This window comes from Anguilla rostrata, chromosome 8 (assembly GCF_018555375.3).
Source record: "Anguilla rostrata isolate EN2019 chromosome 8, ASM1855537v3, whole genome shotgun sequence".
Classification (NCBI taxonomy): Eukaryota; Metazoa; Chordata; class Actinopteri; order Anguilliformes; family Anguillidae; genus Anguilla; species Anguilla rostrata.
This window is the reverse complement of record NC_057940.1, coordinates 24,330,212-24,401,674: the sequence shown is the minus strand read 5'-3', so window position 1 is coordinate 24,401,674 and position 71,463 is coordinate 24,330,212. Positions and strand designations below refer to the sequence as shown.

The following is a 71,463-nucleotide window of genomic DNA, read 5'->3' as shown; positions in this document are numbered from 1 at the left end:
GCCCTGAGCAATGAGAGACAGAAAGAGAAAGAGCGAAAATGACTTCCTGTTGTGGCAGCCTGTGAATGAGTACTCATGTTCCGCCCTCCCACCGTGCAGCGCTGGGTGTCATTGTTGATAAAAGAGAGGGAGTGCGGCAATTTCATTTTAGTTACAGACAGACAGGAGCGCTCACAACAGAGACACAGAGCACCGAGACTCACTGAACCGCACGGGAGAGCACAGCACACACACACACACACACACACACACACACACACAGCACAGCACAGCGAGGACCACAGTGTCTCACGGGACTGCGCAGGTGTGTGGACGGGAACGTGGCGGAACGCACTACGACCCTAAGGGACCCCGGAGAGGAGCGCACGTACATGGCAGAGGTGAAGGCTCATTTCTGTCCTCGCCGCTGCGGCCGCTCGGGACCCCGCGGCCACCTGCTCGCCGGGGGGGCCGGGGGGAGACCCGTCACACCGGGGCGGCCGGACGCTGACGCCGTAACCGCTCTTCTGTCCGTGCCCCGCCGGCGGCCCCAGCCACCCTCCGCCCCGCCGGGACCCGACAGGGCCGGGGGCTGCTCTGCTCGGCACGGCGGCTGCCCTGCAGCTGCTCTCTGCGCCGCCGGCTGACTCACGCTGCTCTCTCTCTCCAGATCTACTGCGGAGGAGAGCTGCACCACTTCGTCGACTGCTATGACGCGCACCGCAGCAACTGGATGCGCTACGTCAGCCCGGCCCGGTCCCCGGCGGACCAGAACCTGGTGGCGTGCCAGAACGGCAACGACGTCTTCTTCTACACGCTGCGGCCCGTGGAGCCGCAGCAGGAGCTGCTGGTGTGGTACAGCGAGGAATACTGTGAGAGGATGCACAGGTCTCCCGGCAACGGCCCACAGCAGCAGCACGTGCCCAGTGAGTCCTCAGCTCCCTCTCTTTCCCACACTCTCTTCACCTGTCCCCCCTCCTGGGCTCTCTCCTCCCATTTTACCTCCTCCCCGTCGCCTTCTTTTACACGTCCTCTCCTCTCAGCTCATCACCCTTATTGCTTCTTCACGATCTCATTTGTCCGGAGTCTAAAAACATCTCCACATGCTTTTGTTCCCGCTATTTCCGCTATTACTCTTTTTCCTCCTCTGTTTCCCTCTCTTCTCTCGGGTCTGGTGACAGTGTAACCTACGATGGATAGACAGCTGCTCTCCTGTGTTGCATTATCTGGTTGTGCCAAGTCTACCAAGCATAGAATACCAAAGCTAAACAATACCAGGGATGCTTCATTTATGAAGAAAGAGAGAAGGGGGAGAAAAGTGATTGATAGTCCAGCCACATCTGCCGAGATTTTGAGGTTGAAGTACTGAAAGTCGGGTGAAACCTGGTTGCCATGGTGAGGACAGTGTGGGGACCTCAGAAGTTGGGGGGAGGGGGGGGGTGCATGTTAGGGAACAGAATTGTATTAGAAAATGATACACAAATCATATTTGTTGATACTTAACCTCTTTCTTTCTCTCTCCACTCTCGTTCTCTCTGTTTCTCTCTGTCCTGTACTTTCTTTCACGACTTGCACTTAGTTTCCTGTATGTGTCATTTAGAAATTCACAAAAAAAACCAAACTCATTCTGCTTTGTCACCAAATTCAACAGAGAAAAATATGTTGGTCTATTCTGAGGTCAATGGAAGAGGTGTTCAGAGCTTGTTTTCTCTTTCATTTTAACTGTTCTTGTTTTTTTGTGTATTTAAAATGTAAATCATTATAAAATATATATTAATTGTAACATTTATTCAGACAGTTTTAGGATAGAACTATAGTGATCATAAAAGCCTTCATTAGATTATTATAGATTAAATATTTGTGTTTCTCTGGTCCACTGATTATGCATAAACATATAGGCAACGTCATCTATTGGATTCATTGCTGAATGTTACTGTAGATTTGGAATAACTCATTAGTTATTACAGTGACCAATTCAAGAAGCAGGAAGGATTCTGATAAAGCAAAATAACGATGAAGTCTGAGTCAGTAAACATTCACTTTTTCGAATGATAATGAATAAATGTGATTCCTTTTGAAATCTTGAGACCGCTACATTTTCCCCATATACATGATCACATATAAGCCTTTCTGTGAAATTTGAGTTCCTTATTTTATGCAAACAACAGTCATATTTCTAAAAATAATATACATTAGAAGTCTTTCCGTTGTCGTGATATCTTTAATTTATCCGAACAGTTTTTTATATGCTGACATGACTTGAGCTTGTGATGTTTGGGGGATCTGTTCCACTGAACCTGCTCGAGCCGCAGCTGTGGTTAGCTTGCCGCTTTCCCCTTGTAAGCGCCTGCCATGTGAATCAGCGCGGTGCTGTGGTAATTAGCACGCGCTAATGCGCAGGCTTGGGCTATAACCCCGAGAGAAGAATTCGGGAAGATGAAAAACACCCTATCATTTCAGTGTGACAGGGTGTGAGTGTGTCAGACAAAGCTCATGCTCGACAGAGAGCATTGGTTTAGTCTTCCTTTTTTCACTTTTCACATCTATACTACCACATCCTGCCAGTACTGATCATGACTTGGCAATGTGTCATCCTGAACACGTCACTATGTGTCACTGCACGGCTGGAGAATCCCTTGAATTTTATTGCACACTTAAACTGCACCTTAAACACAAACATTCACCCAGATCCTATCAGCATTCACTGTGAGAGTCATAGTTCTGACAAGTAAAATAGAAACTGTCCTTTATTTAAAAACTGAAGTCTTTGAGATTATCATAAAGATACAGGCAAACGTGTATGCACCCACATGCACGTATGGATAGGTTTCTGTCTCTCACAAGTCATTAATCTATCACACACATCTGCTGTCATCTCCTCTGGTGAACTTTCTTTGTCAGGGCAGATTAAATCACAGACATTAAAGGCTTCATTGTTATCTGTGTGTGTGTGTGTGTGTGTGTATGTGTTTGCCTGCGTGTGTGCGTGTGTGTGTTTGCCTGTGTGTGTGTATTTGTGTGTGCGTGTGTCTGTATGCGTATGTATGTATGTGTGTATGTGTGTGTGTGTGTGTGTGTGTGCGCATGTATGTGCATGTGTATGAGAAAGAGATTTAATTAACATATAATGCAAACACACACGTTTACATTTATCTGATTGAACTGGTTTTAAAGAACAGGGGTGGTTCTCCTTCTCTCAACAGAACATGTGAGCTCAGACTCTGCAGAGCCCAGCCACAGACAGTACCTACCTCACCAGGCCTGGCACCTGGACCAAGACCAAAGGAGCAAGGAGAAGGGGCGGAGGAAGGAGAAAGTGATGGAGAAGGAGGAGGAGGAGGAGACGATAGATGTGGAGGTTCTAGAGAGGGATACTCCGCCTGACACCCCCGATGATCAAATAATGGACTTTAGCACTAGGCTACACAAAGACCCCCGCTCCACCACATCGCCCAGCTTGGACTCCAGAGAGCTTACTCCCCAGAAAGACCTCTACAGTCGCCCAGGGGGGCTCCCAGATACCCCCTCGCCCAACAGGGACATTCCCCTACACCTTCAGGGCCTGTATGGCCATGGGGAAGGCATGCTGTCCTACCCCCTTTGCCCTCCCTCTGGACCTCTGCACCCCTCATACCAGTTCCTCCCCGCCTACAGCCACCACTACCATCGCCTGTTCTTGCCCCAGTATTCCCCACCTTTCCAGGGTATGCTGCCCCCTAGAGCCCCCCCAGGATACAGCAGCTACCCGAGCAGAGAGAGTTTGCCCTTCCCTATGGCAGCCCAGCCAGGCTTACTCCCCGCGTCCCTGCCATACACAGCCCTGTCCCAGGGAGGGCTGAAGGAGAGGCCCCAAAACACCTCCCCACCCCAGGGGGCCCCCGCCACCCCCGAACTCTCCCCTCAGCAATCCCCTCAACAGTCTCCCCTCCAGGCCACCTTCGAGTGCGAGGAAGCCATCAACCTCAGCCTGGCCACACCAAAGAAGAGCCTCACACCCCCGCCTGTCCCAGGGCACAAGGCCCTGCCCTACCCCCTGAAGAAACAGAACGGCAAGATCAAGTACGAGTGCAACATCTGTCTTAAAACCTTCGGACAGCTGTCCAACCTCAAGGTGAGTCTGTTTAATATGACACAAATGGATGTGTGTGTGTGTGTATCCTGTGTATGTGTGTGTGTGTTGTGTAGGCTATGTGTGATAAAACTCACGGCTGTTTGCGTGCTGCAGGTACACCTGCGAGTTCACAGTGGAGAGAGACCCTTCCAGTGTGACCTCTGTAAGAAGAGCTTCACCCAGCTGGCCCACCTCCAGAAGCATCACCTGGTCCACACAGGAGAGAAACCGCACGAGTGCCAGGTGAGACCTGAATGTCCATCTGTCTGTCTGTCATGGCCTACTCATGCGTACATACAGCAAACACACACACACAAGCATGTGTCATATCATCTGCCTTATCCAAGAGTCTCACCCTCTCTCTCACTGTTGGAGGGATTGAGAGCATTTAGTATCAGGTATTTTGTAACATACTGTATCAGGTGTCTGAGGGTTTGACAGTGCAGTCATCTTTACTTTCACAATCAGACCATCACTCAGTGAAATGTAAGAACAGGGGCCTTTCAGACAGGTCCAGCTTATACACAGTCACCCCTGAACCAAGGGCTTGGCTCTGAAAAACTGAAGCTAATGCCAGAAGAGGGACTTGTCAAGTGAGATGAATTGGTAATCTAATCTCTCTCTCTCAGGTGTGTCATAAGCGTTTCAGCAGCACCAGTAACCTGAAGACTCACCAGCGGCTGCACTCAGGGGAGAGGCCGTATGAGTGCAAGCAGTGCGGCACCCGGTTCACGCAGTACATCCACCTGAAGCTGCACCGGCGCCTGCACATGGAGCGCGAGCGGCCCTACGCCTGCCCGCAGTGCGCCGCCGCCTTCGCCCACCGCTTCTCGCTCAACCTCCACCAGCGCACCTGCTGCCCCGCCTCGCCCCCGCCGGCCGCCGCCGCCCCCGCCGACCTGCGGAGGGCCGCCGGCCTCGTCCAGCGCTTCGACGCCAGCGCCGAGGCCGACGGCCTGCCCGAGAGTGCCGGCCCCGCCCTGGTGGACATGGTCATGCAGCGCTGGGTGGAAGAGGGGGAGGAGGGGGAGGAAGGGGAGGGCATGCCCCTGAAGATGGAGGCTCAAGCCCCAAGCCAGCCCCCCGTCCAGCAGCAACGGGCCAGCGTGTTGCACCTGCACAACCGGCCGCTGGTCAAAACAGAGGAGCGGTAGGGCAGGAGGGGGGCAAGAGAGAGGGAGGTAGACCTGAAACTGCTCTCTGGGTTGCAAAGACTACAGAGGTCAGTCAACAAGAAAGCAATTGCTAAATGAGGTTTTTCACCCATCTTTGTGAAAAAGAAGAAAAAAAAGAAAAGGCAAGAAGAGTGAAACCAAAAAAACCCCTTCCACGGTACCACCCCTCCATTCTCTGAGCTGTTTCCGTGGGCAACAGAGAAAGGGAGAGGCCTGTTGCCTGAACTCTTTTCCACATAGGTTTACAAATGCGTAGTTCAGCCTGTTTTAGTTCACTGATACATTATTTTTGGTGGTGTGAATTTTGCTTTTGCTTCATGTGTGTGTTTGTGTGTGTGCTATTGCCTTCTCAGCACAAGGGAAGAGGTATCAATTCCTCAGTTCCTCTTCCAGGTGTCTGCTGATCGGACAACAGCCTGTCTTTTTTCTCTCTCAGGTGTATCACAGCATTTCCTCAAAACCTACACTCCCTAGACACAGAGGAGGTTTTATCCCATGTGCTGTGTGTGAGAGAGGGAATGAACTGTGTGAATCTCCGAGTGTGTTTTCTAAAAGGAGAAGGCCTCAGGCATGTTTACATGGGACTGCACAAAGGGATTTTTTGGGGAAACTTCACATTTCTGTCTCTGTGATGTTCCTATTTCACAAACAGGTAGTTGCTTGGTCATTGATTACTGTATTAATTTTCCTTGGACATTTTAATGTTAAAAGTTTGAAAGAAGACCAAATAAATCAGGGTTGTAGAAACCATGAATTTTAAATTTGAAAAGCACAAGCCAAAAAACGCGAACAAAGTAACAAAGAAACAAGCAAAGGTTTCCACAGCTGAACAGATTCCAGGAGGTACCCTGACATTCCTCAGTCTGACGAGATGACCAAAGCCTCGCTGAGCTCCACTTGTGTGGCCAATACTAGCATCAGTTCATATGGACTATGTCAATGTAATTGTAATGAGTTATGTAGCAGCTAGTGAATGAGTCCTCATCAACAGATAGAAATCAAGGGACTCAGTTTTTTCAGTTGATTTTTGTGCTTTTGTATTTCCTTGTATGTGTATGTGTGTGTGTGTGTGTGTGTTAGTGGGTATGTAGGTGGTCCTCCAAGATAAAGCTTTGAATCATTTAACCTTTTATGACACATTACTGCATACTGAATCTATGCAAAAACATGAAGTTTAAAGGGATGGGTCTGGACGCACACTCCCCCCATCCCGTCTTTCTCTCGGTAATCTCAGGTAAATTACTCAAATCCAGTTCTTACCAATACCCCACAGCATGAGTTCTTCCCCAGTACCTCATCTTTTGGCTAGAACATCACTTGTATGAATTGATTGATTGCTTTAATATGCGTTGTTGTTGTTGTTAAATTACTTTATTAGCACTGGAAAAGGCAGGAACTATATCCATGTGCACCAAATGTGCTGTTACCAAGCAAAAGCAGAGTTTATTGTCAAACTGTCCAAATTATGGTTGCTGACTACATTGTAATTATTGTGAGTTCATTGGTAGTCTTTGTAAATAATGTGTACAGAATCTTTGTCTGTTTAGTTTATTTTTGTGTCAGGTGATACATGCTGTCAATACTTTATACATGAGAGAATATTTTGATTAAAAAATGGAAGCATAGGTAGCATTATTAAACATATTTCTCTTCTACAAATAGTGTGGGTTTCTGTGTCCAAATCCTAGCAGAATTACACACAAGCAAGGAAACTCCTCCCATATAAATAATATTCTCCAATATAATTAATCCCTTCATACCATACTATGCTATGATAATTTTCCATCAATATGATCCAATTGATTTAATACTGCCAGACTTATTGTGCAACAATGACACCTTTTTATAGGACATTATTTGATCATGAAAAACAGCCTGGGGATCAGGAGTGAGTGTTATGTTTTCTGGGTGAGATTTATGGCTTGAATTAGTGTTCTACACAATTAAATATTACATGTTAAATCAATTCTTTCAGAGTACATATGGTCCCTGTTGGAGTTGAAATAAGAGTTGAAAAAACACTGAATTCTACTGAACACATCATTGAAACTGATTATCTCAGCAGTCTTCCTCCTCATATTTCTTGATAAATTCTCACTAAAAACATAAACATGCCTTCAACTTAATTTCTTAGAAACCTGAGGAACTGAGATTAACCTCAACGAATAAAATGGACTGCAGTAGCCTACGGTTTTATAGTAACATAGGAAATGAAAGCTTTCTCCGTTCCACTTCCGTATTTATACTGTTTAAATATAGAGATAAGGCTGTGTACATCTAAATGTGTTCATTATTCTTTTTAAATTTACTGAATTGCATTATTTGCAGATTTAAGTTGGCCTACCAAATACGTGGTGAAATCGCTACGTTGCCCGTGCGATGTACAGACGATTAAACTTACCTTTATTCTAATGTTTAACCAATGCTGTTGTTTTGTCAATACATTAAAACTAAAACTATTCTTGTTAGTCTAAACACTTGTAAATATATAGTAAATGTCCAATTTAGCGTCGAGTCCTTTGCAATTGCGAGTTCTGAGCGAATCTGTGCGAGCAGAATTAACGTTCATTATTTAGCAAGTGATACGATTTCGGTTCCTCGTTTTGTCCGAGCAACACAGGTAGGCCTATCAGTGATTTTCACAACTGAGGTAAACTAAAGTATCAGCCAATCTTTCATAGATACATTATATAATCCCTTTGTTTTGCATCTGTCAGGTTGGTAATGGACTGATAAGCGCGTGCCGATGCTACTATGTTTATGATGACCATGTTTTGTCCGCAATAGAAGTGCAAAGGAGTAGCCTATGCATATAAGACACAGGATCAATTAGTAATACGCGAGTAAATGAGTAAATGAAGGAAGATACGTTGCTTCAATTGGATTTCAATGCCGAACCGTGTGCCAAACTATCAACGTACAAGTTCGGAGATGACGTCGACACAGTCTTTCGAATAACGAAACTAAATTACAGCAACCGGAAATGACGGTAGTTACAGTAAGTTTATGCACCATTTCCCTTTCCTTTCAGATTATAGGCGTCTGTTTCCAAGCCTTTACTGTCTATACTGCTGCTTGCTTCCCACAACAGGGCTGAGCAGGCATGGCAGGGAAATCCCGCTCGCCTTCTTCACCAGAACCATAGAGTAAGAGAGGACAGGATGTGCTTCGTCACATAAAGCCACAATAAGTGACAAAATGTATGAGAGGATAGTCACAGTAACAAAAAGGCTGATGTAGTCACACCTGGATTGATAGACCAACACAGATTGGCTGGCTGACACTCACCAAGTTATACTTCTGTTGATTTAGAATGTGCAATGATGTGAGTTGATGTGAAGTTTAAACTGGAGCCAGCAGTGTGAGTGAGCAGTTGATTGTGTTTGTAGGAGACTGGTTGGGTGTGTGTGTGCATTATGTGTGTCTCTTGGGGCTGGGGGGTGGGTGGCGGACGATGACGAGTGAGTTGGTGTGTGGCTCACAAAGCCTTGTTTCCTGTTTCCTCTCTGACTACTCTGCTCTTCAGAAGGTGTGTACCCTTCTGTGAAACCCTGCAACAGAGGGGGACAGAGGGGGTGTGTGTGAAAGGGTGCACATTCAACCCTACAATCAATACTGTATGTTAAAAAACTCTACACACTAACCACAAAACCTTACACCAAACCAGCAAAAGCAAACAATTCTTGCAAAACTCTTTTAAAAAATTGTGTTTTTGCGTCAATACAGTACACACAAACCATCATTTGAATAAGCACACGAAGCACCAACTACGCATTGATAGTATAAATGAAATACACTTGTGGCTTTTGCTTTTTTGTGTAGTAAACACACATACACACAGGTATCCAAATGTGTAAAGTATGGATGTGTATTCCGAACATAACCCACTATCAATACAAATAAGGGGAAAAATTATATATTTTTCCTCAATATGTTCTAATACTCCTCAAACAACAAAAGCGCAGGTGAAGAAAACAAAAACATTTGTTTTTGTTTTTTTTTTGGGTCTGGTCCTCCTCTAGTTCTCACCGATCTGACTTTCTGTCCAATATTGGCCTCCATTGTTCTCCAAACCGAATGTTTACCTGTGGCCTATTTTTAGTGCTCAAGCTCAGATTTCTAAGTGAACTCATTATCTAAAAGTGTTTTCACATGTGTCAATTGGCAAAATAGTGTAGCAATGTAGGGACCAATGTTTACAGTTTTGCTAGAAGTGTGTTAATACATTGCAAACTGAGTGCAAATCAGTGGTTTGTGTTTACAGTTTTGCAAAAAGTGTGTTATAAAATTACAAACTGAGCATAAAGCAGAGAACGTGCATTCAGTTTTGCACACTTGGTAAATGCATTGGCTACAAGTATTAATGGTTTCAGAGATAGTGCTTCAAGAATCACTGTTAGTGTTTAAGCATTCAGAAAAAACTGTAAATACAGAGCAATAATTGCAGTTTATAAATTTCATAGCATGAATAACACGAGTTTCCTCAGTTTGCCATTGAGTTTGACATAATAATAAAAAAAATAAACTTGTTAGTTTCCTAAAAAGTTTAAGGTCCTGCATGATGTTACATTAAGTATGGTAATATTCATGCTGTTCCTGTGAACATGAATCAGCACTGAACTTGATTCCACTTGGTGGAATGGAGCCAACAGTCTGACTCCAATCCATAAACCAGCACGCCAAGCTATCTACCGCGGTGCGGTTCAAGGTATGGACTTCCATGGAATGAAAATGAAAAATAAAACTGCCCTGCGGCTTTTCCGCAGAAAAACGGACACCAGCCATGCAAGATTTACTTGATTGTTTGTCATCTCTCACGTCAAGCATGAGCTATCACTTGTATGCTCCAAACTGAAAAAAATGCAAGATTATAGATCGTTCAGGTGGACATACTTTCTGATCTTGTCTTTGTTGTCTCACTTCCTCCCGGTGGTAGAACGAGCTACCTGCAACTCCTAAACTGACTTTTAGAGATTCTCACAGGTAGAAGATTGTTGCACATGTTGTACCCAAACAATATGTGGGAACCGGCTGGGGGGCATGAGAGGGGTTGAGGTGAGTGCAAGATGCACATAGACCATAAACAAACAAACAAACAAACAGAACATTTTGTACATAATAAAGATGACACTCGTGGCTATCAAATGGAAGCTGTTGCACACTGCAATGTGGCAGGACAAGAAACTGGGCTTGCATCTCAGGGGCTGGAGTTGAGATTCCCAGGTGGCCCACTGTTGCTGTACTCTTGAGTAATGCTCTTAACCTGATTTTCAGGATCAAACCATGCAACTGATTCATTCACCGATCAATTATAATATTCTTAAATGTTTGAATGTTTTAACCTCATCTTTTAATATGATGCAAATCTTTCCTGAGCATGGTCAATAATAGTGAAATGCTACTACTTAAGATGTATTGTTGTGATAATCTCAAGAAACATACAGTATCTGTTTTAATAGCATAGTGCCTGTTTGGAAACTTAGTGGCAAATGAATCCGGGCTAAACCACAATGAACTTGTGGCAAAAAGATATTTTCAATCACCTCAATACATTAGATAATTTAAAAATATTTGGTCATATTAATACTTATAAAATATTTTTATCAACTGTGTACGAGCCTGATATAATAGGCAGCATCCAAAAGTTCCAGGTATCCACTCACATGATTCCAGTATGGGTTGTTCCTCTTTAAGCTGGTTTCTAAAGTTACATTAAGTATGGTTTCTAAAGTAAGAGAGGGATTGCCTTTCTCATTGTAAAAAAGTGAATTATTTCAGTGGAATTTTGTTATTTGCTATCACAAAACACATTGTGCAAATTAATTAATTTCTTTCACTTTCACACACATATTTCTTGCATTGTCCTGAGAAGCAACATTTCTATCAGAGGGAGACAGTAGTGTACACATACACACACACACACACACACACACACACACACACGCACATGCAATGTACACACACGCACACACACACGCACTAGGTCAATGATAACATGGTGATTCCTAACATTCCACGAATGTCCATGATTCCATTTTAAATGACTATTTTGACATGTATAAGTTTGTGTTCTGAGGTTAGCACCCCCAGAGGCCTCGCAGGGTACAGCAGTGGTGATTTGCCTGTCCTCATGATGGCTCAGCTGGGCTTACTCTCAGGGTTAAGTCAGATGCAGAGTTTCCCTTCCCTCCCCTTCCCTTCCCTTACTTCAAGGTGTGAATCCCCAAAACGCCTGCATGAAATATAGCAGCTGCATTTAGTGATGTCCAGTTCCAATTCACGAAAGGAGAGCGAGCACCAGTCACCCTGCCCTTCGTAGCTTAGTCCCAGGGGGAGAAGAAGAAGGTCCCCAGAACACCTCCCTGTACCTCCTCAATAAGGTGAGTCTTAAAACCTTCAGACAGCTGTCCAGTAAAATTCTCTCTCTCTCTCTCTCGCTCTCTCTCTCTCTATATGAGTGTGTGTGTTAAGAAACATTTTAAAAAATGTTCTCTTTACACTCTAAATAATCTCCTACTTTTAAACTTACTAACATATAGAGACAGAGGGATCACTCACACCCTTGACCCACCCAAAATCTGCTTGTTTTCCTGTAGCCTACCCAGTATAACTATGGCTGGAACAATGTGGCATGTATGTGAACTAACAGGTTTACACTACATTTATTGTAAATCGCCCTTTACGGCAACAAATAGCAACACCATGAAGGGGAAATTATTATCACTGAGTCTAGTGTGCCACCTAGTGTCCACATTGCTCAAATACTATATTCCCAGGTATGATTATAACTTTCCCCCTGGACCCTTCAGGATATCCCATTCCACAAACTCACTATACAATTTATGAGCATTATTAGCTGATGCATTACTCAATCGTACATAAAAAAATATTACAAACAGAAAGCTGTGCCCATTGTAGATGTAGTCTCTCAATTGACTATAAATTACTACTAGAAAAGTGTAAGATATGGTCACCAGTGCAGTTAACAGTTCAAAATCAACGGGGGACTGTCACTGTGGCTCTAGGAAAGGTATTTACCCAGAGTTATCTTATTACATCTAACCTGGGCTATGTGGACATTTCCACTCAACAGTATGCACACAATTTTGCCGCCCTCTGAAAAAAGAAACAAAACAAAGAAAGCCCTACAAAAGCGTGTTGTACAGGTACTATACCTGTTTAAAAACTGAGTAATTGAGTTGAGTGAGAGCACACATTTTTGAACAGCTTTCTCTGCAAAAGAATTCCTCACATTAACTTGAGACATCCTTCAAGTGCTCCAAGACTTCCTATTCAAAATAACAATAATATTAATGATCGTCAGGGACAAGGGGTAAACATTTAAACACCTTTAAACTTACATTGCAAGGGCACAGTGTGAGCTGAAAAGGTTTAGTTGCAGTGTCTGAGTTTAAAGGACACTTACTTGTTCAAGGTTTTAATGTCAAGATACTAATACTAACATAGCTTGAGTCAAAGAAGCATTTTTTCCCAGAATCACCATACACCATACAAATCTAGATTCTACTGCTAGCTGTTGAATAAGGGCACACATGGTTCCCATAATAATACCCAGAAATGCTGGGATCCTGAAAATGCATATGTGAGCTTTTTGTATCTGTGTATGAAGTATTTAAGTGTTAAATTGGTAAGAATAAATGGACTAATGATACCCTTGCTGCACTTTAAGCTAAAACTTGAATTTGAAAAGAAACTACTTGATAGCAGGTCTTGTGCATATTTTACAATAGCAGATTTATTCCAGTCCATTTGTATCTTCCACTGCGCTAAACAGCTACCGCATTGAAGCCTGAGCTATGTATTGAATGAAGGCAGAAATGTTAACGATTGAGCTGAAGGGCCTCATCTGTTCATTTCAGAGCTCCTTCAGATGAAATGATTTGAGGACTGCTGCTAGGTTGACATCACCTTTTGAAGAATTAATGAGCTTTTTTAACAAGACTCCACAGGATTCAAATTAATCTTAGTCATAAGCTGTTTTTACATCACAAGCCTCTCTTTCTAGGAAAAAAAATAGGAAAAGTCAAAGTAAAAATGTTGTGGTCTGGTTAGACAGAGTAATTTGATCAAACTGACATTGCATAGATTGAGGCTTAGATGAAAAGACCTGTTTAGGACTTTTCACTTTTAAAACATTTTCATTTCTTTGCATGTAAAAACATCTGGATTAACTACATTTTTGCCATGAATTGGATTCTGAAAGCAGAGGGAAAGGTGTCTCACAGCCATCTGCCTGGAGCTGCCTGCCCAGCGAACTCTGCTGCCTATCAGGTGGCAGTTCCAAAACAGCATTTAACAGGTGACAGGTGACAGGTGACAGATAAGAGTACAAAGCAATAAAGCATTGATCAGTCAGAGATAGGATGATGAAAGAAGCAAAGCTGACACATTTAATCTGACTGTTAATTTGTACTTTTCTCCACTCACTGGAGTTACTAATAATATGTTTACCACATCTCTGGTGTAAAAGAATGTTTCTATACGATCTGTTCATTCATAATACATCTTACCATACAGTGACAATGCTTAAGAGATACATCAACAAATCAGTTCATTCAAGTGTGTATTTTGGAATAGAAATACTTCAGTTGACAATGTATATCAGTGCATATTATCATGTAGAAATGTAAGAAACAAAAAACAAAACAAAAAAAAAACAATAATTATTCAAATGTAAAAAATAAGCCTGGTACATTCAACACAACGCCCATTATAGGAGTTAATAAAACATATACCCCTCTTTCAATATATTAGTTAAAAATCACTTATCACTTGTCAGTTATTGCATCTCACTATAGCAAAATATAAGAAATTGTAGGCAAGCCATGTAAGTGATAAATCAAAATGTAATCGGCATCAGGTGTCCGGCGATATAGCACCCATTCCATAGTGAACGTAAACTGTTCGCTATTTTGTTTTCAAGATGGAGTGGCTCGCGCACGGTGCGATGGGCGTGGCTGTCTCACCTGTGCAAGGCTGCACGAGAGAGTGATTCAGGAGTTAACAGCTGTCAGCTCGCTAGCACCCTCACCACGCAGACGTGTCCCATCTTCCTCGAAAGGATCCTGCAAGGAAAGAAAGAAACTCGTATTCAGAATTTGCGAAATATCGATTCAGATTCATTTCATAACTTTCGTTCATCAACCAGCACTGTTGGTGTATTTTTTTTTTTTTTGATTTGTTTTGTTTTGTCTGTTTTTTGGAAAAGGAAGAGGTGTCTCAGGGGCTCTCGATTTTATTGTAAACATGGCGAAAAAGAGTTTTTCTACCAAAAAGAATCTGAAGAGCCTCTTCTCTAAAAGCGAGGCGAACCTCGAAGAGTCTGCAAATGATGCCAGTGGAGGCGACGGAGGGAAAACTTTAAAACTCTTCAAGTGGAAGAAAAAGAAAAAGACGGAACCCGAGGCTGATAAAACCGAGGAGAAAATTGTCAGGTAAATGCCCGAGTAACTACCTGTATGGCAACTGCTGGTAATTTATCGTATTGTCTGACTATTTTGTGCGCGTAAGACTGACTTGAACAGGTGTATATCCAGCTTCTAGCCTTGAAGCATGGCATGGTGCATCTCAATAATAAACCTTTATTAAAGTTATCTCTACAATTCATTCGTTAACATTAGCTGACAGCAGCATATAATTACTCGTATAGTTGTCATTGTGTACCAAATTGCAGTATGTGGCCCCTCCAAATCTTGAACAGCGGACAGCTCGATGCCACACTGACGACCGTTTTTAATGGAGAAATAGTAATGTTGCAACAACAACTTGTAATGTTACATTCATTTATTTCTTTTTTAAAAGAAAAAAATGTGGTGGTGTTGGTGATGAATGGTAAGGGCTATAGTAACTTGCTTGCTGACGTTTATTGCTAGGAATGTATGCATGAGTGATGCCCTAGAAAAACGCGATAACCCGCATTCTCTTTTTTGTCGTCATTCCCATTTTTACAAAACGGGATACCCAGAGGGATAGAGGAATAGTTTTCTTTACAGGAATGACTGGCAGGGGATTTAAAAGAACGAGGAAATAAACTATTATTTGGGGATCAATTAGTCTTTCACTCACAATAGAAAACAAACGCTACTTCATGATCCAAAATCAATAGTATATTTTAAAAAGTACAACATACATACAAAATTTTACAACATACCTAAAATAGTATGCACGCATTTGCAGCACAGTAAACTGTACATGCAAGGTTCAGTTACGAGTGGGCAGTTCTGGTCCTGGAGGGCCTGTTTGTATGCAGGTTTTTGCTTCCAGCAGTTAACCTGGCTGAATGAGCTAATTGGCTGTACACACCAACACAGGTTCACCTGTAGATTAGATCACTGCAAACCATTTCATATAGGGACAGAAGAACAGTCTTTGGCTGCCATTCATGCGCTTTTTGAGAAATGTCAGGTGCCATGAACGTTCGGGCTAATTGAGTAATTAAGGCTGGAGGTTGGCATGAAAACCAGAAACGGATACGGCCCTTGTTGCCCACCTCTGGTGTGGATGTTTTAGTCAGCTGGTCTGCATCACTGCACACAGCAGTATCAGCACAGGATCCTTTGATCCTGTTTTCAGACTCGTACGAAGGACGTAAAGGGCATGCAGTTTGGAGAATTTCCCCATCAGCCAAAGGTCTTTTCCTGTCCTTGAGAACTGAACCGACCGATTTGGTGGAGCCGGTGTTTGGAGGAACAAACTCCTAATTTGAGGGCAGTCCATTCTCATCTTCCACAGCAGGGCTGTCAAACACAGTTCATAAAGTGCTACGGTATGCTGGTTCTGTAATTGCTCTTAATTCCTTAACTAATTAAAAGGTGGTTACATTGAAAAGATGTTACATACGCCATGCATAAATACTAATTTAATGACAGTGTATCATGGGATGTAAATCTGCACTAATTGGAACTTCATGCATGCAACTGATTTGAACAAAAGTTAGCATGCACACCCTGTTGCATGGCCATATTTTACAGTACATCCTGAAAATAAATGTACACCTCTGATTCCAAGAGTTTGGTCTGCAGTGTTTGAGTTTCCTACTCAACTCGTAGGCACACCCCTGCCAGCTAAACGGTATCCTTGTCTCTGCTACATTGCTTTACTCAGCTTTGTTTATTTTATCATTACATCCTTTCCTCATTGCTTTCCCTCGTGCGCACCTGTCCAGTGCTCTCCCACATACTGTGCAGTGGGGTGTTTGCTCAAGCCACGAGGGTGTAGAGTGCAGCTCCTTGTCTATAGGGCCCACCCACAATGTCCCACCAGGACTTTGTACCCATGACCCAAGAGCATTTTACCACCACAGCAACACAGATGCGTGTTTTGGCTTTATTTTATAATTTGCTGAGTAATGTTAGAGGATATGAAGCCCTCTCTCTGGCAGTTGAAGGTGCAATCCAACATGCTGAGTGGGAGTAAGTTTGTGTAAAATCTGGGTGAGCAGGAAAATTTGTATTCTGATTGCATCGCTGTGCTTCACGCGGATTTAGCCTAATCTAAACATCGCCTCGGATGCAAATTTCTGCACTTCTACTGGACTCCTACCACGGTTCTTTTTAGTCTGCAACGGAGTGTGAATATGTCGCCCATGGCAACGGCATCACCAAAACGGTCTGGTCTGCCATGGTATCTGGGTGGCACCCGAGGATGTGACTTGGATGTGACATGTCCAAGGGCTAGACCAAGTGAGCGCAGAGGTTATCCTGAAATCAGTCTAGGTGTCTGCTGGATGTGTGTAGTCAAAGACAAAACCAAACACAAGGAACAAGACTTTGGTCAAAATGGCAAGCCTGCAAATGGATCTGCAGCATTTCCCCTGCTACTCCATGTGTAGCCCGTCTCCATACATCTATGTCCAGTCCCCATGCCTTGTCTGAGCACAACAGACATACTGCAGTGTGGGTTGCATGAAGATTCTTACTGAAATAACGTTATACCCTCTACAGTACAAATAATTTGTTATGCATCTTAGTGTGTGCAGTTTGGAGTTATTTTTCTCTGATATGAAATGAACAGCGCAGAGGTACCATGTGGCCTGTCTCTTTTTGAAAGGCTTTGTGTTTGCTCCTGTGAGCACCATGTATCCATCCCATGCTTTCCAAGGTCAGTTACCATGGACAAATGCAGCACTGGCATGGCTTTGACTTGCATCATGTGGCCTGTCATTTTTAGACTGCAGCGTTTGTCATCTGTGTTTTTATTGGATCCATAAAGGTAGCTTGTGTAAACCTTGATAAGTATGTTCCTGTGCGTTCTTGGGTAAACAGGCAGAAAAATGACAAAAAAAAAAACACGTCAATCATTGATTCTTTGAACACACACACGCAATGTGGGCTGGTGGGACCTTGGCTAGTAATGAACTGGTGTGGATAGATAACGGCCAGTTCAGCACAAGTCTGGGAATGTTAGTGAAACACATTGCAGCCAAATGCCTTTCTCATTGTACTAATATACTAATTAGAACTTAATTCTACAGGTCTTGTAACTGCCACTCTATGGAGGATTATTGCATGCTTGTGTTCGTAAGGACGCAGTGACAGTCTGACACATTTCAGAAGCTGAAAGTCAGACCTCCCCCCTTTCTCTGTCATTATGTATGAGCATTTCATCAACAGGCTTTAATCAGGGGTAAAAACATTGCTTTTCCGGAGTCTGTTGTGTAATGCATCGAGGCTGTGTGTTCACAGAGTCTGTGCCAAACTGCCTCTCAGCTCCTAGATTCTGTTTTTCATTGAATCAGGTCTTGCATAGTCTGTACTTGACTTGGCTGACAGCTGTTTGCTAGGCTGTGTCAGTTCTAGCAGAGCCTGTTCTGTATGGTGTCCAGTCATGCACAGTCATATGTTTAACTCAAGTTTCAGGGTTTTTTAAAATGTTTTTTGTTTTGTGGGGCTAAAAAAGGCCTCTTACCTTTGCTCCATTCTGCTCCTCCTGAGAGCAAGCACTGTGAAGGTGCAGCGCCTGTGTAATGACATGCAGTGCTCGTAAAACAGCGGTTGGCACTGGTAGCATCCATGAAGGCGATCGTAAAACAATGACGCCTGTGTGTTTCTGTTCCACCCTCTGGCTTGGTCTTAATCCGTGCTCTGACAGCGAGCACATAGCGTATCGGTCTCTTTGGTTTTCAGCAGAACCTGTACAGTCAGTGTTCAGCAGGGCTGCATAGTCAGTGTTCAGTTAATCAATCAATTGGACTTGTTGTATTTGACATACTATTTTTTTTTATTGTAATTCCCAGCACTTAACGTTCCCAGCACTTCATATTACTTGGAAGTCCAAGTTAGTTTTTTGTGGTCATCCAGTACCTGCAGATGTGTTTAGTCCTGCATAACTGTACATGTTGTGGATTGCAACAGCAGTGACAGAAAATCCTCTTTTGTACAAATCTCTTCCCCAGGATTTTGCATCTATTAAAATTCATCCAAGTCAAGTACAGACCACACATGTCAGTAACGGTACTAACACTGTAGTCAAAAAATGGCATGAAGTTGAACCAAGGAACTCATGTCAAGATGTTAATCCAACGGACGATCTTCGGCTAGCTGTCGAGCAAGCGGATATAACCCTGGGCCAGAGCCCACTGTCTCTGTACTATTGTATTTACTTATGCCAGAAATACAATGCCGAAGGAGGACTATAATGGGGAACTTGGCAAGAATTGTTCTAATGTAGCTGTACTAAATTAATACCCAGCTAGATAATTAGCCCTGGACATTTATCAGACAACCGACAAGGCTGTGAGGAGATGATAATGCTGTAATGCACATGCTATTTTACCATAATTACACGTGATTTATTTCAATGAGAAAGGCTGAAGGAGTAGTGTGCCTGTAGTGTGAACAAAAACCAGAACCTGGGCAGTTTTAACTAGAAAGTACCGGCATCCATTACTGACATGGTATATTAGAATACAAAGCAACTCATCAAACTAGTTTTGCAATGCTAGTAGTTTGGGACTGTGATTAAAATTAAATTTATTTGGTCTTTTTTGTAATGGAATTCCTCATGGTATTTAAATTAACCAGGCAGACACTGTACATTTTACCATGGTTTGATAGAATCATAAATAAACTGCCATACTTTTATAAAAATAAAATATATGAAAATGCATATACGCTTTCAAAACATATAAATATGGGGAGGAAGAGGCGGAAAAAAGTGTAACAGTGGATAGCCTATGGAACAAATTCATTACAATCTAGCAGTCAAATTTCAATCAACTGAACAAATAGGTCGGGTCCCAAACCCAGCACGTGGCAGCCCGAGCTCCTCAGCTCATCAGAGGTCAGCTCCAGCAGAACACGGCCCACACACATTACTCAGATGTTCTGCATAGGTAAGGAACGAGCTCTGTGCTCAGAAGCGTGTGTGTTATTCCATTCTGTATTTCCCTTCCAGGCTACTGAAGTCCCAGTGCTTGTTAATTCCTTTTTACTTATGTGAAGAGTAGGATCTCGCATGCCCTCCAAGGCACCTGTGACCAAACGGCTGCTTATTTGCAGAATAAGGTGCAGCAGCAGCGCCTCGGTCACGTGCAGGTTTATGCTGCAGTCTGACTGGCCGGCGTGGTGAGCTTTCTCATTCAGCGTCCCCACAGACCTGGCTCAGAGCGAGCCCTGAGGTGGGTGTGGAAGCCCAGTGTGACAGCTCTAATTACCGCCAATGAATTGGCCCACGTAAGCTTTGACCTGAGAGATCCACGCGTGACTGAGATTTTCTATCTGTGCACCCGATGGCCTACTGCTTGAGGGGGGAAGCCAGGTGCACTGGATTGAGAGACCCATGCAACCCATCTCCATCTTCCCTACCCTCTGAGCACCCTTACCCCAGGGGGTAAGAGTTCACTCTCAGAGATGCAAACCTCACAAACAGACCCACCCTTTCACAAACGGTAAATTAGCGCTATGCTAGCACGCGCGCAGGTGGAAGCTGCTGGAAGCTCTGAATGACACGCTGCACGAGTGCCCTGCGGTTTGGAGGAGAAGGCACGACAAAGACGCAGTTTAAGTGACACATTGTTGCGGAGGGAGAACCACTCGACTCGCATTCCTCTCGCGCTTGCCTGTCAGTCAGCGGCCTCCGAGAGGAGAGCGGTGCGGTTTCGACAGGCGGGTGCATCGCGGGGCTGAGGGACTCGCGCGCATTTGGATATGGAAAACGCGGTGAGGCGCAGCGGCGGGGTCTGCCAGATCGGGCCCCGCCCGCCCGCCTGCACGCAAATGCGGCTGCCGCGACGCGTGCGGTGTGACCTCACAGCCGCGGCCCTCCGCTTCGCCCCTCTTATCCCCGCGGGCGGACGGGAGCGGGGCGGCTCGGGACCTGAGGCTCTGACAGGAAGCCGCCCCCCCCGCTCTGGGCCTTTCACGGCTCGCACAGAGAGGCATTGTGCCATTGTTTACATAGATGCAAAGAAACCCATCCACCTTGCAGTCACACACACAACCTCTCCTTGTTTAGCTGGGGTGCTGACAGTACGCTGCAGTGATTGATGGGGCAGAAATTGGGTGTGCCTGGGGGGGAGTGGGTGAGGTGTTGGGGAGAGCGGATGAAGAAAGTTGTTGAACCTGTCTTCTTTCACATCAGTACTCGGCAGCGTTCCTCAGAATGCACAGTAGCTGCTGAATGACCCCGCTGTATCCATTAGCACGGCCAAGGTTCAGTCCTCGATGGAACGCCGCTGCTCTGGCGTCTATCAAGTTTCTGATTTGAGTGGTATTCTAATTTGTCTTAGCAAAGAACAATAAAAGCCCTTATGCTATGCAAGTTTCCCCAAATAAGGGTATTTGCTAAGCAAATAGATAAGTTAATGTGGTCCTATCCAGTGTGATGGAGGGTAAGATGTGAAATTATTTGTAAAGTGTTTGGAGAGTGAGGGCGTGTTGGAGAGGGAATGAGAGACTCCACAATGTGACACGCTGTCAGATCTAATGGGAGTCTGTGGAGAACTATTCATTCTCATTTGTGAGTGTCTGTTTGAGATGTGGCCGAAAAATCTGAAAACTGTACCATAGGAACATAGCAGTATGCAGCCTAATGATGTCTAAGCATGTACTCAGTTTTACATGATGTGAACATCACAGTAATTGTGTACCTGCATATTACTGTGATGTCAAGCATCCTTAAACATGATCTGTCCACAGGAAATGAGCTATCTGCAAAGGTATTCTGAAAATGTTAACCCTTGTGTTCTGTTTACTTACTAGCACCTGTGAAACTGAAAAAAACTATTCCTAACAATAGAAACTATGTTTGGTTAATGCAGCAGATTATTGATATTCATTGTTTGGAATGCATCTCTCAAAAGAGGATGTTCCTTTTTTCTAAAAGTTTAAACTGGATCAATTCGACCAAACACCAAAACCAAACACAAGTCTTAAATGCGATAATGTATGATAAATGAATGCGCTGTCTACAGGACCTTTGTGCAGAGGTGATCTGAAAATGTTATGCTGAGGGAGAGGCTTGCTAGCAGCTGCAAAGGAGTGAAGAACCGGTGTCTCTGCGCTCTTCTAGATGAGGTGTCTGTAGTTTCACAAGGATTACCATCAACGGGTCAGGAGTTACCATGACGAGTCACCCATGTGTTATATGGATAAGCATAAACGCTCCACAGTCTCATACAGTACAAAAGTCAGTGCTCACCTTTGATTCTTTTGGTTTTCTACTGGTCAATTACTGAATGAAATACAGTAAGTAGGTGTACACACCTGAACTACATTTAGGTATGCCTAGCCATGAAAGCCTATGCCGGAACAAGTTAGATAGTTGTCCGTTGGGTTCCTTCGTTGTGCTCAATTTTGGTGTTTTCTTCTCCAGCCAGACTGAATTGGATGGTTCTGGAACTGGTCTGGACAGGGATGGTGTCAGTTCGCCCAAAGGTGGAGGCCGCAAGAAGAAGCTGACCCTTTATGGCACTACTCCAAGGTCAAAGGTCAGTCCATATCCTCGCTATTGCTGTGATGATTAGGCTTGGTGTATTTCAGTATTACTATTATTGAAAAAGGCTTAACACTCACTATACCATGCTGCTACACCATACTTTACACACAATTTATTTTTTATTACGTATTTGTAACTTAATTCTTAATTTTATTCCATTTAGTTTATTTATTGTGTACTTACTGTTCTGTTTTTATACTGTCCTGCATTGTATTGTATTGAGTTGCACTCGTCATGTCTATTACACTTGCACTGTCTTGTCCGTGCACTACGTCTAGTCCTCGGCATACAGCCCCATCCTTGTCTGTATGTCTTGTATATATATTGTATATATTGCACCAAGGACCAGGAGAAACGCAATTTTGTTCCACTGTAAACTGCATTGTATATGGCTGGAATGACAGTAAAGCTGACTTGACTTCTATGAAATATATTTGTTTAGTTGAACCCTGTTAGATCTGTGGTAGACAGTAATGTCCTGTCCCTCTGATAATTGATGATGACGAAGTGACATATTTTTGTTTCAATTTCGTACTCCCATTTCAGAGGTGTTCATGCATAAGATGAGTCTGATGCGCGATTTGAGCAAACTTGAGTTATAGAGAACTGTTTTTGTGAAGTGAGAAAGAGCCAATTCAGAGATTTCCCTACATACAGCATCAGGAATCACATTTGCTACCTGTAGTTTAAGGAAGGAAACCTGCAGACATATCTGTGGAGTCCCCAAACCTTGCCATGGTAGATTCTTGGAATGGACATCACAGAAGAACTGGCATCAGTGCTGGAAGGTTCTGAGCAGCACTTTTGATTGACAGGTTTTGCAGGTCAGCCAACGTACAAGGTGTCTGTGAGCATTTTGTTCTCACCGGCTGTCTGTGCTGTAGCAGAGGCCTCAGACTCACCTGGTCAAACAGGTGTGTCTCCTCCCTGCCAAAAAGACTCACAGACCATGGTACGATATCTGACCTGAGTATAACACCTGCTGTGCCTCCCCCTTAGGCACAAGTAAAGCTAGCAACCGGGAGCCAGTAGCTAAAATACCATCTGTGTAGCAGAAAACCTGTCTGGGCACTGCTAAACGGGGCTGTCGTTTATGAAAGGAGGGTATGCTTACTAAAATGGTGCAGGATGAGCAGCATGACATGACTCAAAATGTGCTGCATGCAATATACTGTATGTCAAGGGAATATATTAAAATGTTTAAATGCACTGATGCTTTAAACCTCTTCTAATGATATCTGCTGGATCATTACAGATTTTATTTATTTATTTTTTCAGATTTTGTGCTTCATATGTGGTGCTTTCATCTGCCATGAGAGCATATAATAGCATTCAGCATCACATAATCTACTTCTGTGGGTGTGTATTTGTATGTTTGTGTGTGTGTGTGTGTGTGTGTGGTATACTGTATATGTCTTTATGTATAATGTGTGTTTATGTGTATTTATTAGCTTAGCTGTCTGGTGTTGCTGCTGTGCATTGTCATTACAATGCAGTGTTTGTTTTGAACAACTCAATCAACTTTATGCATTAATTGGTGTGTCTGTTCCAGTCTAATTGTGTCGAGTGCGAATGTGGATGCATCTCGGATCTTCAGAGCTTAGCGGCTCATCGAGCTGTCCAGCTCGGGTGATTAATTAACGTCTGCAGAATCGGATCCCGGCCCGGCTTCATGGCCGTGCCAGTGCAGCAGGTTGAGCGGATCCATGAGTGCAGGCTACCCCGTCACCCTTAACCAGCCTTTAATCAGTGCTCGCTGCCAGTGCTACTCTAGCAGTGCAGACGCACTGGGACCTTTAGGTAAAAGAAGCCCCATCATTGTTAGGCTTGAAGCGATTGCAATTTGCTTTAGGAATGGAACTGTAATAAAGAGTACTCTTACAATGCATGTGATAGTATGCCTAGGACAGAAGCCCCTTTACAGAATTTTGCCAAAAGCCCTACAAATCATAACAAAAGACATGACCTGCCTTTACACCTGTCATTAGTGATGCAGTGGAACTCAGCGAACACTGATTACTCATAGGGCTGCTGGGTGAATTTTCTAGGCCCAGGATAAAATAATAGAATTATTTTATTTCCGGGTCCAGGACAATTAATATTTACCACAAGTTGACAGACCACAGAGCCCGCCCTCCTCCAGGGCCCTGGCCACCATACCTGGTTGCCCCCCCTCCACCCCCATGGTGGGTATGCTCATGAAATCAGCAGCTCTGTACGCCTTCCTCCTGTCTGTCTGGCTCTTTCTCCTCCAGGTGCAGCCTCTCTTCTGCACCTACAGGGCACCGTCCGGATACTCATTCCGGGCCCTGCCCTTGTTCTCACCCGCTCTAGCTGAGTTTTGCTCGGTTCTTTTTGTCAAAGGTGTTAAAGTCGCTTGCCCACAGGAGGTGCCGAACGTCTTTTTGGCAGCGTAAACGGACTCGAGTAATCCACCCATTTAGTACATTGCTATGACTAATCACCTCTACTGTCACATTTTATGTCGGAAAGTTAAGTGTGGAAAATTTGCATGAGCACTTTTTCCACACTTTTCCCCCAGTCTTCGGAATTTGGTGAGTGGAACGCAGATGCAGACGCGGGAGGGGGCGCAGCGTGCTGCTTGCATATTTCAGAGTGTTTTGGCAGTACGTTACAACAGCGGAGCAATACCAATGATATGAACGCACATGATTTCCTACCTTAGTGTGACTTACAATATACAGGCCAAAAGTATTAGGCCACCTGTGGTTTTAAAAAAAACTTTAGGTAGAGAAAAATTCAGTCAATGTTTTTTTGTGCATTTGTTGAATAACAAACCAAAGTGCAAACTTAAAAAAAAAAAAATTCTTCCTACAATAATACAAATGTTTTACTTATAAATTTGTACATTTTATTTGGGAGGTGGGGGTAAGAGGGAGGTGAAGGGGTAGTTGAATTGACTGAAATCTTATCTACCTTATGTTTTTGGCTGGACCGCAACAGCGGGGCCAGCCCTACAAATGCGAATGTCTGTGACTGAGTGAGTGACTGAGTGAAGTTACACCATTGGTCGGCCGAGTTATGATGTTACACCATTGGTCGGCCGGTCCATATACTAGGTTTTAACCTGGTCTTGTTTTTTAAAACCACAGGTAGCCTAATACCATAGGCCCATAATGTAAGTAAAATAGGCAAAAATGTTCCAAGAAATATGACAAAGAAGGAGGAATTAGGTGTAGATGTGTGTTGACAGCTGGACATCTTAAACTGCATTGTATTGCCTCACTGGGAATAGTCTTCTTGCCACAATGTTTACTTGCCCTTGCAGATCTAAACCTAACTCCACCCCTCCACTTCCCTCCAACTCCTCCACCTGCCACTTTGCAAAAAGATTGGAAAGGACTCCCAATAGTTTTTTAAATTGTAATTAAAGCCAAAGGAGGCTATTTCGAGGAAAGTCATGTCTAAGATTATTTTTGTATTTTTTAAAAAATTTTTTTTACTGTAGATAGAAACAAAAAATGTTTGGTTTGTAACTTTGGTTTGTTATTCAATAAATGTGCTTATATTAACAGAATTCTTCTCTACCTTATTTTTTTTTTTTTGATTTATTTTTTATTACCCAGGTGGCCTAATACATTTGGCCTGCACTGTATTACATAAGACACTTACATGCTAGAAACTAATGATAACCATCAAAGGTCTCGACACCTGGAGGAAAACGACTCCTCTTGCGTGTGTTGTGTTCCTCCAGTAGCACTTGTGTGCGGCAAAGAGATACTGGCCACTTAGGAAACTAAGAAAAAGCAGAAAAGCAGCCATTGTTTTGCTGTTTTTGTTTCACCTGGTTTTTCTCTTTTTGAGAAAGTGCTCTGCTCCACTCATTGAAGCATGTCTAGACTTGACTTTTTTAGAGACTGAATCTTATCTCTGTGACTGAAGACAGATTACTTTATTAACTCCAGCGTGAAAGATGTGCCTCTGGCTGTTTTGTGCATGTTTCATTAGAATGCATACTTTCACCCTAAAATTCCCTTTGCAAAACCCCTCTTATACGCTTGCTAATTCTGAACCTCCTGTTGAAGCTGGAAATCTTAAACACACCATGCTCAGCTCAGCATGGAGGCCAGTGCTGCATTTGTACACTAGAGGGCACTGCAGGGCAATATTTGCTGAAGAAAGGGGAAATTTAAGACAGGATTTGAATCCCACAGGGAGTTGAATGAAATTTCTCACCATCTGTACTTTCACTGCTCATTTCACCAGTGTCCACAAGAGGGTGCTACACTGCTAGCTGCAAGAGAGAGCATGAAACCTGCCATTCAAAAAAGCACAGGTTTTGTAATCACCGGCATATATGTGTATGTGCAGTGAATACATAAAATATTAATATTTTTGATTATTATGTGACCCTTTCCACATTTTATACTCATTGAAAATATGTTAAATATGTTCCCCTTCAGCTGAATTTGTGTATTTATGTAATGCACAACATGTCAGGCCAATAAAGCAAACTGAAATGAAGAGGTGAGAAATGTGCACAGTCACACCTCAAACACCTCACATTCTTAATTCTTTATCTTCATTTTTCTGGCGCTTTGAAATTGAAAAGGAAATCATTGTTACAATAATATCAGACACGCTGGTTTGTCGGTGTTTTTTTCACCTCTAAAATGGCTGTTTTATTATGTTACGTAGTACCATTGAAATGAAGCAGAATATTGGGAGTGCGACAGAACAGGACAGTTTAACCCCGTCTCATTTTTTTTCTGCACATCCAGCATAAGTACAGAGAGCAGGACAGTTCTTGTTTCCTTTATTTCTCAATTAGTTCCATCCTCTGAGTAATTCCAGGGTGCCCCTCCCTGAGTTAGAATCCTGCTAGACTGACTGACGGCCTCCTTTGTGTTCTTAACACATTCCTGACCGAGCAGCTTTCCTTCGAATAGGAAAGATTTACTGAAAAGGAGATCTCTAGTCTACTGGTGGCATGCAATTCATAGAGCAGTTCCTGATAAAAATGTCTGACACACCTTATTCAGTAGATGTGGAAATTATTGCGTGATGTCAAAGACATTTTTTTTTTGGCGTGGGTGATCGTGATGTGTTTACTTGTTTTAATGAAGAATGATGGGAATTTTTGGGAGTGGTCATGTCGTACACGGTGTTCATCTTTGTTTCATAAATAATTTTGAATACAACAGAACTGGCTGATTTATTGGTAAATCAATATATTTGTTAATGGTACTTAAACAGGAAAATATTTTCAATGAATTTCCCTTTGGCTACCTTAAAAATGTATGATCTTCTATAGTCTGATGAGTGATTTGAAAACTTCAGTAATGGAGAAATGTTTTGGTGAAGTGAAAATATAGTTGTTGGAACTTGCATTTTAATCATGGTAAGTGAGTGTCTGTTTCTGTTAGTTTATATCAGTTGATGATTGTCGAGAGGGAATTCTACATCTCTTACATTCTCTCTCTTTCACTCTCTCTCTCTCTCTCCCTCTCTCTCTTAGAAAGGGCTTCTCAGCTCCTCTGAGACTGACCTGCGTAAGCCCAAGAAATTTGGCACATTTTCCTTCAGCTGGAAAAAGAAGAGCAAGCAGCATGCTGACAACCCTTCCCACAATGCAACAGTGCCAGATGCCCCACGGGGCCTGGAGGAGGAGGAGGACCTGGAGGGGAGCGTGGAGCACACCATCGACCTGACCGATGACCCAGAGAATGCCACCGAAAGGCGGGTCAGATTTGAGCTGTCCGAACCCAAGCAGCCCGGGCCACAGGTTACCCTCTCTCCACCTTCTGGGCCTCCTGACCAATCAAAGCCGGATGAAGTGGTTACGATCAGCCTTGATGTCCCAGACGGGGGCGTGACCCAGGATTTGGCCCCCAGTGCCCCAGATGCTGTGTCGCAGACGTCTGGGGTGGCACCGCTGCGTGTGGATGGAGAGGAGGGCCAGGAAGTCCAGGTCAATGGCGCAGACGACCCTGCCCTACTGCCCAGTGCGCATGAGGGAGCGCTGGTCCCTGCTGCCTCCGCTGCCTACGCGGCCCTCACCCGCGCTGTGACCCTGCGTGGCGGTCTGCCCGCGACACCACCAGCTAGCCCCTCTCGCTCTCTCCCCTCAGTGGGTGTGACCCCCGACACCAATTTCCCTCTCCCCGGTACAGATCTCCCTCATGACGACACCTCCCATCTCAAAAATGAAATCTCAGAAAAGGCCACCCCAATGTCTGCCCTCTCCGAGCCTGGCACTTCTGACACTGACCTGTCCATCCCAAAAACGCAGCTTTCTGACATCCCCATTCCCAACTCTGACCTCTCAGTGGCCGTTGTTAAGGAAACCGACACCTCCCTCCCTAACAGCGACCTCCCAGAATCTATTGGTGCACTCTCCAAAACCTCCCTCCTCAATACTGACCTGTCTGATGCCGTTGCCCTCCCTAATGCTGACACATTTGTCCCCAAAACTGAGGTCTGTGACACCGTCAGTCCTGATGCTGACACCTCCCTCCCTAACACTGACCTCTCTGACTCTACTGCCTCCAACACTGACACCTCCTCTGCAAAAATTGAGGTCCCTGACACTGATGTTCCTGGCACTGATATTTCTCTCAAAAGTGCTGACGTCTCTGACACTGTTGCCCTCAACAGTAACACCTCCCTCCCTAACAGTACTGACCTCAATGACAATGTGGCTCCTGAAACTGACGTCACTGGCACTGTCTGTCCTGATACTGACACCTCCCTCAAAAATACAGATCTTTCTGACACTATTTCCCCCAGTACAGACTCGTCCCTTACAAACATCATTGGCACTGTTGCCCCCAGCACTACCACCTCCCTCCCGAACACTGATCTTTCTAACACTATTGATCTTATTACTGATACCCCCCTCCCCAACACTGATATGTCAGTCACTTTTGACTCCTCCCTTCCCAAAAATGAAATCTCAAGCATTGCTGCTTCAGACACTGACATCTCAGACACTGACATTCCCAACATTGACCCCATCCCCAACACTGACCTCTCTGACTCTACTGCCCCCAACACTGACACCTCCATCCCCAATACTGACTCATCCTCTGCTGAAACACCTCTTCCAAACACCTCTCTTGCGTATACTGATCTTTCTGATGCCCTTTCCCATGACATAGATTCCATTCTTCCCAAAACTGAAATCTCAAACACTGCTGCTCTGGATCCTAGCAGTCCCAACTCTGACCTCTCCGACACTACTGCCCCAAACACTGACACCTCCACCCCCCTCACTGACCCCTCTGGCACTACTGACACCTCCATCCCCATCACTGACCTCTCTGACACTACTGCCCCCAACACTGACACCTCCATCCCCAACACTGACACCTCCTCTCCCAAAACACCTCCTCCAAACACCTCTCTTGCGTATACTGATCTTTCTGATGCCCTTTCCCGTGACATAGATTCCATTCTTCCCAAAACTGAAATCTCAAACACTGCTGCTCTGGATCCTGGCAGTCCCAGCACTGACCTCTCCATTCCCAACACTGACCTCTCTGACACTACTGCCCCCAACACTGACACCTCCATCCCCATCACTGACCTCTCTGTCACAACTGCCCCAAACACTGACACCTCCTCTCCCAATATTGAGGTCCCTGACACTGATGTTCCTGGCACTGATATCTCCCTCAAAACCACTGAGTTCTCTGAATCTGTTCTATCCAATACTGACTCATCCTCTGCTGAAACACCTCTTCCAAACAGCTCTCTTGCGTATACTGATCTTTCTGATGCCCTTTCCCATGACATAGATTCAATTCTTCCCAAAACTGAAATCTCAAACACTGCTGCTCAGGATCATGGCAGTCCCAACTCTGACCTCTCTGACACTACTGCCCCCAACACTGACACCTCCATCCCCATCACTGACCTCTCTGGCACTACTGACACCTCCATCCCCATCACTGACCTCTCTGACACTTCTTCCCCCAACACTGACACCTCTATCCCCATCACTGACCCTCGGGCATATGCCCACAGACACCTCCATCCACTCTGACCTCTCGACACTACGCCCAAACACTGACACCTCCATCCCCATCACTGACCTCTCTGGCACTACTGAACTCCATCCATCACTGACCTCTCACACTACTGCACCTCATCCCATCACTGACCTCTCTGACACTTCTTCCCACACTGACCCTCACCCCATCACTGACCCTGCACTACTCCCACACTGATCCACCCCATCACTGACCTCTCTGATACTGACACTCACCTCACTGACCTCTGTTCTTCCCCAACACTGACACCTCCATCCCCATCACTGACCTCTGCTACTGCCACACTGACATCCATCCATCACTGACCCTCTGACATTTTCCACGCTGACACCTCCATCCCCATCACTGACCTCTCTGACACTACTGGCCCCAAAACTGACACCTCTATTCCCATCACTGACCTCTTTGACACTACTGCCCCCAACACTGACACCTCTCCCAAAATTGAGGTTCCTGACACCGATGTTCCTGGCACTGATATCTCCCTCAAAAACACTGAGTTCTCTGATGCTCTTGCCCCCAACACTGAGGTCACTGACAATGTCACTGCCTATACAGACACCCCCTTCAGGACAACAGATCTTTCTGCTACAAATTCCATCCATGCAGACTCCTCCCCTCTCAATACTGACCTCTCTGACACTGTTGCCAGAATAATGGACAGCTCCCTCCTAAACACTGACCTCTCTAACAGTGTTACTCCCGACACTGACATTTGTCCCCTGAACACAGATCTTTCTGACTTGCCAAGCCCTGGTCTGTCTGTCTCTGAGAACCTCAATCCATTTTGTCCAAGTGCCCAAGACTTGGAAGGTTCTCGCCCTGACACCCCTGACCAGGTTGCAACCATTGTTCTCACCATGGGAATTCCTGACACCATCAGTGACAGACAGGAAGCAAGGATGCAGGAAGACGAGATGGATAGAGGTCTAGCAGCAGAAGAGATGGGTAGACTGGGAGGTGGTGGACGGGAGCCATCAGGAGAACCATCTCCAGAACCAGTCAGGAGAGACCCTCAGGAAAATGGGGCTGGTGATATCATGAAGGTGGCTCCTCCCCTTCAGGAAGAAGATCAGGAAGGCCAAGGGAAAACAGATGTGCCTTATCAAGAATGTAAAGATGGAGGACTAATAGAAGAAAAGAGGGAAGAGTTGGAGCAATGGAAAGAGGAAGGACAAAGATGGGAGGAAATGGAAGAGAAGGTGATAGAAAAGGGACCAGCAGGCATACTGAAACTGGATGAGGTGACAGTTGAGGGGCAGGATGGAGAGGAAGTTAAAAAGGCACTGACAGAGGAGGAGGAAGGGGGGAGAGGGGTGCAGGCAGAGGACTTTGAGGTAATGGGGCAGAAGGAATGGGTGAAAGAAGAGATGGAGGAGGTGGAACAGCGTTCCCAGTTGCCTGCCATGGAACCGGACTCACCTGTTCGGCAGGAGTGCATGGCTCAGAAATGTGAGCCAGCCCCTCCTTCACCGACGACTGAAGGGGAGGGGCTTCCACTGAACCGGGGAATGGCAACAGAGAAACAGCCCTGTGTGCTGGTTTCAGAAGAGCAAACGCCAGAAAGGGCAGATTGCTGGGCTACGAACATACACAACTCACAGGGAGAACTCATACTCACTGACACAGGTGCAGACAGAGCACACACACTCACTGACACAGGTACAGACAGGGCACACACACTCACTGATCACACAAGTGCAGCACACATGCTAGCTGACTCGGCGACAGAGAGAGCAGACTCCACACACACCTCCACACTCTGTGACACACCTGCAAGAACAGAAGACCCTCTGCCATCCTTGTCCCCTGTAAGCCCAGCTGAAAGGTAAGTGCTTTTGATTTCCCTCATTTACTTTCCTCTATGCCTCTCAGGCTCTTTTCAGGATAGCAGTTTGATAACTTCACTTCAGATGTTCTAGCTACATAGTGCATTATATTTTAGCTACATTTATATCCTTGAAATTGTATTTCTGTTCTATTCTATTCTAGCCTGACTTTTTGAGCAGGGTGGGCATAGTCTACAAGTTAACAAGTTCAGGAGTAGTTAGAATGGGCTAGGTTTTATCAGGCTATTCTGCTGAAGTGGCACTATTATCACTTACTGCAAGTCTTATTCACTGACCTTGTTGACCCAGAATATCTCTGCACAGCCATTTCCGTCTCATGAACACACAAGGTTGTGACCCTGGCCACCGAGAATGACAATAACGACAACTAGATAATTGTGTGAATCACTGAACATCTGAAGAATAATTAGCTTAATTAAATTAAGCTTGCCATCCATTAGCATAAGTGACCACACATGGAAAAATGACATAGAATGGTAATAGTATAGTAAGGATTATTTGGTTCCATCTTCAGACAGTTTTACAACAGCATTCCTGCAATACAATGGGCATTACTAATCAGGAGTTATTAAAGTGATTCATAGGTCATGACTAAGATGGAGTACGCAAAATAGTTTGCATGTAATTCTGTTAATTAACAGAAAGGGTTTACCTTCATTATCAGCGTGACTAGGCATCGGCTGTCCAGGCTGATAGAGCAGACTCATGCATGGCTCACATGACAGGGATATGCTTCCGAAGCCAGAAGCGATGGATCGCTCCCTGGAGAGGGCTCTCACCTAAATATCTCTCACCTAAATATCTATGTCCAAACTCACATTGTTCATGGACACAATAACGCACCATTTTCTAATTTGTCCTACTTTCCCCTCCCACTTGTGCTTCACATCTTATTTTCCTGACATTCAATATAGCTCTCAAAACACCTGGCACAGTTCTTCACATGCCACTATGCGTACAAACAATTCCACTTACAGCTGATATGTCTCAAAGGAATGAGAGATGACATACAAACGTCTCTCACCATTGCAAAGAATATAACGGTGAAGCTGTTCAGCTGTTTATGATGACTGAAACAGTTTGGTCTCACTGTCCGGGTTGTGGCTGGGAATGAGGCGACTGTTGGCCCAGGTGGATTTGGGTTAATGTGTGTCGTAGTAACTCAGAATGCAGTTGGAATAACAGTGTGAGCACCGTCCTAGAGTATGAGTGCATGTTTCTGCATTCCGTTGCCTTTGAATGGGACAGACAGTTGTGCAGAGACAGAGTGAGGGAAGTGGAACTGCAGGTTTCAGGTAGATTTGCAGGTTGAGGATCTTTCATCACTAAGTGATCTTGCACCATTAAGCCAGACATGCCATTCTGCCGATGTCTTAATTCCAAAAAATTCCAAGGTGTTGGTTGCATGATGTGGCATTCTGTGCAGTGAGCAATACTTCAAACTGGCATGCTGCAGGTTGGAATTCAAGGTGTGACATTTAAGAAAGATACCGACTCTTAAGCAAAATTGCTTCAGTTAACCTTTATGGAGCTGGAATGCACAGGAAGTATATTACTTTTATTACTTTATTATATCTTAGGCCACAGTCCCAGATAACCTGACACATGGGCTTAGAGCAGGGGTGTCCAATCTCATCCGAAAAAAGCCAGTGTGGGTGCAAATTTTTGTTAAAGCCTGGCACTGATACAGCTCATTCTTCTTATTGATGCCTTGATTGAAGAGACTGCGATTAGTTAATCAGTAGGATCAGGTGTCGTAGTGCTGGGCTAAAGGAAAGCCCTGCTCCCACGCTGGCTTTTTTCACATAAGGTTAGACACCCCCTGGCTTACGGAATGTGCTGCATCACCTGAAGAGGAATGTGCCCGGAGCACAGCTCTCAGTGTGTCCACTGATCTTGCTTCCGCAGTTAAAGAAAGAAAACTGCTGACACAGAGTTAGATCCCATCTGCCCCCATATCTGAAAACGGATTTAAAAGAAAAAGTAATTTAATGCAAATTTCTTACATTCCCAATGAATAATCCCAAAATGAGAAAATAAGAAAATATTGTTTTGTGGTGTGAGCTGGTTCTTTCTATTCAGCAGAAGTGAGACAGAACAGCAGAGTTAGAACAGCGAATAGTCACACCTGCAGAGCTGGGACAGAACAGCAGAGTTAGCAGAGCGAATAGTCACACCTGCAGAGTTAGCAAGGTGAATGGTCACACCTGCAGAGCTGGGACAGAACAGCAGAGTTAGCAGGGTGAATGGTCACACCTGCAGAGCTGGGACAGAACAGCAGAGTTAGCAGGGTGAATAGCCACACCTGCAGAGTTAGCAAGGTGAATAGCCACACCTGCAGAGTTAGCAGAGTGAATAGTCGCACATGCAGAGGTAGCAGGGTGAATAGTCACACCTGCACAGTTAGCATGGTGAATAGCCACACCTGCAAAGCTGGGACAGAACAGCAGAGTTAGTATGGCGAATAGTCACACCTGCAGAGTTAGCGGGGCGAATAGTCACAACTGCAGAGCTGGGACAGAACAGCAGAGTTAGCAGGGCGAATAGTCACACCTGCAGAGTTAGCAGGGTGAATAGTCATACCTGCAGAGCTGGGACAGAGCAGCAGAGTTAGCAGGGCGAATAGTCACACCTGCAGAGTTAGCGGGGCGAATAGTCACACCTGCAGAGCTGGGACAGAACAGCAGAGTTAGTATGGCGAATAGCCACACCTGCAGAGTTAGCAGGGTGAATAGCCACACCTGCAGAGTTAGCAGGGTGAATAGTCATACCTGCAGAGCTGGGACAGAGCAGCAGAGTTAGCAGGGTGAATAGCCACACCTGCAGAGTTAGCAGGGCGAATAGTCACAACTGCAGAGCTGGGACAGAACAGCAGAGTTAGCAGGGCGAATAGTCACAACTGCAGAGCTGGGACAGAACAGCAGAGTTAGCAGAGTGCATAGTCACACCTGCAGACAGTCACATGTGCAGAGGTGGGAATCAGAAAATGACATCTCTGCTGTGGGTTGGCAGAATGTGTCAGTGAATATTTAACTGCTCAAACATGCAGACACTCTGAAGACGCGAGGAGAATCTCCTGCATATTACCAACTTTTTCCACATATTTGCAATGCCACACGTCATTGAAATGTTCCAGGGAAGCAGTGAGAACATTAGGTGAGTCTATAGTCACAGCTTGTCACAGATAAATGATATGTTGCTCTCATGTTAGATTAGTGTCCTTAAACTGGTTGGAATAGCTCACAGACCGCATTCTGCACATTCTGTTTTGACTATCTCCCCTTTCTTGTTTCTTTGCATTTGTGGTAATGATAAAGATAATCATTTTGACAATATGAAGATAAGTCCTTGTTGAACAAGATGCTATTACAAATCCTGTTTCCAGCTATCGTGTATTTCTATTGGACATTGTATGTATCAGTAACAGGAGTGTGTTTAAGGTGTCACGTGCATAAACTAAGTTTACAGGTATGCTGAGGAACTATTGTTTTAAAACTTCTTTTCCCTATGTCTACAAATTTGTATTACCCAATTATATTTGTAAGCCCACCCCATTGCTGCAGTGTCAACTTAATCCATTAAAACAAAATGCAGATCAGCACTCACATTCTCCAAATCATGCGTGAGCCTTTTTTCTGCTACATGTACAAGGGGTGCAGGTGAACTGCAGTTGAACTGTAAGTGTCTGTACCCCCTATGAATAATTTTGGGGTTCTTTTCTGTTGCACGGAGGCGTCCTCCTGTCCTTGCATGAAAACAGATTATAATAATCTCTTATCAGAAATGTTGTCAGCAAGGAATAGATATACAATGGCATGTATTTAACTCGGTGCAAGCCAAAGCAGGTTTTCTCATTTCCAATGCAGGTTCAACAATAAGTTTCTTGTTAGTTTCCCCTGGGGGATGTGCCATGTTACTTATTAAATAATGCAAATAATTACAAATAATTGCCTTATAAAACACTTGGCTTTCTGACTTCACTGTAGTGTCTATCCAGCGATAGCGTTTTGGCAGTATCTGAAGTATTACAGAATTAGGGGCTCTGGCAAGTAGCCACCACATGAGGGCGGCACTGTCGTTTTCACAGAAGTTTGGACTGCGCTCACGTTTATACCTAGTTTATTCTCCTAGCCCTGAGTCAGTGTTAACTTTAATTTCCCAAGATGTTGCACTTATCCCAGCGGGCCAAAGCTATTTGGCTTACGGGTCATATATTGTCCACTAATACAAGTCCATATTTACTGGAGCATTTTTACAACTAAGTGAGTTTTACAAGTCTAGTGTGCTACCTAGCTGCAGGTTATGTGTTAGGCTCCCCTCCTATAATGGCATACTGTATTAAGGTACCGTATGGAGGCTATTGACAGTGTACAAGCACATTACTGTACAGAACATGGAAGAAAAGCCTAGAGGCATGATAGCTGCTTGCAAACAGAAACCCCTTGACTTGATATTTTGATATTTTAGAAATTGTATTTAATCTGTCCTCAGGACTGCTCCATGGTTTTAATATAAAATGCAGCATGAGCCTTCGTAACGGTTGTTTATTTTATAGATGTTGCATAGGTCAGTCGGTGTCTCAGTTTTGTGGTGCTGCTGTCTATCGGCCCTGTGTGCCATGTCTGCCCTGGAAGGAGTTGTGCTGTGAGAGGGAAGGAGTTGTGCTATCAGAGAAAAGGAGTTGTGTTATCAGAGGGAAGGAGTTGTGCTATCAGAGGGAAGGAGTTGTGCTATCAGAGGGAAGGAGTTGTGCTATCAGAGAAAAGGAGTTGTGCTATCAGAGGGAAGGAGTTGTCCTATCAGAGGGAAGGAGTTGTGCTATCAGAGGGAAGGAGTTGTGCTATCAGAGGGAAGGAGTTGTGCTATCAGAGGGAAGGAGTTGTGCTATCAGGGGGAAGGTATTGTGCTGTCAGAGGGAAGGTGTTGTGCTATCAGAGGGAAGGAGTTGTGCTATCAGGGGGAAGGTGTTGTGCTATCAGGGGGAAGGAGTTGTGTTATCAGAGGGAAGAAGTTGTCCTATCAGGGGGAAGGAGTTGTGCTATCAGAGGGAAGGAGTTGTGCTATCAGAGGGAAGGAGTTGTGCTGTCAGAGGGAAGAAGTTGTGTTATCAGAGGGAAGAAGTTGTCCTATCAGGGGGAAGGAGTTGTGCTGTAAGAGGGAAGGAGTTGTGCTGTCAGAGGGAAGGAGTTGTGCTATCAGAGGGAAGGAGTTGTGCTATCAGAGGGAAGGAGTTGTGCTGTCAGAGGGAAGGAGTTGTGTTATCAGAGGGAAGGAGTTGTGCTATCAGAGGGAAGGAGTTGTGCTATCAGAGAAAAGGAGTTGTTCTATCAGAGGGAAGGAGTTGTGCTATCAGAGGGAAGGAGTTGTGCTATCAGAGCCTGTTTATGGATCTCACAAGAGTGGGAGGGGAAGACGGGGAGCAGAGGGATGGTTGCTGAAGATAGGAGGCAGGACAGGCCTGGGTGTGTCTTCCACTGAACCCTTCCCCTGCCTTCTGGCACCATTGAACTAATTGTCCTGACATTTGGATCGTTACATGTTCTGGCAAGGTATCTAAATGTTTAAATGTTTGTGTGCAAGTGTGTGTGTGTGTGCATGTGCATGTATGCCTGTTCCAGCACATAGAGATATGGAATGTGTGTTCTTGAGCCCCAGGCTGCAGGCGTGCTGTTTTTCAGTGTGTTACAGTATTATTGTACAGGCAAGGGCTGCACGTTAATGCAGCAGTACACTGTGTACCGCAGTAGGGCTGCAATATTATATATACATACCGGATATAATAACTCTGTGTAATAAATGTAAGTACACTATCATTGTAGTACTGTAAGGCCAGTGCAGATGCATGTACGTGTAGTGTAGTGCACTGACAGAATACCTTAAGTCTTAAACATACTCCTCTGCTGTGAATTCTCCTCAAAGCATTCATTTCCACATACACATGTGCAAATAATGCATAGCACCCTCCCCGCATTCAGTTTTAAAAGACATGAGGCTTCCAGTGATGTTGAGTCTGGAAACTGGAGAGAAGTTTATAGGTCATCATGGCGGCCAGCTGACCATCTGATTCCACCTTACCTATCTGTATAATAGTAAAGGGTGAGACTGGCTGTGACTACAATCATTATATTGTACTTCATATTTATGATTGCCCATATGTGATGCTTAGTATTGCAGCAGACATATAAAGACTCAGCTGCCTGTACTCATTTTTCACACACGAAAGGCAGTTACTGAACTGTTTAAACTATCGGCTAACTACTGGCTACCAGCTAACCGCTCGCCAGGGGTGCTGCATACGACAGGGCTGCCTGGTGCTCCTCAGGGGTGCTGCATACAGCAGGGCTGCCTGGCGCTCCTCAGGGGTGCTACATACAGCACAGCAGCCTGGTGCTCCTCAGGGGTGCTGCATACGGCAGGGCTGCCTGGTGCTCCTCAGGGGTGCTGCACACAGCAGGGCTGCCTGGTGCTCCTCAGGGGTGCTGCATACGGCAGGGCTGCCTGGTGCTCCTCAGGGGTGTTGCATACGGCAGGGCTGCCTGGTGCTCCTCAGGGGTGCTGCATACGGCAGGGCTGCCTGGTGCTCCTCAGGGTGCGAACGGGCTGCCTGGCCCCCAGGTGTGCAACGGCAGGGCTGCCTGGTGCTCCTCAGGGGTGCTGCATACGGCAGGGCTGCCTGGTGCTCCTCAGGGGTGCTGCATACGGCAGGGCTGCCTGGTGCTCCTCAGGGGTGCTGCACACGGCAGGGCTGCCTGGTGCTCCTCAGGGGTGCTGCACACGGCAGGGCTGCCTGGTGCTCCTCAGGGGTGCTGCACACGGCAGGGCTGCCTGGTGCTCCTCAGGGGTGCTGCACACGGCAGGGCTGCCTGGTGCTCATCAGAATAGCTTCTTGAGTTCCTGGGTGCATTTATGTCATACTTTTGGTGTGAAAGACGGAGGTGAGGAACGGCGTGTTTGTTCTGCAGTAGGAGCGAGGTGAAGACTGAGGGAGGGTGTGGAAACGCTCAGGTTCTCTGCGGTGGGCCGTGTGCCAGCTGGACAGGGATGCGCTCGCTAATCGCACCCCCGCACCGCTGTACTTGTGTTGAATCAACCTGTCGTGCATTAATTTTTCACTGCTTCACAGAGGCGAGTTAGCTTTCATCTGATAGGTAATTGGCAGATTACCGCTATGGGCTGAATCCCAGAGTGAATCAGTGCTGGGTTTTACTTTATTAGCATGCCTAACATGTCGCAATGAAATAACATTACACGTGTGACCTTTTACGCTTCTTTGACATGTCAGCCCACGCAGTCCTGCAGGGACTGGGGCACAGTCACCACCTGGTTCAAGGAAACCACACCCTCTCCTCCAAAGATAATTTGATAATGCTGCAGCACTATCATGCTGCAAGGTTCATTTGTATATGTTGCCACAAATGAGTTTTAATTGTATTATCCTCCCAAAGTAAGCAGCCTTTTCTATGCATTTTGTCTTTCATTGCCACTCAGGTTTAGAGGGAAAAGTGTCCTCCTTCATCCTGCTCTGTGTTTGTGGTTTTCCACCCCTCAGGAGTAAATTGTTTATATATTTATAATATAATTGTTTTGCAATACTGCATGTTACTACGTGGAATCTGTCCTTAGAACATCTCATGAACTATGCTTGCAGCCATCTAGATAGGGCTCTATGAACATTCTTTAGATAGATAAAAATAAACTTTGATAGCAAATTTCTTGTCCTGATGAAAAGGAATCTGAACGGATTTGGCACAGGTCGCCAAGCCAGAGGGAAACACTGAACTTTCTGTGGCATTAAGGTGGATTAAAGGTGTACTTTGAGTCATTTATAATGTGGGTGATTTCATAAAATGGACCATGGTAATATGTTGCCCTTTTGTAGACACGTTTTGTTCTGGGAGGTAAAAGACCAAGCTGTCATTTTAAATTAATCCTGCGGGAACAGTGTGATGCGCACATTGTGTGATAATTATATGATTAAAAAATACTGTCTGCTTGTGTTTTTCTCTGCGGTTATTCAGTTAGGCTCAAGTCGTTAACCATTAACAGAACCAGGCAGAGCACTTTTGTGCAGTGCGCTTTGTAATGGTGCACTGGAACTGGCATATTCTTTGCCTTTTTCTTTGGCTTTGAGTATAATATTAACATTTAACACAATTAGCAAGACTTTTAACAATACTGCTATACTTCCTAATTTGCTGTTGAAATATTGTAAATTTTGATGTTACGTTAAAGGTATAGTGTAATTCTTTTAAACTAGTACTGTGATAAATGTTTTCACTTAAAAGAGGGCTTTCACTATTAAATACCCTTTTAATTTAACCAATAAAGCATCGGAGCACTCAGAGGAGAGGTCAGGGGAGGATTTATCCAAAACTTAAAAAAAATTCCAAATGCTAAAATGGCCACTGACACCTTCCTCTTAGTGGGTTACATTTTCCAACTCTTATTTGTTACTTATAAAGTCCTGTTTAACTGAAATTTTCTGCAACTGCAATGGCAAATACTGTATACTCGGAACACTGAAACAGGTCACAGGCATTTTCAGCATCGCAGAGGTGCAGCACATGGTAAATCATGACTGATTTTTTGCTTGCCGTTTTCCTTGCCTGTCTGTGTGTAGGGTTGGTAGGTTCCTGGATGATCTGTCGGGTCCCTGGGCGGCTGTAGAAGAGTGTCTGAGTCCTGGGATTCGGGAGGATCCGGACACCATGAACTCTGGCTACGGGGTCCTGAGCACCACCCTCAGCCTGAAGCGCAGTCCGGCCCGAGATGTCAAAGAAGACGGGCTGCACCGCTTCCGCAAGTTGTCCCTGGTCAGCAGCTCCGAAGACCCCGGAGAGGACTTCAGTTCCAGCCCTGCAGCAGCGCCGTACGACTATGACCGCGCCCCGGCCGGGACCGAGGGGCAGCGGGAGGTCCTGTCTCGGGAGGACAGACCCGCCCCTGGAGAGGTCACGCCCCGCAGTTCGCCTCAGTTCGGCTCAGAGTCCCTTGGTTCTTTAAACTCGTACTACTCCCCCGCCTTCCTGGACACACAATACCTCTTTTCCCCTGGGACCAACCAGGAAGCAGGTCTGTCCGCGCCGTCCCCGGAAAAGCCCGGTTCCCACAGCAACAGCCACTCATTCAGCGAGAGGAGCGAAGTTCAGTGGAGCTGGGAGCGTGAGCTCGGGGGCTGGGACAGGGCGGAGCCAGCTGCACCTGCAGAGGAGCGAGCGAGGGAGGGAGGGATAAATTCAGGCTCGGACTCGCGCTGGCTGTCAGACCGCAGCCTCTCCCCGACGCAGACGGAGGTTCCTCTCTCGGGACTGTTCAAAGCCACGCGAGTGGATCTGCTTCCCTCCCCCACCTCCCCCGACATCAGCAGCCCCCACGACATGGACAACCTGGTGGACACCCTCAAGAGCATGGAGCCTCCTCAGAGACAGAGAGTATCGCGGCCTCCCCCCTTATCCGCCATCACCTCCCTCCCCCCTATTGTGGAGGACTCCCCGGTGCAGGCCCCCAGGGCCCAGAACGGCACGGGCAGCCTGCCCCAGGACCTGGGCCTGAAGAGGAGCTCGCCCAAGGACATGCCCACCCCGCTGGAGATGATGAAGAGGCAGCACGAGGTGGACGGCCCGCGCTCCCTCCCGCTGCGCGCCTCCGCCGACAGCAGCATCGTCTTCCGCAAGAGCAGCCCCGGCGGCGGCCTGTCGCCCGACGGCTCCTCCTCGCCCCAGCTCAACGGCAGCTCCTCTCCAAGCCCCTCCCGGCTGGAAGGCAGCCTGCTCTTCTCCGGCTACCGGCTGGAGAACGGGAAGCCGCAGGCCGCCCGGCCGCTGGCGCGCGCGTCCTCTCTGCCCGACGCCGGCCCCTCCATGGACAGGATGAGCAGCGCCCCCGGCCAGCCCGGGCCGGAGCCTCCGGGCTCCTCCCGCTACGAGCGCTTCTCCTTCCTCATGTCCCCCACCAGCTCGCTGGCCGAGGCGCCCGAGCCTCTCCGCGTCAGCCGCCCGCCGGCCCTTACCCACAGTCCCCTGGGGGAGCTAGGCTTTACCCACAGTCCCCTGGGGGAGCTAGGCTTTACCCACAGCCCCCTGGGGGAGCTAGGCTTTTCCCACAGTTCCCTGGGGGAGCTTGGTTTGAGCCACAGGCCCTCCAGCCCCCTGGATCTGCTCCATTCGCCCTCCACAGACCCCCACGGCAAACTGCAGCGCAGCCTCAGTGTGGACTCCCCCCTCGCAAAAATGGGCTCCCAGTTTACCCCCCAGCCAGAACCAGAGAGGCCTGCTGTCATCAAGTACAGGGCCTTCCCCGATGCCTATGTGAGTACCCCGAGGGAGAGGGGGGGTGTGTGTGTGTGTGTGTGTGTGTGTGTGTGTGTGAACGAATGCACTGATATCAGTTTGTGTGTGTTCATGCACTGAGTGCATTTAACCGTTAGCTTCAAGGTCAGTTTTTTATTTTACAGGGATTGTGGGTTTGCTGTCCACCATTATACTGGCTGGTGTGGTATCCCCAATTTCTGTTGACCTTATTGGACTTCAAACTTTCATACAGAAATAAGCAGCATGCTATGTGATCAAAGTCAGGGTGAAAGAATTGAGAATTGAATAGGAGAAATGAAATGGAGGAGGGCAGTGAATGCTTCCTCGTGTTTTCTAGATAATTAGTCTGTATTTGTGGTCTGTGAACTTATTTTAATTAGCATCGTTATGTTCAAGACCGCAGTAAGGGCGTGCAGTACGGGAGCTGGATGGTGTGTTTCTGCAGGCTGGATCTCAGCTGTTAGGCAGCGTGTGTTTACTCAGTGGTGAATTAATATCCTGCAATGCAGGGTGTTGTTCCGTCCCGCTCCTCTGAAGTGAACGCGAGGGGCACGGCTGCCAGCTCATGTCACCAGTGCCAGTGCTCCTGAGCGCCCATCCCTCCTGTCTGTGTGCAGCTTTAGGCAACGGCCCACAGGGTAGCAGTGTGTCCCCCCCTCCTCCAGCCAGGGATCCTATTCAGTTTTACCATTTTCAGCATTGAGTAATAATGCTTTTTTAAATCCACTCCACAGTGCATACTGTGTTTTCCCGCAGGTGAGTGTTAAGGTACAGATATAACCTGGAGGGAGGGAAAGATAGCAGGTATGTATGTAGGTACCGTGACTGAGCCTGTCGCGGTGCATGAGAGTTTCCTCCCAGCAGCACGGCAAATAACCTGTCACAACCATGCAAATTAGCCGAGGTAAAGGTCCAGTTCTTCTGCTATCTGAGTTCCAGAGAACTGGACTAGGGAGAGGGAACTGACTCTGTGTAAACATGCCAGCCCGGGCAGATGAGCTGACAGTCGCAGTGCCAGTGTTCTGAAGCTTTTATACAAATACGTGATTAGACTGTTCTTAACTGAACATTCTAATGCTGCTGTAACCATCACTACTGCTAATTGAAAGCAATGGAGTTCTAGAACACTGACATTCACATAAATCTACACATAAACAAGCACAAATATATAACACATACAGACACGCACTTACACATGAACACATACACATACACACTCCCATAAAAACATACACATATGAACAATACACACACACACACACGTACACTTGCAGCTGCCGTTTAAATTCTTTTAATGTGCAACATTTCAACGTACAGCTGCTTGGAGGATCTAATAAAGCTACTGTGTGGCATGGTGGTTATCATACTGGGCTGCAAACCAGAAGGCTCTGCGTCAAAGTCCCCAGCGGAGGAACTGCTGATGGACCTCTGAGCGCGTTATTTAATCAGAATTATCTAGGAAAATACATGTAAATGCATGTCATGCCTGGGCATATCTGTGAAAGCCAGCCTGGCCTGGAAGAGCAAACAAGCGGCAGTAAAGCGACATGGCGGTGTCCTCTGTAGTATCTGTTGACTCAGTTGGGTCTCAGATCTGGTTTCTGTGCCTCTTTGAAGCTCCCTGTGCTTTTAGCCGTGCCAGGCCAGGCCAGGCTGGGACGGCGCTTCTCTCTGAGCTCTTCAGCTCTGCAGCTCTTCCCAGCGCTGTGGTTCCCCGTGTCTGGGACGCTGAAAGGCTATGGTCTGCTGGGAGTTTCTGGGCGGGGGGAGCGTTTATCGCCCGTCCCGCTCCTGGCTCTTACAGCCCCCTCCTGCCCCGCGCTGCTGGGGCACAATGCACCACAAAGCGCGCCGGCTAGAGTTTCAGGGGAATTCTCAGGGAAAACGGAGCGCAGAACCACGGCCACTGCAGACTGAAAGCCCGCCGCAGGGGCTTCTGGGAGTCTCCCCTTCCATTGTGCATGGAGCCGAAGTGTCGTTTGATCGGACTCGGTTATTGTTCAGCTACATTGTGCAAGAGAGTGTGTTCTTAGGAAGTGAGAGCGTGCGGGGAGAAGAACGGCTGGAATGTTATGGTGATTACGATCATTATCAGTATTATTATTATTGGTGGTACTAGTTTTGCATTTGCACCCTCCCGCCTCTTGTTGTGGTTTGTGTCACCCTCTGCTATGTGTCAGGTCCTGCATGGCCACACCGCACCCTTTCTTATGCGTCAGTCCCGTGCCTCTCCTCTGACAGCGTGTTGATGGAAGCGTGTCATCGCGGGAGGGCGGAGAGATTAAACAATTAAGCTGCCTCAGTCTCATTCAGCGCTTGCATGTCTGAGCACAGCCTCCCATTTCTGCTGAAAACCATCCACACCCCTCGCCCCGGGGAACACAGAACGTCCCAGGGCATTCTGTGCTCCATGCGAATGGGCTTGGGGGTCGTGGGGGGGGGGGCGCGCAGGTACACACCACACTAGGAATAATCAGCGGGCCGCAGAATCATCTTATTGGCATAATCTAAATCTTTGCATGTGATGTCCTGTAAGACATTCCGACAGTTAATGTTGCTGACAGCACAGGGAGCAAAGCTGTGGCATTACTGTCACATTTACAACTGTGACGATGGCTGTGATGTCACGGTTATGAGCACGACTGTAATGGTGAGCCAAAGTCATTGGTTTCTGCCAGCCCCCTCACTGACAGAGCTGAACTGTCAGAAGCATGTGATGATGTCGCCTGTGTCACAGTGGACTGTGTGATCCAGGGAGGACAGCAGCCACCAGAGTCTCTTCACCATGTGAGGGTCACCTTCCTGTGTGTGTGTGTGTGTGTGTGTGTGAGAGTGTGTGTGTGTGTTTGTGTGTTTGTGTGTGTTTGTGTGTGCATGCATGCATGTGCGTGTACGTGTGCATTTGTGTGTGTGCTTGTGTGTGTGTGTGTGTGTGTGTGTGTGTGTGTTTTTGTGTGTGTGCGTGCGTGTGCGTGTGTGTGTGTGTTGTGTGTGTGTTTGTGTGTGTTTGTGCGTTTGTGTGTGCATGCATGCATGTGCCTGTACGTGTGCATTTGTGTGTGTGTGTGTGTGTGTGTGTGTTTTGTGTGCGTGCGTGTGTGCGTGTGTGTGTGCACGTTTGAGTGTCTGCTTGTGTCTGCTTGCGTGCATGCATGTGCGTGTGTATGCCGTTGGCTCCTACAAGGGACCTGCTTCCAAAACACACAGTCAGGGAGGTGTTCTTAGTGGGTGAGGTCATCATCTCTCTCAGAAGGAGGAGACGGATGCCAGAATGGTGATCTCTCTTCACAGCGCAAAATCCTCTCCTGTGAGCGGGCAGGGGGCAGATAGCTCTTGGTTGGCGTCACTCTTGGTGAATGTGCATCCTCACTCACTGGCTCACTGTACGCTGGGGGCGGGGGGAGGGGGGAGGGTTTAGCCATGGATACTGATCAGGGAGAGCAGGCCGAACCAGCTCTGAGTGACCCTGTCAGTGCAGGGGGCCAGGGTGACCTCTCTGCTGGAGGTAAACCGAGCTCCGGAAATTCCTCTCATTTTCAGCAGCACAATAGGACACAGACACCGGAGAGGGTGAAGACCCGAGCGGAAAGGAAACACCACGGCAACGGGGCAAAAAACGCATGAGAGCCGTCCCCTTAACCCTCCGCGGCCGAGCATTCTGCTGGCCTGTTTGTGCATTCCCGCCGCGTTCCCTGCCCGGGGGTGCGAGCGCCCGGCTGTGAACCTGGCAACCGGCCGCGCTGCCGGCCTGTGACGAGCGTGTCACTCTCACGCCTCTGTCACCGCGAGCCATCGGCCAAACCTGTTCTCCAGGACAGGGCAGGAGAGGGCCATGTGAAAATAATGCTACCCTGGCGCCAGAGAGACACTGATATTCCACACGCCTGACAGGGACCCTGTGCTAGTCTACTAGTCATGTACACCCCCCATCCCCCCCTTGCTGAGTGAGCGGGAGGTATTTATTCATTCATACGCTTTGCACTTTCTCATTGCGTTCCATTGTTGGGACACTGTAGCACTCAAGCATTCCCCCCCCAGGCACACTGTGGCCTTCATGTGCTGCTCGCATTCCCCCAGAGGAGGACTGACACGGCCTTGTGTGTTAATCAGTAACACAGACGCTGAGACCTACATTTCTGCCCTCTTTCGCTCAGTTGTCTTTTGGATTGTTGAGTCCTGGGGAAGCTCACGGGATAATGCCACTACATTCATGCTGTGTGTACCAAGGTGTAGCCTAAACATCTTAATCTTCATTGGCCTGTCCACCTATTACCCCTGTCTGCGTGGGTTGCTATTCTCCTGCTTGTGTTTGCAGGGTAGCCTGTGAGTTAAGCACCTGTCTCCGTTTGTCTGCCTGTACACGGATCCACTGTGCGTGGGTGTTCTGCTGGTTTCAGTCACGTGGTTCTTTGTGTGTCCACCTGTGCATAGACCTGTTGGTCTGTCTCTGCTGCATCCCCTTCTGACATATCGTGTGCAAAGTAAGGCATGAAAAGTATTTGCTGCCCTAGGGATGTACGGCATATTTTCTGCATTGAACTGCAGTTTCAAACATGCTAATTAGTTTAATATGATACCTTCCCTAATGTGTAAGCACAAATGTCTCACTACATTTTATGAACACACATCTCCTCAGTATGGTTGATTTTATAACATGTTTAATTTACCTTTACTCTGAAGTGCCATGTCTGTTAATTTTGTTTACTCTCGGGCAACAGGCAGTAGGACATGCTGACGTGTATCTTTGAATGTGATGGGTATCTGAAAAAGGGTAGATAACAAGTAGATAGAAGTAATAAACCATATGGAGGGAAATACAGATGTATAAGCAGGTGAGGTGAACTGGGAGTCGTGAACCTTCTGTCTACTGTTTGCTGAAGGCTGTCCAGTCTAAGAGGGATCTTTCTCTTTCTCTTTGTCTGTGTGCAGCGCACCAAGGAGAAGGAGCATGGCAAGCTTAACCCGCGACCAGGAAAGGTGAGTGAAATTCAGTGAACGTGGATCTGTGTGAGTATGTGCGCATTGCTGTGTGTGTGTGTGTGTGTGTGTGTGCACTGCTGTGTGTGTGTGTGTGTGTGCACTGCTGTGTGTGTGTGTGTGTGTGCACTGCTGTGTGTGTGTGTGTGTGTGTGTGTGTGTGTGTGCACTGCTGTGTGTGTGTGTGTGTGTGTGTGTGTGTGCACTGCTGTGTGTGTGTGTGTGTGTGTGTGTGTGTGTGCACTGCTGTGTGTGTGTGTGTCTGCAACACCCCTTGCTTGGGCTGATGTGTCCTGAGGCATGAGTGTTGAACATGTCCAGCTCTCCACCCACCTCTGTTCCTTCATGTTTCCTCAAGTCTCAAGGCTGCTCATGGGAAATGAAGTCCAGTGCTTAAAGTAATGGAGTACGTTTGAGCCTTACCTAGACTACGTCTCCCAATCTGTCACGACTGGTAACTGGCTCATAACTGAAACACCCGTGGGGGTCTGGCCCCTTGAAGGTTCCCATACCTGAAACTGCTGCATGTTCAGCTATTACACACCTGCCTTTCCTGTCAGCCTCCAGTTGGTTTATTGAGCTGCAGAGATTTGGGATAAAGGAGCTCACCAAAATTACGCCTTTGGCAATATTGTGTTATGCAATGTTCATTTGTACCCCACTAAATAAAAGACAATATGAAATATAGCCATGGCTGCACTCTAGAAAATGCAGAGAAGTGACAGTTGCCAGGAGCAAGTTAAGTTTCGCAGAACAAGATGGTGCCGCTCCCCCACGTTTGAATGTGTGAACACCCTCCCTTGGTAATAAAATTGTTCATCCTTCACTACACTTTAATTCAGTGCCAAGGGACCAAACCTTCTGCATGCATATCAAAGGAAACATTGGGCTTTAAATAGCTTGAAACGCACATTTTGACCTTTCTACTTCCTTTTGTTTGTTTATTGAATATTGTGTGCAGCGGTAGGCAGTTAGGCTCTGTTACCAGCATGATTATGCTTACATGTCATAAAGGGTTATCTTTAATAACGTCAGAGTGATGTATCCACTCTCCTTCCCCAACAGAAACTTATCTGTCTGCTTTCTGTGGGCTTGTTTGAGCATATTCCTCTGTCAGTGGAAATGTACCCGTCTGATATGTGCTCCTGACGATGTTCCGTTTAGTCCTGCAGTTGCTGTGGGAACAGTCTACTGTAGGTGATTTGTGCCCCTGAGGGAATACTTAGTGCCCCTAGATGCACTTTTTGCCTCCAAAGACAGATGATTACAGTCGGGTCAATGTCAGTAGTTTTCTGTTAAATGGAATTGTGTCTTCATCCAAAAGGTTACAGGCACTGCAATTGTATCATGAGCTTGGCCATCCCTTAGTAAATACCCTGGAAAAAAGGGAGATGGGAAATTTAAGCAAGTAGCGGTGTGTTACTAATAAAGCCCTCAGTATCTCAGTAAGAGAGAGACACACCAGCACCCCTGGGCCCTTCTGTGGACAGCCTCAGATGCCTAAAGCCATCTCTTACCTTTCACAGATGTTAATTTTTACTGAGCCAGGCCTGAGTGGTGAGAGGATTGAGATACGCAGTGATGTCATCGATGCCACACCCTGGGATCTTCCAGAAACCATCTACATTCGTGTGGTCAGAGGAGGGTAAGTGACCACACACACGTCCCACACCGCCAATCACACGACTCGCCGTCCGGGCCTCACACTCCTGAACATACGCACACAGACGCGCGTGCACACATGAAGTCATACACCCAGCAACACACCAGCTGCACCTCAGACATGCCTGATCAGACACGCACACGGTTAATTATATACCAGGAGTGTGCCTGTTCCTATCTGCTTTATGCTGCTGACTGCTTGTTTCTGTTCCTCATTGACCTTTAAGATGCATTTTGCGGTGGATTAAATCCGCTTGATCCCATTAATGCAAGGAGGTGCGGCCTCGGCTTTCTGTAGAACCTGTTGGTTGCTCCAGGCTGTCCCAGAGGCCTATAGTCACTGCCACAGACATGGAGAGTAACGCTGATCAATGCACTACAGCTGAAGCAGGAGAACTTCTCCAGTGCACTCAGCAGCTGCTCTTTTACACACTACAACCCACGCAGTACTGCAGGAGAGCTAGCAGCCGTCAGAGGGTGCTAGCAGTGTCTCACTGGGGATGGGTAGCCTGTAGGCATCTGGAGTGTTGGGAGGAACCAGTTCAGCAGAGACCTATGGAACCCTGGCTGGCTTATCCGCTAGGACACAGCAAATTGTGTCCTACTAATGCAGGCTAGCGTGGTTCTCCCAAGGATGGCAGTGTAGTATAATGCTTAGGGAACTTAGGGCTTGTGACGCAAAGGTTGCGGGTTTGATTCCAGACTCTGTGAGGTACTTAACCTGATTTGCTTCAGTAAAATAGCCAGCTGTATAAATGGCTTGTATGTGAAAATTTAGTCTGTTTGAGTCACTCTAAGAGTGTGTGCCAAAATGGCAAATGTAATATCTTGACTGTGGGGCATAGCCTACAACTGAGCCGCTTGACAGTCTATGAGATTTAGGTTTGGCTGATACACTACATACTCCTGACCCCATGGCATCACCTGCCAGGTTCAGAGGGTTTGAACAGCGTGCCTGTTCGGTGGAAGGGGAGCATCCCTGTTCAACCCTTGATTGAGGTATTAAGCCCTACAACGCTTTGGCAAATGTCCAACTGTGTAAAAGGAAAAGGTGCAACTTAAATATAAACTACTATATTTAATCTAGATAAGGGTGCCTGCCAAGGGTGTTTAATCACTTAATGGAGCAATCCGTGCTGATGCAGTTCCCTGCAGTATCGTGCCACTCTGTTGTCTCTGTTGTAGGCCCAGTTTCACACATGCGTGGTGGACAAATCCAGCAGGCACCTGGATATGCATGCTCTGGGCATCTGGCATGGCACACAACCTTTCTCTCCTGTCCTGTGGCTGAGGCTGTGTGTAGCAGATGCATAGCTCAGGATCAGTCTGAACATGCATCTTCTGCTCTGCCCTCCAGAGAGGGAGACGGGGAGAGCGAAAGAGAGAGAGTGGGGATAGAGAGAGCGAGAGAGAGCAAGGGAGAGATGGGGGAAAGAGGGGGGAGAGAGCGAGAGAGAGGATAGAGAGAGAAAGGTGCGAGAGGGAGAGAGAAGGCGAGAGAGGGGGAAGAGAGGGAATAGAGAGAGAGTGAGAGAGCGCAAGGGAGAGAGAGGGAGAGAGATCACAAGGCAGAGATGGAATAGTAAATGTGGAGAGGAGGCAGAGAGAATTTTGAGAAGTGAGGGAGACTGTACAAACAATCTGTTGGTTTGGGCATCAGGTAGCATTCTAGTGCATTTTGTTTTGGAAGCAGGAGGGGTAACGCTGCTTGATCTTACATGCTCATGTGCTGAAATGCATTGGAAACTGGATCACCCTCAGCTGTGCCTATGTAGCTGCTTAAAAATCTTTTGATGTGTGAAATCTTTTATAACCTTTGAAAGTGGGAGGAAGAGCAGAAGAAAAAAGGGTGTGGGAAGAAAGAGAGTCATTACAGAGCATCATTATCCCTGCTTCTGCTGGCAGGATGAACATCTACAGTGAAGTCAGCACAGACTGTACTGTAGCTCATGTGAACATGGTCTCTGAGGTGAATAATGCTGTGGCTCGTCTAGCTCACACTACTGCTGCTTTGTCACTGTGGGGCAGTGACATTAGGTAACATTATGTCAGAAATGGCTATGTCTGCCAAGAAGAATAATTATTACACATTCACATCCCAAAATGTTTAATCCGCCAGATCAACTAATGTTTCAATTTGTGGAATGACAAATAATTTCTTTACAAAGGGGTTACACAATGATTTTGTTATAGACTGACAGGTGAAAGTATGGTCATGTGGTAACTGACGCAAAGCTGTTTGTGAAAAATGAAGAGCTCAATGACAGAGAAAATGGCAAGGAGCAAACCTGCATTATGCCAGACTATGTGGAAGTAGAAATTATCTTGGATTTTAAACTCAACAACCTTAACTGATCAAGATGTAAAAAAATATATATATATATATATTTTTTTTTAATTGGAAAAACAACAACATACACTGTGAGGACCGAGTTTGAAAACCACTGCTGGGGAATGGGGAGTTTTGCACTAATCTGTGTTTTCTTTTGTCTCTCACCCCATGTCTCCCTGTACATCTTCCCCTTCCCTTTCTCCTTTCTTCTCCCTGACCTCCCTCTCCTTCCCCTCCCTCTCTCCTTTCTTCTCCCTGACCTCCCTCTCCTTCCCCTTCCTCTCTCCTTTCTTCTCCCTGACCTCCCTCTCCTTCCCCTTCCTCTCTCCTTCCTTCTCCTTGACCTCCCTCTCCTTCCCCTTCCTCTCTCCTTCCTTCTCCTTGACCTCCCTCTCCTTCCCCCTCCCTCTCTCCTTCCTTCCCTCTGACCTCTCTCTCCTCCCCTGTCTCTGTGCAGTTGGGTTCTCTATGAAAAGCCTAACTTCAAGGGGGGAAAGGTTGCTTTGGATGAAGGAGACATTGAGCTCACCTCCCCGTTCAGATCACCTGAGGAAGAGCAGAAAAAGGAGGGTGGAGAGGAAGAGAAGTCGCAGCCCAGCAGGAAGTGTGTCTTCGGTTCTCTGCGCAGAGCAGTCCGGGTGAGGGATGAAGGAATGCAATGATTCTGTTGTGATTGTGTTTATCGCTGAAGGCCAGTGCTGTGATCGGGTTAAAGGGTAACTGCACAGAAAGTAGTGCTTTGCCCTATCGTAACGTGATAATTGCTTGGTTATAAGTGATATAAAAAATTAATTTTTGTCCCAAATGAGTTATGTACAAATAAATGCTGTATTTATCATTTGTTATATGAATGTGGACTTTAAAAATGTCAAAAGTTTAAAACCTGAGTGTAGATTTTAGGTAGCCGGTTTTTAGAAGTTCTACATGATAAAACCAGTGACCCGGCGCACATTTCAAACCCCAATCTCTCAGAACTGTGGAAATGGCAGATTGAACCCTGTAGTTCTCAGGTCTTGTTATGTTGTTTTTCACTGATGTTGGTGTCTGCTGGTGTGGCATGTTTGTGATGGCGCGGGGGGCGGAGTTAGGACGAAAACTGTGCTGTAATCGCGCAGGGATGGGGTGGCCTGGGGTGGCGGGGCGCAGTGTGAGATGTTTTCTTTGGGGTCAGAATCCCTGGAAGTGCCCCTGGGTGTCTGTGCTGAAAACCGGTTATTTGGCTGTAGTAACGCAGCGGGCAGCCTTATTGTCGTTTGTTGTGGTTTCTCGGCTAACCTCGTGTTATCAGTAGGCCATCTTTCAGCCGTCAGAATGCATTGCTTCGCTGCCTATTCTTGCTATGCTAATTGCTTCTTTGTAAAATGCATTCTTCTCATTCATTCGCTAAATTCTTTTCTCGGTCACTCGTTGAACAAATAAAAGAAGAGTCATAAATCATAACACGTTGCCTATCTGTACAGATAAGGGGTGTGAGTCACAACAGTCACGCCAATATTTCCATGATAAGGGTTGACACGCCTGTGTAGGAGCATTTCCCCATTATTGTGGTCACCAGGGAAGGCTTTCTGTGGTGTCACCCTGCCTGCTAGCATTCCTGATCAAACCACATCTGTAGCCCTCATACAGGTGGGATATTGCTGCAGTTGTGTCCATCAGTGCGAATATGTGTGCTTTTGAGGCTGGTAGACTACAGTGTGCTTTTTAAAATCCAAATCCATTCTGAAAAGTTTGCTAAAGTTGTAATTTGTTAGATGTTGCCATGGAATACTTATTTTACAGTAGTGCCCCTTCATGAATTCCAGAACAAGTTCCACAGTGGAAAATTTCAGCTTGTTCTGTCACTCAGTTAGTGCTTGATCGTTCACAAGCCATTGTGTCCTTGGCAACCAGTGCAACCTGGATACAGTCTGCGTGCATTATTTACATCATAACTTTAACCTGGAAAGAAGTCAGTGTGTTACATGAATTATGGCATTAACCTGGAAACAGTCTGCCAGTGTCCCGTTCGGCTGCAAATCAGCCCTCCAGTACATTTGTTGTTTGCTGTAGTTAACTATGAAGAATAAGGGAGTGATACAGAGACGATATGGTAGTACCCATTCCAATGCTACTTTTATGAATCTGTAAAATATTCCATTGCGCAGATTTTGCAAAATGCAGCAATGCAAGGGCAATTTTCATGAATCACTAGACTTTGTAATTTGTATGCTATCCAAGTCGGTGTCTTACTGTGTACAATTTCAATTCCATCTTCATTGAACATATTTCTGGATGTATGCTAACAAACAATAAGCATAGTACTAGTTTCTGAGGATGGTAGACAGTAACGGCACATTCAGTAGTTTTAAGTGGTTCTGGCCAGCCAGCTGTTCATACGTTGGATTGGATGGACTGTAGATTTTGCAGGTTGTAAGTAGTCGTTGTAGTGGGCCTGAATTCACACTACACACACAAAAGTGGGGGAATGTCACTCTGACTTTGCAACATGATAACCTTGTGGATGAAATGTGTTTGTACTGTGCTGTAGTTTCTTGCTATTCAGTATGTATTTCTACTGATAGAAAAGTACATCATGAAATATGCTTTGAAAAGAATTCCCAAAACAGAACTCTTGGAATTGTGCATGTTGTCATGATATAGCACCATCTAGTGTTTGAGATATGTAAGTGAGAAAATTGAGTTTGAAGGAATGGAAACTTTTAAATCTTGCGGTTTATTTGAGCTGGAGACATAATTAAAAGGTGTTATATAGCATATATACCAAAGCTGTAAGCCCAATTTATCGGATTTAAATATACGAAGTGATTATAATTATAATTATTGATTGTGCATACGATATGATTGTGCATGGCGATTGTCCATCTATAAAATTACCATTATAGTAATTTGTCTGTACAGCAAATTCCTATACTTATTGCCTCATTTAAATGTTTGCACATTATTATGATTAATATTATTATATATTTTGATGCATATTAAATATGCATTTAAATATATGAAACTATATTGTGTCTAGCACACTAAAGGACCAGGGTTGAGAAACAACTGCACTGGAGTATTAAAATTGGCAGCAAAACCAATGCTGCAGTATTTCTTTTGACATTACTCATGAGAAAATATAGAGTATTGCTAACTTTCAATGCCTTCCTTTGTCTCTCTGTTTCTCTTCTTCTTTCCCAATCTCTCTCACTTCTGCTCCCCCTCACCCTCTTTCACTGTTCTTCCTCTGCCCCCGCCTCTCTGTGTTTCTCACACTGCCAGGATTACAGTGTTCCTGAGATAAGTCTGTTCCCTGAGGAGAACGCGGAGGGGAAGAAGGTGATCTTCAGGGACACCTCAGAGGACGCCAGAATCTTCGGCTTCCCCATCAAAGCCAAGTCCATCATCATCAAAGCTGGGCTGTGAGTGCCATTGAGGGGTGGGGCGCGGGGGGGGGGGGGGGTGTGAGAGCACACGTGAGAGCGAGGGCATGGGTCTCTGTGTGCGCTCTCCCCAACAGAGGACATTACAGGGAGGCCATGGGCCCGCATCTACTACCGGTTATTCATAATGAGGGAAAAACAAAAAAAAATATGCTCTCTGATAGTCTAATAATTCAACTGAAAAAAAAGCCTTCAAAAATGCCTTGCTGTGTGCCCGGGGGCATAGTCATGCTGAAACAGGAAAGGGCCTTCCTCAAACTTTTGGGGTTAGCACAAAATCGTCTAGAATGTGATTGTATGCTGTAGCATTAAGATTTGCCTTCACTGGAACTAAGGGGCCTAGCCCAAACCATAAAAAACACAGCTGCTACCTGTGTGAAGCTGCTCACCTGTGGGATTGTGGTCCTATCCGTTTTCTTCCTGCAGGTGGTTGGTGTACGCACACCCGTTTATGGAAGGAGCCCCACGCGTGCTGGAGGTGGGGGGGTACCCGAACCCTGCCTCCTGGGGTGTCACCCAACCTTACGTGGGCTCCCTGCACCCTCTCAAAATTGTGAGTCGCATGTTTGATCCTTAAAGGAAAAACCACAGGGGTCCTACAACATCAGGTGTCTCACCGTAGGGTTCTCATAAAGACTTACTGTGTGCCTTAACCCATCAGCAGTCATGAATGTTCATTTGAGTGTGTTGGGTTTTCTTTCTTCTTTCTTCATTCATATTAATCTGAATGACAGTATTCAACAGTATGTGAAATGCCAGCGCAGTTGGCTTGAGTAATGGGTGTGAATTATGCTAAAACATTCACAGTTGTGCTGAAATAACACTGATGTGATGCCGTATGCGTGAGTGGAGAGCGGTAATCTCTCTCTTCTTTTTGCTTGAAAGTGTTTCACCATGTAAATATTTGCCATGCTCCAATATTCATGTAGAATATCGTTGGTATCGAGTTGAGAACAGCTCATTTGGGAACAAGTTGAACTGATGGCCATATATTGGCATCCATGACGTGTTTGTGTGGAATGTGGTGCTTTGTGGTGAGTGCTGCTTCCAGTCACAGCTGTGTGTTTGCTTACAGGGGGAGCCACGAGTGGAGAAACCCAATGAGCCAAAGGTAAGAGCCTCTGACTCTAACAAACGTGGGAATTCTGCAGTTATTACAGCCAGCTAGCTGACTGACACGCAAGCTGACAAATGACAAATCATCACACATGACTAGGCCAACTAATGACTTTCACTGAATCGTGAAAACTGTTTGCAATGCTTAGAATGAGTAAAATGGGGATTATGACCTCAGTATGAGTTCAGGTTTGTTGGGTTTGTGTGTGTAGGTGCAAATGTGACATCCGTATAAGCATTGAACTAGCGCTGGACCGGTCATTTTGGCGGGTCCTGGCCAGAAATGAACAGGCTCTACTGGTAATGGGAATGAGCCGTTTAAAACAAAAAGGCTATTTTTGTTTGGAAGCATACCTTTGAAATTGTGGTTTTGTTTCCTCATGTGTCCCTCACAGTTGGTGATCTTCGATAAGTCATACTTCTCTGGGAAGTCTCGTGATGTGTACACCCATCTGCGTGACTTCATAACTCGCACTGATATGAAGCAGACTGCTTTCATGCACAACGCAGGCTCCATCAGAGTAACTGGGGGCTGGTGAGTGATGGGGTGCACATTTGTGCTTTTCTGTGTCTGTGTCTTTGTCTGTGTGTATGTCTGCTTGTGTGTGTGTGTGTGTGTGTATGAGTGTGTGTGCCTGCATGTATGTGCGTGCGCATCCAGGTGTGCATTCGTGTGTGCGTGCATATGTGCATGTGTGTGTGCATGCTTGTGTGTGCGTGCATATGTGCGTGTGTGTATGCGTGTGTGCATGCTCATGTGTGCGTGTATGCATGTGTGTGTGCATGCGTGTGTGCGTGCATGTGTGCATGCGTATGTGCATGCTTGTTTGCCAGTACCCACACTGCTCGGTCCAGTGTTGGGAGGGGAATGGGTGTGTGTGGATGTGTGCGCATGTGTCTCTGTGTGACAGTAGAGTGTGTGATCCCTTTGTGTGTCTGATCCTCTCTCTGTCTCTGGCTCAGCTGGGTGGGGTTCTCTAAGGAGAACTTCCGGGGGCACCAGTACCTGCTGGAGGAGGGGGACTACCACGACTGGAGAGTGTGGGGAGGGTGCGACTCTGAGCTGCGCTCTGTACGCCTCATCAGAGCGGTGAGTCACATGGGCCGCCCGCTCATTACCAGCGCCGTTACCGCCTGCGGTCTGGGCCCTTCCGTCTGACCTCTGACCTCTGCCCGCCTCCAGGACTTCGCAGAGCCCGCGCTGGTGATGTTCTCCCGGCCTGACGAGGAGGACGAGGACCAGGAGGAGAAGACCTTCGAGGTGACGGAGGCCATCCCGGACGTGGAGCCTTTCAACTTCCCGACCTCCACCCACTCCATCCACGTGCTGAACGGGGCGTAAGTCGCGGTCCTCGGGGTGCCGTTGGGTCAGTGTGTGCAGGTGACGGGTTTACCAGTCTGAGAGAGGCGTAGGCACAGGAGGTGAACACCACAGAGCAGGTGAATATTACAGCGCATGAGAGACATGGCACAAGGAAAGTATGGCACTGAATGTTGACCAGTGATTGTGAACTATGAGTACGAGTTGATTAAAAGACCAGTGGGGGCTTGCAGAGGTGACATCCTTGGGTAAATAAAACACAAATTAGACTTGCAGTTAACAGAAGTGTAGAAAGAGATAATACGGTTACAGGCTGTCTCAGTGACATTAAAAGCCCATAAATGTGAGTAGTTAATTTGGCCAGCTGCAAGCCTGCCGTATTTAAACTGAAATTGGCAATGAGGAAAAGAAAACTCGGCACTCGCTTTTGCAATTGCGTTTATTTATTGTGATTGCATTACTTGAGACAAAACTTAAATGAAATTATAACTTTTTAAATGTCATAATTAATATAAAATCTATTATATAGATGTATTTTATGAAGTATCGTGGCATTTCCCATAGCTGCATTACTTTGGCTCTGTGTAACAGTGTTATTTTTTCATGGCAGTGATGCCAGAACTGACCGGATGTAGCTTTGGTATTGTGTAGATATTAGTTATACTAGCTATTAGTTGTATTAAGTATGCTCTCATGTCTTCAGGTGGATTGCCTACTCCCATGTGGATTTCTCCGGTGATCAGTATATCCTAGAGAAAGGTTTCTACAGCAACTGTGGGGACTGGGGAGCCACAGACAATCGGATCTGCTCTATACAGCCCATCCTACCGGTGAGAGCTTTACCAGAAATATTAGACTTGTGTGAAAACTGCCAATAAATGTTGAGGACGCGTACTTTATGTACCCATAGTTCTCCACCAGGGGGAGCCACAGTCAGACACAGTGGTGGCCAGCCTTCCTCCTCAAGGATGTTTCCTGACATCACCCTCAACCATGCCCTTTTACAATGTTTTCTACACTGCATCTTAAGGGTTTTGTGTAGCCTTATACATATTTTTGAGGAGTTACTGTCGCATCTGACAGAAAAGGGTTTGCTCTTCAAAATACGTGTGAAACATAAAGTGGAAGAAGAAAAGAGTTCATTAGCAGTTTACTTTTGAAAAGACAGCAGCACTGCATTTGATGAGTCACATGGGGAAGCCCTCTGTCCCTTCACTGTCCCTGTTCTTATATGGGTAAAGCCTTACTAGCCTTACTGTCTGAATGGCAGGTTTCAGAAAGAGGTTAAATATCCCGGTATAGTCAGGAAAAACAGGGTTAAAGGGTTAGAGGTCACTGCAGCTCTCTGGAGGTCAGGCTGAAGACTGCTCTAGTGAATGACAGCCGCTCTGCATTTCTAATGTCTTTCAGGCTCCCAGTGAAACTCCCACCAGCAGGAGCCAGGTGAGGAGAGAGCTCTCTTCGCTCTGTCACTCATTGCCCAAAGGCCACTGACAGGCATCTGCTTCCCCGCCCCCTGCTTCTTCCTTCTCTCTTCCCCTCCGCTCCTCGTTTCTCACTCAGCACACCATACTCTTTAACCGCCCATCTCTCTTTCTTCGTCTGTTACTTAATGTCTCATCTCTCTTAAGGTTTTATACGTGTGTGTGTGTGTTCATAGCGTAGCTTGTGTGAGTGAAGCTACAGGGGATGTGTCTCATGGCTGGTGTCTCTCAGGTGCTGCTGTACTCCGAACCAGACTTCCAGGGCCAGTGCCAGCTGTGCCTGAAGAACGAGGAGTCTCTGCCTGAGAAGTTCCTCACCAAGTCCTGCAGGGTGCTGAGGGGGAGGTGAGTCTCAGAGGCTGCTGCTGGAACAGGGACAGGAGAGACGACGGAGAAACAGGATGTGAGCGAGCTCAGGTGCTCTGTGGGAGAGATGGACCGGAGAGAGGAGGAGAAACAGGATGTGAGAGGAGGAGAGAGCAGGAGAAACAGGATGTGAGTGAGCTCATGTGCTCTGTGGGAGAGATGGACTGGAGAGAGGAGGAGAAACAGGATGTGAGAGGAGGAGAGAGGAGGAGAAACAGGATGTGAGGGAGCTCCGGGGCTCTGTGGGAGAGATGGACCAGAGGGAGGAGGAGAAACAGGATGTGAGAGGAGGAGAGAGGAGGAGAAACAGGATGTGAGGGAGCTCAGGGGCTCTGTGGGAGAGATGGACCAGAGAGAGGAGGAGAAACAGGATGTGAGAGGAGGAGAGAGGAAGAGAAACAGGATGTGAGGGAGCTCAGGGGCTCTGTGGGAGAGATGGACCAGAGAGAGGAAGGAGATAAGGAGACTTTAAATTTGTGGTTTGACATGTTTTCTCTCTCTCCCTGTGTGTGTGTGTGTGTGTGTGTGCTTTTCAGTTGGGTGGTATATGAGGGGCGTGAGTATTCAGGAGGCCTGTACATCTTGCCAGAGGGGGATTACCCAAATCTCGACAGCATGGGCTGCCCCCCCAGCTGTTCCCTGCGTTCACTCAAGATCATCCCTCTGGTAAGAGACTCACAGACACCCCCTGCTGGACACTTAACAACATTACACCATTTTGCTCTGTTGTCTAAAGAGGGATTCTCTATGTATTGACTGCATCTACATTGTCAAAATCTCTCTTTGTTTTGTATATCTAATAGAACTGAGATAATTATTGAAATACATAATAAAGTATATGTTGTATCACATATATGTTGCCTGAGGGCCACAAATCTTTCTTTTGCATCTTTTCTCTCATTCCCTCTTGTTCTCCTAACCTCTGCTCTGGGACTTTATACACAACATACCCATACTGCACTGGGACTTTATACACAACATACCCACACTGCACTGGGACTTTATACACAACATACCCACACTGCACTGGGACTTTATACACAACATACCCACACTGCACTGGGACTTTATACACAACATACCCATACTGCTCTGGGACTTTATACACAACATACCCATACTGCTCTGGGACTTTATACACAACATACCCATACTGCACTGGGACTTTATACACAACATACCCACACTGCACTGGGACTTTATACACAACATACCCATGCTGCTCTGGGGCTTGGCTTTAAACAAAAAGTACCCATACTGCACTGGTGCTTTACACACAACAAACCCATACTGCAATGGGACTTTTCACACAACATGCCCATAAAGCACTGGGTCTTTACACACAACATACCCATAATGCACTGGGTCTTTACACACTACACACCTGTGCACTAGGGCAATATACCTAAGTCTTATATTTATTGTGGTGCTGTTTGAGTTGTTTAAATAGATGAACTCAATAACATTTTTTTGGGTTCCTCTTACTCACTCCCCTCTATATCTCTTTCTCTTGTTTCATTCCTCATCACTCCTTCCTGCACTTCCTCCCTCTCCTCTCGCCCAGATGTTTGCGGTGCCTTCCATCTCTCTCTTTGGGCTGGAGTGTTTTGAAGGTCGTGAGGTCACTCTGGACTCGGAGGTACCGAGCCTTGTGGACGAAGGGTTCAACAACCACGTGCTGTCAATCAGAGTCAACAGCGGCTGGTGAGTCAGGCCTTAGGGAGCCACTCTGTCTTCCTGGCTGCCTCTGTAGCAGTGCTTTGACACAAAATGGCCTCCTCTTGTAGATGTTTCATCTTTATCCTTTCACCCATTGTCACATGTCTATGCCCTTCTCTTTCTCGCTCTCTGTCTCTCTCTCTCGTATGCTAGTTAAATAAAGGGAGTTGTTCAAATTCTCTCTCACACACAGTTGGGTGGTGTGTGAGCACACTAACTACAGGGGGCGCCAGATCCTGTTGGAGCCCATAGAGATCCCCAACTGGCTGAAGTTCAGTGGACTCTCCGCTATTGGCTCCATGCATGCTGTCAGACAGGTTTGTCCCTTACCCTTGGGTTTCAGTACATTGCACTGCATTATACTTATATGGGAATAACGTGACATGCATTTCCTGTGTCTGTGTGTGCGTGTGTGTGTGTGTGTGTGTGTGCGTGTGTGCGTGTGTGCACGACCCACAGAAGCGCCACTTCTTCCGCATCAAAAACCAGGAGCGAGGTCACGTCATGTCCATCCAGGGAGGGGTGGAGGAGATGAAGTCGGGTCGAGTTGTGGTGACGGAGCAGGTGGAGGGCATGAGTGATGTCTGGTACTACCAGGACGGTCTCATCAAGAACAAGGTACCATTTACAACATACCCATACTGCACTGGGACTTTATACACAACATACCCATACTGCACTGGGACTTTATACACAACATACCCACACTGCACTGGGACTTTATACACAACATACCCACACTGCACTGGGACTTTATACACAACATACCCACACTGCACTGGGACTTTATACACAACATACCCATACTGCACTGGGACTTTATACACAACATACCCATACTGCACTGGGACTTTATACACAACATACCCATACTGCACTGGGACTTTATACACAACATACCCATACTGCACTGGGACTTTATACACAACATACCCACACTGCACTGGGACTTTATACACAACATGCCCACACTGCACTGGGACTTTATACACAACATACCCACACTGCACTGGGACTTTATACACAACATGCCCACACTGCACTGGGACTTTACACACAACATACCCACACTGCACTGGGACTTTATACACAACATACCAATACTGCTCTGGGACTTTATACACAACATACCCATACTGCTCTGGGACTTTATACACAACATACCCATACTGCACTGGGACTTTATACACAACATACCCACACTGCACTGGGACTTTATACACAACATACCCATGCTGCTCTGGGGCTTGGCTTTAAACAAAAAGTACCCATACTGCACTGGTGCTTTACACACAACAAACCCATACTGCAATGGGACTTTTCACACAACATGCCCATAAAGCACTGGGTCTTTACACACAACATACCCATAATGCACTGGGTCTTTACACACTACACACCTGTGCACTGGGGCAATATACCTAAGTCTTATATTTATTGTGGTGCTGTTTGAGTTGTTTAAATAGATGAACTCAATAACATTTTTTTGGGTTCCGTCCTAAGTCCAACTCATAAAAAACACATAAAATAAAGAGAGAGAGAGAGAGACTAGACGGCTCACCGTACTGTGTGAAATGGCTCATTCATCTTCTCCCTCTCCTCCCTCTCCACCCTCACACACGCAGCTGGCCCCCAACATGTGCCTGCAGGTGATGGGGGAGGTGGAGCCGGGGGCCAAGGTGGTGCTGTGGTCTGAGACACGCCAGCCCACCCAGATCTGGACCACCCAGGCCAGCGGGATCATCAGAAGCCTGACCTTCCCAGGCATGGTGTTAGACATCAAGGGTGAGTCCACACAGAGCCCTGTCCCTCTGCTGTGTGTGTGTGCATGTCCTTGATTTACATTTCACTTCTGTAGTGCTTTTTCCGCAGTGTCAAAGGTGAGGTGATGTGTGGTGGGAGACTCACCTTGACACCAACAATGTTTGCTCCTCCCCCTTCCCACACACACACACACACACACATACACATACATTTGGGTGTGAAATCATGTGTGAGATTTGTTTCTGTCTGCATGTGTCTGGATGATATTGGAAGTGCTGTGCATGTTCATGTATGTGCGTGCATGTCTGACACCTGTTTTCATTAGCATTACAGAATCATTACGAAATAAACTAAATAAAGAAGTCTGAGCGTTGAAATAATGGCTCTTCATTCAGCCGTTCAGCTGGTCATATAAATGGTCACATTTGTTTGATGTACAGCTCACACAGCTCGGTGATGGACAGCAGTTTTGTTACACCCACTGCAGAAGTAATCCTTGATTGGCATGCCCCTCTTTCCCCTACCCGTGCCCCCCTTTCCTCTCTCTGTTTCCAGGAGGGAAGGCCTACGATCGGAACCATGTAATCATTCATGGGGAGAGTGAGGAGAGGCCCAGCCAGCAGTGGAATATTGAGCTTCTGTAGCCCCGTCCCTCTCCTCTCCTGCCCTCACCCTGTCCCCTGACCCTCGGGATAACGTCCCAGAACCCTTCAGTGCTTAGATCACGTTGCAGGAGTGCCAGTTTTGACTCGCCACAGATAGGCATCGCCTGTAGGGGGCGCTGCTGAGCCCACCTGCCTTTCCCTTCAGTTGCATAGGTGCACTGTGGGTCATTTTCGAATGGCTCTGCTGGGTTACTGGAGAAACCTTTCTTTGGTTGTATAGAGTCATTCAAGGGCTTCAGTGTTCTGTGGAGCAAGAACTAAATTGTACAAAGACTTTAGAAAATATTCTGTGAGAAGAGAACCCCCTTTATGCACATCAGAAAAAGCAATGCAGCCTGGAGAGAAGGTAAGAAGGAACAGGACAGCAGATCCAGCCCCAGTCTGGCCTGTGCACCGACTCCAGCTCGTCCTACAGTGGAGCCGCCATCTTGGTTACCCTTTCTGAAGTGACCTACCCATCATGCCCAGGGAGAAAAGCGGGGAGCATTGGCAATCGCTGGCCATTCTCCCATTTCATGCTTGAATACAGTCATTGTGTTATGTGACAGATGGGGAAATTCACTCTGTTGCGCAGAACTGAATGGAGGCACATGTCTTCCGTGCACACATGGACTTGCGCATGTACACATGCAGAGCTGCCAGGCCCTACTGCATGCACAGCGTGTCTCTATTTGCAGAGTTATTATGCTGACTTTATTTGTTTGTGTTACTCTGTTTCTTTTATATTATGGGGTGAAAGCTATTTTTATAAGCATTATATAGTGATCGTATCCAAAGAGTGCCTTGGAGAAGCCACTCAGGGATAAACGCGAGTCAGTGTTGACTATTGTTACCGTGGTGTTTTATTTAAGTGGTCTTTAAATGGTATGGTAGTATAATTATTCAGTCAAAAGTGTCAAAGTCCATGTTCATGTTTGAGAAAACCAAAATAAAAGAAATCCAGAAATCTTGTCTATAAAATGTCATAAACCTGTCCCAAAGCAATACTTTTTAATGAAAAACTACATTGTGAAAAATATGTAAGAGGGAGTGGATTTTAAATAAATGAAAGTGAAGTTTACATGTATTGAATGCATTGAGGATGTTAATTTCAGCTGATGTGCTTTATATCAGTGTGATGCATTGTCCCGCATTCAGTGCTGAGGGCACATGTATCAGTGGAGCTGCTGACCTGCCCTCTCCGCTGAGCTCTCCAAAGTGATGTCATCCATGTATGTAATTAATGGCAGGCACCTACAGAACAACAATGCTGAACCACAAAAGAAAGGAATGGTTATTTTTTACAAGCCCTTTGTGGTCGTCATACATATCAATGACATTTGTGCAGGTAACACGGGATGTTGGAGAAGGTGGCACATTTTTTAGAAATGTGCCAGACTAACGGGAGCTGACATCCTGCTGACGAAAAGCACGGCTGGAGAGAGCAGCGGCACGGAGTGGTTTGAGCGGCTGCTGAGGGGAGTGGGCAGAGCATGATGCTGGGGCAATGGGGACTCCTCTCTCTGCTACACTCTCTCCAGCATCACTTGTATGGGTACAAGCCTCTTTCACCCTCCCTGCTGATGTAATGCATCAGGCACGCCATCTCACTCTTTCTGATGCTGTGTCTGTCCACCGAAGGGATCCAGAAGCCACCAGCAGGCGCTGTAAGCTCTCTGCAGGGCGGACCTGTAAGAGATGAATGTGCTCTACATTAGTTCACCTACAACATGTTCATTCTCATGACTGCAGCACAGTTATAATTATGATAATTACGATGGTGTAATAATAATAATAATAATAATTCTTCTCCCTTTTCTCCTTTTCCTTCTCCTTCTCCTTCTCCTTCCTTCTCCTCCTTCTCCTTCTCCTCCTCCTTGTGGCTGGTTACATTGCACAGAGTACATGAATGTATTGTGTCCCAGTGCTTCATTGAGCTTCATTCACGGTGAGACACAATACACTGCCTGGCTGGCTCCTTTCATTTTCTGAAAGTTCATTACTTCCATGGCCACCATTGTAGACATTATGGTCAGTTGTTTAGACCAAGCTATGCTCATGTCATGTAAAACATCAAGTAAAACGTATTGTACATTAAATTGCATTCCAGTTGATTTCATTTTTCATATTCAGACCTAGTAGAATGCTACCTTATTGTGAAATATTGAGATGCTCACCCTGTGCAAGTAGACTAATTCAGAGTTTGTGCCTCAGTGAGTTCAGTCTCAGTGGCGCATGCTCTGTGCTGTCCCAGACACCTCTCTCAAATTATCATGTCTTACTGTAACCTCCTTTCCTCCTGGCGTAAAGGCAAAAAGAACAGGTTTTCCTATTTGACTATACTGAATACAGCACATAGCCATTACATGAATTTAAAATGTGCCTTTTATGCCAAAAAGTCACTGTGCTCCCAGCTCTGCTTCCATGTCCAACCACAAGACGAGCAAACAGGATATGGCCTGAGCACGCATCAAACACACTGCATGTCTTTTTTTTGGGAAAGCTAACAGGCAGTCTATCTATCTTCCTTTTGTATATTTCATTTTGCTTAGAAGGAGGGGTTAGATGAAGCTGGACTCTCACAGTACAGAAAGAGCCTTGACTTGGATTCATGTGACATGGGTTTGAATTCCCTGCCTTGATTTTCTTTACGTGGGAATATTTTATTGTGTATTCATGCTCTGTTGGAGGGCACATTCCCTCGGGTTCAAAGATAGTACAGAAAAGGCTCAGTGATATTTCTGGGTAATTAGCAACCATAAGGGGGTGCTAGTGTCTAACTGACTGCCACAAAAAATAAATCTATCAAGGGGCTTGGTGTTGGGCTGTTATTTGCAGTGTCCATTTGTAGTTACTGCACTTACCGTTTCATTCTATGCAACAACATTGTTACATTTTGGAGTCAAGGAAGGGAAGGCTATTAAAATTGTAAAAAAAAAAAAAATCATTTAGAAATATATTTTATACATAAGTAATTGCTATATTTTTATATACTTAATGGTAAATTTGTGATTTTGAATTTTTTTCAAATTAAGTGGTACTTCATTTTTTATAATCCAGTTAAACTGAAACAGTTTGTGAGCTGGAATGGTTCTTCCCTGGGATGGCATGGATCGCTACCTCTGATATATTATATAGAGCTGTTAAATGTTTGGGAAAAGCTCCTTTTTCCCAGAGGAACCTCATACAGCACTGTGAGACTGTGCTGAACACTCCTCTAACACTGCAGTGTTTAAGTAACCTCCTTTCCTTCTGGCAGGAAAGTACAATAACAGGTTTTTCAGTTTGAATATAGTGATGCCGACATGTTGCCATCGTGCAGGTTTGGAACATGCCCTGTCTGCGCTCCTCAGAGAAGACACTGCGCCCCGCCCCGCACCCTGAACCAGATCTGCTTGTGTTACGTTTCTACAATGTTTCCACTTATGTAATGTTTAACAGTCAAATGCTAACAGCACCAGAATAGCAGGTTATCATGACTTAATGAAGTGGTAACCTTTACAAAAAGTTATCTATTGTAAAAAAAAACCATATTATTATTATTATTGTTGATGCCAGTATAGTTTCTGATTACCTTGGTGGGTGGCTACAATTGGTACTTGTCCTTTTAGAATGTCCATTTTATCTAAGAGGAATATCATTACTAGCTCATAACTTCAAAAATATTTTCAGTGTTTTTACTTTTGTGTATAAAAATATGTTTGCTAGTTTCACAGAGTACACGAATGCATTGTGTGTCCCAGTGCTTCATGAAATTGTCATCATAGTGAGACACAATACCTTATTATTATTATTATTATTATTATTATTATTACTATTATTACTATATTTTATTTGTGTTTCTGAAAGCAGTCCGGTTTGTGTGTGCTGTTGCTGGTTACAGTATGTTATCTTCTGCACTGCTTGGGGCTTGGGGGTGGTATACGGTTACATCGTGAAACTCTCACGTTCTCAGTAACGGCTCTTATTTAATCAGGTGACATGATATCGCCGAATGACGGTGCAAGAGTCAATACGGCAGTGAGTGCCGGTAAAAGCCCTCTGGAGCGCACCTGTAAGAACAGGTTTCAGCAATCTGATTGCCCTCGTTATTTATTGTTCTACCGGTGAGTGATTTCATTTCCTGGATAAGCCATTATTTTTAGAATTACATTTTTATTGTATTTGACTCTTTTAGAATTTCCTGGTTACTGATAAAAAACCACAGCATTTATGGTATATGTATAACTTTGATAAGGCCAGACTTCCAGCCCACAAAATGTATCTCAGATCTCTCAGATATTGATGTCTCAGATTTTTCCTTTTACATATCAGTTACTTAATACCCATAGTAGTACTATGGGTACAGTACAAGCCCTGTGAGCTTCTCATGGTACACAGCCAATATACTTTTTTCACATTGTGTAAAAAGTCCCCTTGGTAGGCAGAACTGTTATGTATTTCATGTTTTTAGATGGATATAGTATATACTAAGATTTAGTTTGTATTTTACGGTTTCATTTTCTTAGGGCTTTTTATGTATACCGTTTTCCTGTATTTATCATTTGTACTTTGGCTCTGGGAAGGCAGAGTTGATGTGCACTAGTGCTTTAGTGATGTAGCAGCTCTGCTCGCTGCTCTGTGAAGGCCGTTAGCCAAGTGTGTTAGCCAAGTATTGCTCATATTAATCAGGTGAATGCATTTCTGACTCTCCTGCATTTCAATTTGCTGTAGATTAGAATGGAATGGAATGTAATAGCCATCCCTCCCTTCTGATGTGTGCACCCCGTCCCCATGTTGCTCAACACTTTCCCTGGCTGTTCCTAAGCCCCCCCCCCCCACCCCCGTCTGAGCGCTCTCCCTAAAGAATGTGTCACTAGTTCTTGGAGTCGCTCCACCAGCTCATTATTACAGAAGAGACCGGGAAGTTGGATCTCATGATTGCAGCAAGGATTTTTGTCCCGGTGCCAGCTGTGTGAAGAGGAGAGAACTGGCTGAAAAACCCATGGCATTTTACACCTCTGTCCGCTCACCACGGGTCTGTCAGTGGTCTGTGGCCGTCAGCATGAAGGACTCAGGGCTTCAGGGCCATTAGGCACTTCTCTGTGACTCAGCACGTCCTCTCTTAGCCAGCAGAAGGATCCTTGTGAGAGTGCGTTGCTCCTCGTGAGAGCTCTGTCGCTTTGCTATCACAGCTGAGGCCAGCCTCTTGGACCTCATAATCATCATGATCAGTCATTTTCCATTTAACAATCATTACAGTACTGGCTGAGAAGAAAAGGACTGCATACGAAGACAGGGCACTTCTGAGCCATTCGTTTTGATCATATGTGCGAATGAGCCGAAACAGTCTAATTAGAAGCAAACATTTATTAAGGATAATACCTGCAACGGAATCCAGCATTTACCACTGTTTTCTGTCTCTTTGAAAGGAGAAAACTGCAGAGGGCTCAGTCATGGCTGAGAGGTCATGATCGTGATGTGGTCACAAGAATTTACTTGCCGATCCAGAACCTCCCAGAGGTGCTCCAATAGGATTGTATTGAGTTGACTGGAGAGGCCAGCCAATCAAACTATTCCATGGCAGATAGGACCCGACAGATTTCTATGTTAATATGTAGCTGTGCAAATCTTTGCAGCTCTGTGCAGTTAGGAGCCCTCCATAAGCGCTAACTGTGCTCTCTATCTATACTGTGCTGTACATCACCAGTTTTCTAATGAAATGATGAACTGAAATAAAATCTATATATGCCATAGACATTATACAGTATGTACTGTATGGCATATGGGCCTGTGACATGACTTGTAAGTTTAGTGTCCGAATACACCATTTTCTTAAAATAACAATGCAATAATAAACACATGATTTTATGTAACTGTACTTAATCCTTTATTGAACCTTTACCTGTACCTTTAAGCGCTTTTTTTGGCTTGATGCATTCAGGGGCTTTTTTTAAAATGCGAAAATGTCATGCGGAGTAACTTTCAAAGTCAAACAACAAAGGGTGTTGTTCAGTAGCTCTGTGGTTTTAGGTATGAACATCATATTTGCTCTTGTTCTTTCATGTAGCCATAATCTGTATCTGTGGCCACAGGGGAGGAGTGCATAGCTCTTGTTCAGTGGAAGGGATCATTGATAAAACTGTTTGCCTTTTTGACCGCTCTCGAACTGAATAAGGATGGAATATCTTGGCACTTTTCACATATTTTATTGACTGTATTGAATATTTTTGTTTTATCTTATATCTTATATTTGTTAAGAGTGAGTGAACGTACCAAGCTATGAAACCAAAGGTTATCATTCTCTCAATAAAAGTCTGATAAAACAGATTAAGCGTGTTGCTCTTGACATTGTATTTCCTAAGCTTTCATAGCAGTTAACTTTTCCTGTATATTATCCGTGTGTTGATGTTCCAGGCAAGTTATGAATCAAGGTGGGTCCCCAGGAAGCAGTAGCTGTCAACAGTTTCAATGTTGCTGGTTGTCGATGTTGATTTGTGGAGTGTGATCCTTTTTGCTTCTGATGTCTATGATAATTTTTTCTGTTTTCTGTGGGTTTAGGTACAGGTGGTTCTATTAACTCTAGTTTGTAAAGAGTTTAATCTCTGTTTGCATTGGTAGGTACTTCCTGATGAAATTAGTCCAACTATTACTGTATCATCTGAAAATTAGATTATAAAGTGAAGGAGGAACTTGTGAAACATCTGACATTCTTCTTCACTTTCCTTTTCCTAATACAGTATTGTATTAGGAAAAAAAAAATCTGTGAAAATATTGTACAGTAACATATTAAAATGCTTTAATTAATATAAATTCTTATTTTACACATCATGACGACATAGGTGGTAAGGCGATGGCATGTTAAATTTGTTTATACAAGGCACGTCATTTAGCATAACCAAATGATCATTCACTGTGACCGACACTTCTACTTACGCCATGATCTAAATGGTCACACTGACTGACAACAGTCTGTATTATTCTTTGCTTTAGGAAATCTTTAAATCTTTTGCATAATTACAAAATACATAATACTTATGTTTATGCATGTGCTGAGCATAAGACATTCATTCTAACATCAATAGCCATTTATTTAGGAGTAAAATATTTATTGAGGAAGTCAGAATATAGGGAGCTTTGTGTATTTTCCTACTGGATTGGCCTGTCTGCTCCAAAATTCCTGACAGAAAGGCCCCCCTTCCCTTTGTAAACGTAACACTCAATAATGTCCCACAGAAATTCTGATTTAATGTTAAGATACTATTTATTTATATGAATTTTTCAAGAGAAAACCTATTCTGTTTACAGGTTCTCATATTATTTATGTGACCACCACAGTGTACATTAACATTAGTACTAAACTACTAAAATACTACTAAAATACTATGCATTTTTCCCAGAATAACAAACAGTGGATTCATGTGTGGGCATGAAAGACATAAATGGATTCATGTGTGGGCATAAAGACATAAATACCAAGTCAATGTGGTAGAATTACACCATTTCATTTTGTGTACACAAGCCATTGTCATATGTTTTAACCAATATATTAAATTCTAAAGTGTTGTTTAATTGATTCGGAAGTACAGAAAGAATATCTGTCTACAGACTGTATCAGGTTGTGCTTATATTTCATATTTTCATACTAATGTTAACCAATTTTATTTACGGATAAGGACATTTATTTTTTTTCCAAATTACATTTTTGTTTGGTTTATCCCTCTTTGATCCAAGCCAGACCTTACATTACATTACATTACATTACAGGAATTTCACAGATGCTCTTATCCAGAGCGACTTACACAACTTTTACATAGAATTTACATTGCATCCAATTACACAGCTGAATATATACTGAAGCAATACCTTGTTCAAGGGTACAACGGCAGTGCCCTATCTGGGAATCAAACCTGTGACCTTTACGTTACAAGACCTCAATGGAGCAATCACTGCCAAGGTGAAAACAGGAACAGAGCAAGTGCGGAGCTCAGTAGCAGACTTACAGACACCATGACCTTGGAAGTACCACTTGGGGTTGTTGTGGGTGCCAGGGTCGTTGTGCCAGTTGTTTGTACCGTCTTGGTGGTGTTCGCTGTTGTCAGTGATGCAGTGGTGTTTGCTGTTGTCGGTGCTGGAGTGGTGTTTGCTGTTGTCGGTGCTGCAGTGGTGCTTGCTGTTGTCGGTGCTGCAGTGGTGCTTGCTGTTGTTCGTGCTGCAGTGGTATTTGCTGTTGTCGGTGCTGCAGTGGTGCTTGCTGTTGTCGGTGCTGCAGTGGTGCTTG

At 45.5% G+C, this 71,463-nt stretch overlaps 2 protein-coding genes and 1 long non-coding RNA gene across 8 annotated transcripts in view; 2 read left to right on the top strand and 1 right to left on the bottom strand.

Annotated features, from left to right (window-relative positions):
* prdm1b (PR domain containing 1b, with ZNF domain) overlaps positions 1–6,890 on the top strand; it is a 14,301-nt gene extending 7,411 nt beyond the window's left edge. The window contains exons 1-5 of one of the 2 annotated variants that reach the window (XM_064347223.1): positions 1–380; positions 650–905; positions 3,183–4,090; positions 4,205–4,333; positions 4,720–6,890. The exon at positions 1–380 is cut by the window's left edge and continues 448 nt beyond it. In XM_064347223.1, coding sequence (XP_064203293.1) covers positions 372–380; positions 650–905; positions 3,183–4,090; positions 4,205–4,333; positions 4,720–5,244 — 1,827 coding nt within the window. In that variant the 5' untranslated portion in view covers positions 1–371 and the 3' untranslated portion in view covers positions 5,245–6,890. The remainder of the gene's footprint in view (positions 381–649; positions 906–3,182; positions 4,091–4,204; positions 4,334–4,719) is intronic. The other variant, XM_064347222.1, reaches the window with a different exon arrangement.
* A 7,340-nt stretch (positions 6,891–14,230) lies between these two features.
* On the top strand, positions 14,231–64,290 carry crybg2 (crystallin beta-gamma domain containing 2). 4 transcript variants are annotated; one of them, XM_064347220.1, is made up of 24 exons: positions 14,231–14,720; positions 22,099–22,213; positions 27,701–29,244; positions 29,482–30,171; positions 30,568–32,064; positions 40,707–42,393; positions 47,326–47,373; positions 48,900–49,018; positions 51,825–52,005; positions 54,629–54,768; positions 55,216–55,342; positions 55,865–55,900; positions 56,301–56,440; positions 56,869–56,995; positions 57,089–57,243; positions 57,930–58,056; positions 58,637–58,669; positions 58,943–59,055; positions 59,613–59,742; positions 60,641–60,780; positions 60,989–61,112; positions 61,255–61,413; positions 62,421–62,580; positions 63,115–64,290. In XM_064347220.1, the coding sequence occupies exons 1-24, from the start codon at positions 14,533–14,535 to the stop codon at positions 63,201–63,203; spliced, it is 7,869 nt and encodes a 2,622-aa protein (XP_064203290.1). In that variant the 5' UTR covers positions 14,231–14,532; the 3' UTR covers positions 63,204–64,290. The 4 variants fall into 4 exon arrangements, with proteins under 4 accessions (XP_064203290.1, XP_064203289.1, XP_064203288.1 ...); XM_064347219.1 differs by having other exon boundaries at positions 27,701–30,100; positions 30,140–30,171; XM_064347218.1 differs by having other exon boundaries at positions 27,701–30,171; positions 30,568–31,865; positions 31,899–32,064.
* On the bottom strand, positions 29,118–37,894 carry LOC135261184 (uncharacterized). 2 transcript variants are annotated; one of them, XR_010331852.1, is made up of 4 exons: positions 34,264–37,894; positions 30,568–34,214; positions 29,482–30,171; positions 29,118–29,244 (listed from the first exon to the last, which is right to left on the bottom strand). It is a non-coding gene; the product is annotated as an uncharacterized LOC135261184 (long non-coding RNA). The 2 variants fall into 2 exon arrangements; XR_010331853.1 differs by having other exon boundaries at positions 30,568–34,797; positions 34,828–37,894.
* Positions 64,291–71,463: the final 7,173 nt, after the last annotated feature.

Bases quoted from the DNA above. Each gene is read 5' to 3' on its own strand.
- crybg2 (XM_064347217.1), top strand. From the start codon at position 14,533: ATGGCGAAAAAGAGTTTTTCTACCAAAAAGAATCTGAAGAGCCTCTTC. The intron at 47,374-48,899 runs GTGAGTGAAATT...TACCTTTCACAG, and splicing joins TTAACCCGCGACCAGGAAAG to ATGTTAATTTTTACTGAGCC. The intron at 61,414-62,420 runs GTACCATTTACA...TCACACACGCAG, and splicing joins ACGGTCTCATCAAGAACAAG to CTGGCCCCCAACATGTGCCT.